The following is a 72089-nucleotide window of genomic DNA, read 5'->3' on the forward strand; positions in this document are numbered from 1 at the left end:
CTCGAACAGCGCCAGCGTTAAGTCGTCCAGTTTCTCCTCCGGCAGAGTGATGGCGCTCTCATGCATACACGACTTCAAAACTGTTCTCAGCTCGTCTGGATCGATGGAGCCGCTGCCTATCAGCAGAAATACCCGGGGAGAGATGCTCTTTAAAAAAACACAATGTAGTTGTGGGGTGGAGTGTCTGGTGAATCTGACTCTAACAGAGTTCAGAACAAAAGGATGACTTTGTTATCAATATTTGTAGGTACATGAAGCAGGTTGAGGACATATGATATCAGATGTACTTTTTAAAGAGAAAATTTGAAAAAAGCTGTGACTCTTGTGTAGAGGAGGTGGGGTGAGATGAACCAGTGGGACTGTGCATATATATTGTCATTTGACTAAGTCAAACTTAGATGGTCAGTTTAACCCCAGATGCAGCAGCATAATCAATGACTGATCAACTAACTCTGATTTCTCTTTAATAAGACATCCTGAATTTAGGCGTTTAACACTTTCATGGTATTTCTGCTCTCCTTTAACCCACGTTTTGAGGTTTATTAAAAAAGTTGATTGTATTTCCAAAGTGTCCCTTGAAATGTTTGTGTGCGTGTGAACGGACCGTCCACATCGTAGACCTTGAAAAGGAAGCGGAGCTTGTCGGCCTCGTTGCCATGGATGACCAGGTCCAGCGCTTTGAACAACTCATCCAGACTGATAGATCCACTGCCATCTGAGTCAAACAGAGTGAAGAAACGCTCTGCAAAAAAGGACTGCGGACAACAAAAATGATTCTCATTGAAGATTTAATTTGCGTAGTTAATTAAAATGATCTTAGATCAACAACTGACACAAAGCAGACAGGAAACATTTCAGTATACGTTCCCCTGCGTACTGACACAAGATCCATTTCAGCCTGGATCTAGTTCATACGTGAATATATCATTCATCTTCATACTTGTAGGCACATCTAGGACAAATAGTTCTAGGATCTCTGGGTGTTCTGGGGACTAAGACCCCGTCCACACGTAGCCGGATATCTGCGGATATCTGCTAAACCGGAGATATTTTCCTACGTTTTGACCTGTCATCCACACGAAAACGCAAATAAACGAAGGTTTAAAAAAACTCCGGGCAAAGTGAAGATTTTTGAAAACTCCGTTTATGTAGATGCGTGTAGACACACACAACCGGAGTTTTGCGTTTTCGAACGTCACATTATGCTCCAAAACAACAACAAATCTGCTCTGACATGCAACTTTTGTTTAGTATAGAAATACAGATGATCCAGCATCTGTTCTCCAAGCCATTTATTAAATAAATGGTCTCTGCTCTTGACCGGCCGCTTACTGCGTTACACCGACACAGGGGGCTCCGCGGAGCCGCGGAGGCTGAACCTCCGCGGAGCCCCGCCGAGCCCCGCCGAGCCCCCGGAGCGGCGGAGCCCGCGGAGCTTCCCCGGGAGCCGCAGATGATCTACAGGTTAGAATGCTTATGAATGTGGTCGAAAACGCAGATCTTCGGTTACGTGTGGATGCAAATTTTTTTATAAACGGAGGGGGGAAATATTCGTTTTTAAAAATACCCGGCTACGTGTGGACGGGGTCTAAGGAACTGAAGGGGTGCACACCTTTGGGCTTTTACCTCTTGAAGGATTTATAAAGACAAATGCACATAGTTACTGCCTGAAATAATGTAGTGGCCAAATGGTGGGTGTTGGATGAGTGAAAACTCACCCCACAATAACACAAACTACACGTGTTGGTTTTTAGAGGCTGACGTTAGGGACCCATCCATCCATCCATTCATCTCCTACACTGCAAAAACTCTTATCTTACCAGGAATATTTGTCTTATTTCTAGTTAAAATGTCTTAATTGTATTCAAAAAATCTCATTACACTTAAAACAAGTCATTACCAGAAAAATAACTTGTTATTTGACAATTTCCACCTGTTTCAAGTAAATTTTCAATAAGTAGAAAAATCTGCCAGTGTGACAAGATTTATCTTCTCATTACAAGCAAAGAAATCTTGTTCCACTGGCAGATTTTTCTACTTATTTTAAGTGAAAATCTACTTGAAACAGGTGAAAATTGTTGTTTTTTTCCAGTGATGAGTCTTGTTTTAAGTGTAATGAGATTTTTTTGACTAAAAATGAGACATTTTAACTAGAAATAAGACAAATATTCTTGTTAAGATTTTGAGTTTTTGCAGTGTATAACCGCTTAATCCTGTACTGGGTGACGGGGTCTATCCCAGCTCATTATCGGTGACGGGCAGTGCTACACCTGTACAGGTGAGCAGTCTGTTGCAGGGCTTAGTTTAGGGACCAAAGCCCACGTTTGCCAAATTTACAATTACAATTTATTTGGCCTGGTTTTATTTTTGAATGGCAAATTCCAAATATTGAACTTGTATATCTCACCACTCACTGTACAGTTACGTAATTATCCCTACATCATTCTTTCATTGTTTATGTTACATCATTGTTTCATCACTGTACAGTTGCGTCATTGTTTTATTACTTTACAGTTATATCACAGATAGCTTCCCCTCACATTAGGAATTAAAGACCTTATAAAACACCCAATCTCTTAGGTTCACCATCTAGCATGCTTTGACATTATAAGAATTTTGAATTTCAACTTAAGTCTTGAATTTGGTTCTTTTTGAGTATAAATGGACTAAAGTAGACTGTACTTAAATATATTGAACCTGTTTTCTATTGGAAAAAAAGGCCTTGACATGACTTTAGTTTAGACTTTAGTAGTGATCTTTCACATCCATCACTGAGGACATTGTCTCTTTGCCCGGAAGTCGACTCAATTTCCCAAATAAAAGCTTTGATCCTTTCTCACCTCTTTGACTTTGAGAGCAGTTTTAAACTCATCAAGGTCGATCTCTTTATCTTCTCCGGCGATGGTCTCAAACTGTTTGGTGACCCACTCCAGCCAGCGAGTGTCTTCATCCTCACTCATAGTGCTGCAGTTGGGGGAAACACTCACACACTCACTGCTGGGAACATTTCTGATAAACATCACTGAAGATCTTGAACTGTTGGTCTAACTTCAACCTCTTGGTTTCATTTCTTACAGACCGAGCTAATGCTGGATCAAACCTGCTTGTTGTTTTACTCTCTCTTACATGTCCTCCATCAGTTTTCATTAGAAAGAAGAACTGTAGCTTTTTGGACTAAGTAAAACAGCTTTGAGATGACTGAAACTGCTTACTACGGAAGAGTATTAGGGCCATGCAGGGGAAAAAATATTTGAGAAGATTTTGGGGAAGATTTTTTTTATTGTGCACTTCGAGAAAAAAGTCGAATTGTCGAGATTAATGTTGAAATACAATTTCAAGAATAAAGTCGAAATTTCGTGAATAAAGTCGACATTTTGAGAATAAAGTTGAAATACATTTTGACTTTATTCTTGAATTTGTACTTCAACATTAATCTGGACATTTTGACTTTTTTCTCGACATTTTGACTTTTTTCTCGAAGTGCATAATGAAAAAAAAATCTTCCTCCTCTAAATTATTATTTTTATTTTTCTCCTGCCTGGCCCTAATACTCTCCCGTAGTTTTCTTTTGTACTTCATTTGATTTTTTTTTTGTACTTTTGATTTTCTGTCACTTTAAACTTCTGCTGTGATACATTTACACAATTATTTGAGTTTGCAATTTAGATTTTTCAGTCTAGTTCACGTGAATATTAACATATTATATCTTAGACTATTTACAAGTACCACACTGATTCCTTTTTCTTTCACTACTGTAACACGTCAACTCAACTTTTTTTTTCAGAAAGAGGTCTCACATATGAAAGTGGAAGATTTGTATGAAAATATTTTCCTGTATGAATTGATTTTCATGCACTTCATCTCGTAACTTCAGCCAGTTTAGACACACTTGAAATGTGAGTCAGTCTAACATAGAGTATAGATCTACATCCAAACACACGTTAAGTGTAAGGTTTTTATTCGTCGTAGGAAATGCCTGCTAGTCATATAATTTATGTTTTTCCTTTTGTCGCATGGATCCCCGTAGAACAAAGCTCTCACTTGAGAACAGACCACAGAGCTGGACTCAGTCCAACATACACCAGCCTCCTCCGGAGTTTGTTTTTCTACATCACAGATTGATAGTTCTGACTAAAACAATGTTTCTTCTCTTTTATGTTGGCGTTGTCTATGTCTCTGCTCAACAGAGGGGAGCTTTAAGCCAACGTTTGGAAATCTGGGAATCACCATACCAACCAGTGACTCCGGATAAAAAAATGCTATATTTCTTTTAAACTCCACCTTTCTTAGCCTATAAATAAATGTTGTTTAGCACTTTGTCCATAAAGGACTACAACTAGCCAGCGTCTTCCTGGTGCCGGTCCCCGGCCTGGATAAATGCAGAGGGTTGTGTCGGGAAGGGCTTCTGATATAAAACCTATGCCAAAAAAACAATAATGCAAGTCAATCTGATTTACATAGGATGGGTTGTAGCCCTGGTTAGCTACGACTGCCACCAGCACTGTTAAGCTGCAGGGGGCTGATGGAAAGTGGGCTACCGTTGGTCGAAGGGAGGAGGAGAGGAGGAAGGCATGTGGATAGGCAGAGAGAGAAGAGGAAAGCCAGGAATCTAAGACTGAGAGTAAGGACTCTGAATGTGGGGACGATGACAGGAAAAGCTAGAGTTGGTTGAGGTGATGCAGAGGAGGAAGGTGGGTGTAGGAGACCAGATGGAAGCAAGGGCAGGAGGTTAGGTTGCTGATGGGAAGAGGAATGGAGTAGGAGTTATCTCAAAATAGGAGGTTGTTAGGAATGTTCTGGAGGTGAAAAGAGTGTCTGATAAAGTGATGAGCTTAAATCTGGAATTTCAAAGTGTGTTGTTTAATGTTGTCAGTGGTTATGCCCAGTACTGGAGTTGAGGGGGGATGAGGGGGGATGGCATCCCCCCCTGAAATAAAAACGGTCAAAATCATCCCCCCTGTAAAACTGCCATCCCCCCTTTCCATCCCTTATGTCATTTCATCAATGAAGGTGGTTTTACTGCTATTTCAACATTTAGAGTCATCACCAGAAAAATAACTTATTTGACAATTCTCACCTGTTTCAAGTAGATTTTTGCTTGAAATAAGTAGGAAAATCTGCCAGTGGGACAAGATTTATCTTCTTATTACAAGCAAAAAAATCTTTCTTCTTTTTCAAGTGAAAATCTACTTGAAACAGGTGAAAATTGTTGTTTTTTCCAGTGATGAGTCTTGTTTTAAGTGTAATGAGTTTTCTTTTTTTACTAAAATGAGACATTTTAACTAGAAATAAGACGACTATTCTTGTTAAGATTCTTGTTAAGACTTGTGATCCATTGTACTTATCCTGTGAAGGACAGAGTCATATTGATAAGTTCAGAAAACAGTTTTTTATTGTTGTGTTTTGATGTATTTGATGTAAGCCCAGTGGATATTTAAAGCTTACAGAAGGCTGCATTTAACTGCTGCTATGTCATTCCTGCAGTATTTCTGCAGGTGTTTTGGTCAGTGCTATTATTTGTAATATATTATTTGTAATCAGCACAAATTATCTGTCCCCATATGATAAAATCCACCATCCCTCCTGATTTTTTTTTACAACTCAAGTACGCCCCACAGGTGAAATCGGAGTTGGAAGAGAAGGAGAAGTTCTGGAGTGAGTCAGATGAAGTGATGTAGAGTATCCCCAGAGGAGAGAGAGTGGTGATTGGAGCAGCCTTCAATGGACATGTCGGTACAGGCAACAGAGGTGATGAGGAAGTGATGGGCAGGTTTGGTGTCCAGGACAGGAACGCAGAGGGACAGATGGTGGTGGACTTTGCAAAAAGGATGGAGATGGCTGTTGTGAATACTTTGGTTGAGAAGAGACAGGAACACTGGGTCACAATAAGACTGGAAGTAGGAGCACACAGGTTGAGTACATCTTTTGTAGACGAAGTAATCTAAAGTAGTGGTAAGAGAGTGTAACCAGACAACAGATGGTGGTGTGTAGGGTGATTCTGGTGCTGAAGAATATGAAGAGGAGAAAGACAGAGCAGAAGATGAAGTGGTGGAAACTAAAAAAGAAGAGTGCAGTGAGGCCACAGTGTGGCAGTAGAATAATATGCAGTTCTAAGAACAGATGCCTTTATCGATTACATAAACATTATGCCTAATGATCACAATCTAAGTCGCTCAAGAAGTGACTCCAACCACAACCCTCCTGACTACAAATGTTCCAGATGTGACGGTGGTGAGCCTTGACATGTTACACCGGAGCCAGAGAAGTCCCTAAACTCCCAGAAACCTGTGTAACTGTTCAGTCGTGGTCCAAAAAGCTTCAGCCCCAAGTCCTTTTCCTCACAGCAGAGATTACAGTCAAATACAGGGGTTTTCATCAGTTGTGTTTCCATGTTTAACAAACAGTGCACAGTGGAACTAACAGAACCAGATGTTCAGCTCACAACTACAGCAGAAGTCCTGACGGAGATCCACACAGACTTTAATGATATTTCTGATTCCGCTCTTGTCAGTTTCCTAACAGGAAGAGAATTTTGTCCAACCATCATGAACAGCTGAGTGTCAGCTGTTCTCCAACACTGAAAAAACATTAAACTGTTGTCAAGGAGACCTCACCTACAAACATTAAAACTGTAATTGAACGTCCTGAGGGGACCACTTGACTGTGTCACAGCTTTACATGGGATGTTTGAATGTGTGAAAGGACATAGTAGACCACCCAGCTGAATATACAATGCACTATGGTGTGAATGGAGATTAAGGTTTGTCATGCAACTCAGTGCTCCGTGGTGAACTGTTTCCTCAGTAATGCACTGATGCATGCATGTTAATAATCTCATCATAATAACAAAAAACAGCTGACAGGTGACAACTAGTCTCCTTTTGGACTTGAAGGAAAAACCCAACTTTTTTCTAATCGTTGAATGCAAGCTGCAGCTGAACGCGCAGATGGGAGGCTCCACTATCCTCACCATACAGTGATGTTTGCAATAGTTTTTATTTATTTTTGTGATTATTCACTTAAAGTTATATCTAAATTGTTTCATTTTTAATTATTGTGCTTTATATTTCTCTAATGTTAAATGGACATTTTATTTTCCACTGGGTACATTGGGTACAAGGACATTTCTCTCAAATTTGCAACTTCTGCAATAAATTTACAAACCTATAAAACTTTAATCTTAAGCTTGTGAGCCATAAACTGTTAAACAACCTTTAAAATCCATATTTTTCTAAGAACGTATCCTGCTAGACATTTTCATGAAAAATAGTCAAGTGCACAGCAGTAAGATTAAAAAAAAGAAGAAAAAAGTAACATAAGACTATCTAAGACCTTCAGACTCCTTGTACAATCCTAAGCAGTTGTAACATTGCAGTGAAGCTGTTCAGATGAGTTTTACCTGCTTCCCTGGACGTTCCTCTTCCCTCGGCTGCTGGGAGTCTGCTGCTTGTTCTGAGCTCCTCAGTGTCCTCCTCCTCCTGCTCCTGCTCCTTTTCTTATTGTGCAGAGGTGAGCCTGCGTCAGCTGGAGCCGACATCCTGCTGCCGCGCACACACACACACACACCCATGCACGCACGCACACACACATACACACACACGCATACATACACAGAGTCCAACCCATCTGAAGCAGAGTTCACCACAGTGTAAATGAGAACTATAAAGATCCCACAGTTTCATCATTAAACAAAGATACATTTATGGAGGTAGATTTGTGTCTTAATTAATTCAATCAAAAAAAGATTGCTTCAATCAAAAAAAATAATTTCAAAGAAAAAAAGTGCAAAAAAATATTTGAGACTCAAAAAAATGCAACTTCTTTTTTGATTAAATGATAAAGACACAAATGTCCTACCCATAATATGGCCCAAACACAAAAAACACTACTTCAATGAAAAAAGTTGCTTCAAACAAAAAAACTTCACTTCTATCCATCTTCTTCAAACACTTTTTTTCTTTGATTGAAATGATTTTTTTTTTATTGAAAATATATTTTTTGATTGAAGCAATCTTTTTTTTGATTTAATAATTAAGACACAAATCTACCTCCATAGAAATTTGGCAATAAAAATGAGTTTAGAAAAAAACAATTGTTACACAAATAATCCGACGTCCGTGATTAATTTAGCATCAAAACATAATTTTTTCCTTCATTTTTAACTATTCAAAAAAAATATTTATCTTTCTAAATAGTGATCAAATAAAACTGACCTGATTTTCAGAAGCAGGTGAAAACGTAACAAATTTGAGCTACTTTCATCATCACTTATGACGTCACACAAGGCAGCTATGTTTGGAAAGTAACACCAAAATGTTGGATACAAAAAAAGGGCTTTATTAGTGCACAACACCAAACTTTAACAGGAAAACATCAAGTTCTAGGCACATTTAGAAAATGTTTTCAGAGTAGTGAATGAGGAAGAAAACATTGTGAGTGTCAGCCGCCTTGAATCACGCTGCAGTTTGTCTAATAGGTACTGAAAGTGCAGACTCAAACCTCTACCTGAGCACCAGTGTCAAACCTTCAGTGAATCAGAACAGGATAAACTTCACATCAGCAACAACACAATCACAGATTAAGGTGTGGACAGTTAAGGTATCACGTCCTCTCTTTTAGGAATGTCAGCATTCCTGGCAGACCATCAATGCGCTGCTTGTTTCAGATTTACGTCTTTTTCACAACTTAAGAGCATTTACAAATTTAAAACCTGCTATATCATTAAAGAACAAATTAAATGGCTCAATTGTAACAATATTGGACAAGAAATCTGCATGAAAGACTACATTTCATATAAATATATGTAATTTAAAAAGAAATATAAAAATATTTTTTTTGCAGGATTAAACATCAGACAATAATGACACAAACGAATGTCCCAGTGAGTGGAAATGTAGCATTTATACATGTGACTTCAAAAAACTGATGCCGACGACTTTTGACTTTATCATGTCATTTGTTTTATTCAAGGGACCGGCAGGTGTCCGATGATCTGGCCTTGACTGGTTGGTTGCCAGACTAAAGTTTTCATTAAATTCATCTCAGTTTCTCCTTGAAGTTTCAGTTCTGCAAATTTACTGAGGAAAAGTTTAGAGCAGAGTTTAGTAAGAGTTTAACAATTAACCTGGAGAGTTTGAGTATGAAGAAGTCCAGACTTACTATCAGATTCGATCAAAACCAGCAGGGAGCAGCAAATGCCGGTTAACTTCCTGCTGTCTGATTGGTTGTCGCAGCTCCAAGTGGATTGTAATCCTTCAGGGAAATGCTGGAGCTTAGATGTGGCTAAAAAAAACAGATCCATGGCAGCTGATGTTTTCAGCCTGGACCCTCATTACCGTAGAATGAAAACCATGTACTTAAATCTCCTTTAATGTGCAAACACAGAGTAAAGAAACCTTCTCAGTGATCTGAAAGCTAAAGAAGAGCTACAGTCTCATGTGGAAACTCCAGTGTGAGCTCATCCGAGTCTGAGAGCCTGCTGTCCTCATCGTCTCACGCCAACAGAAGCAGATTCACATATGAACCTGGTCCTCCATGATGGCCCGCAGAGCCTCCAGTCCCTCCACAGACACTGTGAGAGTCCCAACCACCTCGCTGCTGTCCTCCACGTCCAACACTGCAGGACACACACAAACACAGACTGAGCACGAGCAGAAAGACCCTGTGACAGCTGCAGTGGCATCTTTACTGCCCGTTAAAACCAGAAGAAACACAACATTTAGATTACAGATAAATAACCTAAATATTTTGTAAAGCACGTGTTTTTTTCAAACACCTTTAACATGTTAAAGTGAGAGAGAAGCTAATTTAGTACAATACAATTAAAAAGTGCTGTTACATTTCTAGGATGTGTTAGGGGAGGAATGAAAAGTTTCAAAAACAAAATTAAGTTTGAGCCAACATGTTTCCCCTCCTGTGTTTCTGAATTGAGATGACTTTTAAATTATCTTATAAAAAAAAAAATCATCTTAAAATGTTCCTCCATTTGATATCAACCATTTATTGTTTGTATTTATCTTTCACTTCCTTGCTAGTGCTAAAAATAGCCCCAGTACCAACTCTTTTTTTGGAACAAATGTCAAGAAGAAAAAACACAATCAGGACTCAAAGTTTTCTTCTTGACTTTATTTTGTTTTCATTTTTTTTCTTCTTTACAGTTTATTTATTTCTTAAACCAAGCCATGGTATTTTAACAACCATCCAAGCTGTCTTTTGGAAAGAATAACTGCAAGAAATCAATCAATCAGCAAATGTAAATGACTTTTTGCCCGAGTAGAAGTGTTTCTCTGTTACTGAACAGGAAAAAATATATATTAAGTTACTTCCAAAGATGGTTACTGAAGTAAAAATGTTCTCAACTCGCACACACATGAGAGGAAACAGTTTCAGATAAAAATTAAGTTGTATTTATTTTCTCACCTGTGGCTTGGAGCTTCCTTATTAAAGCTATATCCTAAAAAAAACAAACTATCAAGTGACAACGATGTAGAAAAATGACTGACTGCTGCTGAAGAACAATCAGTGGAAATAACAGTTAAGTGTGTGTGTGTGTGTGTGTGTGTGTGTGTGTGTGTGTGTGTGTGTGTGTGTGTGTGTGTGTGTGTGTGTGTGTGTGTGTGTGTGTGTGTGAACTGACCACTCAGCCTGGCCTCGGTCAGGTCTTGTTGTTTCTCCAGGATCTCAGCTATCCTAAGGAAGGCGACGCCCACGTCCTCACACTCCCTCTCCTGCTCTTCGTCCTCCGGGGGCTCGCTCACCACCGTGAACCGGATTCTGTTCAGCAACACGTTGACTGTCATTCCTTCCATTCTCATTTTCAACTTCAAGATTCCTTCAACTATTGATTCTGCTGATGTCAGAATGTCTGTATTTGACAATCCGTCGCTGCACTGAAACAGCAGAACATGCTGCTGCCAGTGGGACGAGGTTGGGTCAAACTTCAGAACCATCAAACAGCCAGTTGACTCATATAGACATGCAGGTGTGACATCAGGATCCAGACACAGGTCACATGCAGGTGAATTTGTCCTTAAACATCAACTTTAAACCAGTTCAATTACGGTAGTCTGTGAAAGATTTCCACCAAAACTTCAGACAAATGGGAGGAGGAATATCCATAAGGAGACTCCTGTAATCGTTCAGCAGTGAATACGGGACGTACGTACGACGGAGTATTAGGGCCAAACTAAGACAAAAAAAATGGAAATTACGAGAATAAAGTCATAATAATATGAGAATAAAGTCGTAACATTACGAGAATAAAGTTGTGATATTTTGAGAATAAAGTCGTAATATTAATTTATTAATTAATTAATTATAAATATAACTTCACGAGATACTCAATATTCCTCATGTTAACACAGGGAGAAGACTGCTCTTCCTGTTAGAGTTCTCATAAATTATATCCTCATAATATTACGACTTTATTCTCATAATATTACGACTTTATTCTCATAAATTACGACTTTATTCTCGTAATATTACAACTTTATTCTCGTAATATTACAACTTTATTCTCGTAATATTACGACTTTATTCTCGTAATATTACGACTTTTTTTTTGTCTTAGTTTAATAATACTAATACTCTGTCGTACGTACGATCCCATACATCCCGATGATTTTAACACGCTCAGAGTTTCCATGTTGATCTCAGACAGACTACATTTAAAAAGTCAGAATGGAAATCCTGGTTCTGGAGTTACAGCAGGGAAACAAATACTCCTTTATTTCTAAAACGGTGGACACGTGTTACCCTGCCTTCATGTCTTCACACCTGCATTCAACGCTGTCCTTTAAAGAAGAATATGCATGTTCATGTGTAGGACACACACATTATTTTATCTACTGTGTAAAGTGCCTTGAAATGACTATTTGTACAATTTTAATTGGAAAGAAAAAAGTTAATGGAACCCAATCTTTTTTTGTGTGTTCTCTGTATCAGAAGGAAAAGTGTAGCATGAACATGCAGTTGAGCTGGTGTGGCTGCGGGACAAGGTTTTGCCCATCTTTCCTTCCTCACCTCTCCATTTGGGGGTTTTGTCCCTCCAGGACTTCCCTCAGCAGCTGCCGCCTCGCTGCGTTGTTCTCAGCATCCACAGGAATCACTGCAGGACAAAAAAACACAATCTAGCAATTTAAGGCTGCACAGTGCAAGCACCACCTATTATTCATTCATACCAGTGTGGCTCCTACAATACATAAATGATAAGGATTAATATGTAGATTCATATCAAACATAACCAAGATGAGGAACATGCCACTTATCCTGTCTGAACTTGCCTCGAGTTGGATGAACAAAAGCAGGAGTGGATAAATGACCATGGAGATTTATTCTATGTAGGTAACATACAGAATCCTTTAATCATGTTGGTCTGTTCAGCCAACTGTAAATCAGTTGCAAATAAATGTAACTGCCAACCATTTATGATCTCCAGTGTCCATATTACTGTACGTAACTTCCATTAAACTGCAGAATAAACCCAGGATAGCATTTAAACTTTTTCTCATTGCATATGAAGCCGTCTTATCTTACAGACCTCAAAGTTCCATTTTACCCCAACGGAGCACTTTGCTCTCAGCCCACAGGCTTGTTGGTGGTTGCTGGAGTTCTCAAAAGCAGAGCAGGAGTGTGGCGCCAGCCCCCAGTTTGTGTTCAGGATGGAGAAACTCTCTCTTCCTTTAAGATTAGGCTTCAAACTTCCCTTTAAGATAATGCTGATAGTAAGGGCAGAATTAGTTGACCCTTAGCCAACTCTTTAGTCAAGCTGCAAAGGTGTACTATTACTAGTATTAACTTTGTTGGGGTGTTTTGGTTTCCTTTGGGTTTTTTTTTAGGCTCATAGCAGGTTTTCCTGGAATTTGTTTTTCCTCACAAGCCTGGTTCTGCTGGAGGTTTATAGGAAGCCGTTCCTCCCCAGTTTCATTCCTGCCCAGACGAGGCTCAGGGATTGCCCTAAAGTGAATATTTGATAATCTGCCAGGTCGTCTCGCTTAGGTGTCTTTTCTTTTTATTCTCTGGAACGTTTCCTGAGTTTTCTGCTTCTGTTTAGTTTTAAATGTCAAACATCTGTTTATATCAGGAATGCAAGCCACCTAGTGGGCCACTTTTGGTAAGCAGAACTGCCACTGGGGGTTGAACCAATATAACATTGGCCTTTTTTGTCATCCATCAAGATTCCATTGAGACATCTATCAAATAACATCTGAACGTACAGTTAATGCCGTGCTGATTGCACAGCAGTGCGGGCTCTTACCTTTGCTGTAGTTGTATATGATGCTCCGGCCCTGGGGGGGTTTGGGCAGAGACACGGGTGTTTCCTCGGTGGGCAGATCCAGGAAGGAGTACTCCACAAACAGACGGACAACACTGTCGTCCTGCGCCAGCAGAGACTGTGGCCTCAAACTCAGAGATACGACCTCCACCCGCACTCGCTCAGACAGCTGAAGACACACAGGAGGTCATCCCATCTTATCTCAATTATTCAGAGAATAATGAAGCAACAACTGCATTATCTACAATCGGTGACGTCGAAGCTAGAGATATTAAAAAAAGTCCCACAACCGATGTCTCCAGAAAATATGTATATAATGTCTTATTCTGACAGGGCGTAAGCTTTTGATAAACTTCTGTTAAACTGCAATATGCGTTAGAGGGCTGCATTGGGATTGAGTCCTGCCGGGTCCCGCGGGACCCAACGCAAATCTCGCGGGATTGGGCGGTTTGAATTTTGCTGCGGGCGGGAGTGGGCGGCCAAAAAAAAACCCTGCGGGATCGGGATGTAGTCTAGCGACCAGATGGAAATCAATGATGTGGAAAATAATCTCAAACAAGGTCTTTACAAAACAAAGACAAAGCAAGGCCAGTCAGATATTTGGAGAAACTGCGTTTAGTGTCTGTGAGCGCATGTTGGAAGAGAGACGAGGGATTGGGAGCGCAGTCGGCAGCAACATTCTCTTCCTCCACTGCAATGTAATGGCCAAGCGATTCATTTGTTAAATTACAGTAATTTGTTTCATTCATTAACATTGTTTATTTTATGTTATTTATTAGTGTTATTTGAGCCACTCACAACCTACTCTCGTTGCTATAACCACAATCACATAATTGATGCATGCGCAAAAGCCGAGTTTTGCGGGGGAGGATGTAAACACTGCGGGAGCGGGCGGTAATGGTCAGAAATGCAGCGGGAGCGGGATGAAGAAAACAGTCCTGCGCAGGGCTCTAATATGCGTCACCCTTTGTTCTTTGAAAAAGATAAACGAAGTTTAGGTGCTGACCTTCCTCCCCGTGGTCCTCATGAGAACAATGCAGTCATCGCTGTCAGACTGTGTTGATTCTTTCTGCTCTACAGCTGAGAGAGCCTCCTCCACATCTGGACATATCCACAAAGGAAGCAAGGAAACAGAAGATAAAAACAAAAAAAACTTTCTTTGTTATGCTTGGCAGCTATGATGTGGAGTTACAAATAAAATAAGGGCGTTCATGATGATTTATATGCGATCTGAGCACTACTGGAAGCCACATCCCAGATTTTGGTTCTGGAACACTTCAAGAAAACAAGAACATCTTAAAGATGGAAAAAGAAAAAGAGTTCAATGGGTGTTCAACTTGCCATTAAAGACAAACTCTGCTTTACAGCACACTTTGGTATATTACAAAGCAGTTGTAGAGAAGCCTCTTTACACTCAGGAATATAAAGATGGTACTACTTCATGCTCACGTCAAGGCTTTCGTGTTGCTACCAACCTTTAATATTATTTAGAACTGAAAGTCACCTTAGATAAAAACGATATGAGTGAACATAAATGTTTGGACCAATCCATCAGGATATACAGTATATTTCAACTATATAGGAGGTATGTAACTTACACAAAAACAAGAAAAAACACTTTTCACACATTCAAAATGTCCATAATTATTGTAAGTTTCAAATAATTAATAGCTATTGACATTTGCTGACCTTGAACAATTTCCTCAGAGATGTCGGAGTCGTCGGAGAACGGCTGGGAACTTGGGACCAGTTGTCCTACAGAAACATGGGACTCCTCCTCCTCTTCCTCATCATCATCCTCTTCCTCAGTGGGGCTCTGTGAAGCCCAACACAAAGTTCCATACAGGAGAGTCATGGAAGAGGATGAGTAGATAAACCCGCTTGCTTTTTCTGGATGTGAAGGTACAGGTGTATTGTGGGCAGCATGGGATTTTATTGTGGTTTCTTTAAGGGGGTGTATCTATTTAAAGGTTTTCCCTTTGTTTTAGGTGATGGACAGGAGCAAGATGAGAAACCAAAGGGCGTTTTCAGAACTTCAGCAGGATTTTTCTGCACCTGATGAAGTCTTGTATTGAAAGGTTTCAGATATTTACTTGAATATAATCTCTTTGGACAAAATGTAGTGTTTATTTAAACAGACCTAAATTACTGACACGTTTTTTTCAATAAGTTATTTTGTTATTGTAATTTTTTATGTATTGTAAATGCCGACTTTTGACCCTGCAGGAAGGAGGACGGGCTTTGCTTTTAGGAATTAGTTACTTTACACCCGTGTTCTGCTTTGTTGGGCTCATCTCCAACTCTCTGTGCTCTCAAACACTTGATATAATTACAGCTGAATTAAAAAAAAAAAAGGAAAAGATGCTCTTATTCACACATTTCCTTTTCTTTTATCAGATGACGAACAAACCTGAAGTTGTGACTTAAACTTTAGTTACTATTCAAATACCCTGTTTTGATAAACTCCTAATTTTTGTGTGTGTGATGTCAGCTGCATTTATTTGTACAATGACCTCTCGGACAGAAAGTTAGAAGCAACAGAATGCCCCAAACGTTTTCTCACAGCATTCTACAATGTCCCAACAGTGAGCACATCCAGCAGTTCAAAGGTGCCGCTTTCTCTGACGGAACAGAAACAGAACAGATGTTCCCATGGAGCTGAGACAATGTATTTGTGTTAAAGTAACACAAAGGACTTTATTTCATGTTAAATTATATGTTTCAATTTCATTAGAGGGAATAATTGCTTACGTGTAGGAAGTGTTGCCTAATTCTCACAGTCTCTTGTCCTGACTAAAGTATCTTTGGACTCATGTCTTGCAACAACTGTGTGTTGCTTTACAGCACTATGTCCCACATCATCAGTGATGAAATTAGCTCAGAGTAACATCGTGGCAGAGGTGACCAGGGAGTCAAGAAGTTATTGAGGAAATGAAAACAGGAGAATGGACGATAAAAAACGAGTAACTCTTGGAGAGTATTGTAAAAGCAGCCAAACCTCTGTGCAAGGACAGGGACTGGCTGAGCTAAATGTTGCAAAAGTTCCTTTGTGCTGCTTTAAAGTTCAATGTTTATTTTGATGACCACTCTCAAAACCCTTGTTTAATATAGTGTTATTCAACTACAAGTTGTAATATATCATTAACTGGCATGAAATCATCCTGGAAGCTGGAAAATCTTTGTTTTGGCAAGACTTGCAGCGCTGCCTTTCCCCTCTTCTAGTTGTCCATATTTCCATCCATCTATTGACTTCTGGTTATTAGGGCCCGAGCACTTCTTTCTTTCTTTCTTTCTTTCTTTCTTTCTTTCTTTCTTTCTTTCTTTCTTTCTTTCTTTCTTTCTTTCTTTCTTTCTTTCTTTCTTTCTTTCTTTCTTTCTTTCTTTCTTTCTTTCTTTCTTTCTTTCTTTCTTTCTTTCTTTCTTTCTTATTTTTCCGACGAAATGAGGGCCTTTTTGCCCCCCTAAACGTGCCCCAAAAGTCACCAAATTTTGCACGCAAGCCAGGCCTGGTGAAAAATTTGATATTTAATAGTTTGCATTAATGGGCGTGGCCTAATGGCTCAACAGCGCCCCCTAGAAAACTTTGTGCCTCAAGCCCCACAATACGGTTTGACGTACATGCACCAAAATCGGTACACACCTGTATCATGTCGCAACTTAAAGAAAAGTCTCTTGGCGCCATGGTCGAAACCGAACAAGAAGTCTGCTATTTTGAATTAATCGTGTAATTTTGGCGCAATTTATGCCATTTCTTCGGCAGTTAATACGGCCCGAACCGTAACGTGATTGGTCGATATCTGATAGTTCCTACTTTCTGCCATAACCTTTGAATGGTATGACATACAGAGTTGTGGCTGGTGTCATCCGCTAAATGTCCAGGCCTGAAGAATCTACATGCAAGTCATACAAGCTTCCACTGCAGCCTGAACGTGCACAAGAGTGTGAGGGCCCGTTCATCGCTGCTTGCAGCTTTAATTCATGTTTGGATTGTGGGGCCAGCAGCCTGGGTGGGTAAGACCAGACCCTGTTTACCCCAGCAAGCTCCTCAAGCTCTTCCTGGGGAATACTGAGGCATGCACAAGCCCGGTAAGAGATACAATCTCTCTAATGTGTGCTGGGTCTTCCCCGGTGCCTCTTTCTGGAGCATCCAGGGAGCATCCTAACCAGGTACTTGAACCACAAAAACTAAAGTGAGTCCAATATCCCAAGTCTACATGTGTACCGTAGGGACCCCACCCTGAAGACGGCCCCACAGGTGGGCTGTTGGGGAAGTGCCTAAAGGCTGGGTCTTTACCCATGAGCCCCTCTGTGGTGAGACCTGAAAGAGTAACATGAACTTCCAGAGTGATGCTGAAAAACTAATTCAGGAGTGCTTGTCAGGAATCAACAAGCGAGACCACGTCTCTTCAGTGTTAGCCTCCCTCTATTGGTCCCCATAAAACTCAGAATCCAATTCAGAGTTTTATTACGGCCTAGCTCTGCGATATTTACAAGACCTACAAGTGCCTTATGTTCCTAACAGAGTTCTCTGTTCTCAGAGTGCAGGTTTACTCGTAGTTCCTAGAGTATCTAAATGTAGATTTGGATGACGGCTCTTTTTCTATCAGACAGGAACCGTTACTATTGAACCAACTTCCAGTTTGGGTTAAGGAGGCTGACACCACCTTCACCTTTAAAACCAAATTTAAAACGTTTCTGTTTAGTAAAGCCTCTAGTTAGTGTAAACTCTAGTGTGTTTACGGCCAGTAGTCACAGCTGCAGCTCCCTTCTCTCCCGTCTCTCTCTCCCTTTTCCTGCTCTGCCCAGTTGTCCTTCTTTCCTGCAGTACGTAGTCTGAATCTGATTATTAGTGTGTAATGGCACCTTCACGAACACAAAACAGGACAGATTAACACATGAAAAACTCACTCGGTCATCTACAGGTGTGGAATCCACAAATGTGACTCGTTTGGCAGCCAGTCCATCCTTCTCCTGAGTCCTCTGTCCTCTGAGTTTAGGCAATGGTGCCTGGTGGACAGAACGAGGAGAAAACATCTAAGCAAGAAGACAAACCTGCTGCTGACTTCTGATGCTTGTTTTGCTACCAACAATCCGTAATTAAATACCATAAAAGTGACAGTGCTGCAGTGTGGGACTACACAGGTACTGTATGCTGTTTTTACTTTAATTACATTGTGCTCTGCCCAGCAGGCCTTCAGCGGGAGGATCCCCCCTTATGATCCAGGTCCTGGTCCAGGTTTCTTCCCTCCTAAAGGGGAGTTTTCCTTACCACTGTTTGGCTTAAGGTTTTTCTCCCACTAGGAAAGTTTTTACCTGACATTGATTATGTTTATGTAATAATTGCTTGGGGGTTCATGTGCTAGCACAGGGGTCGGCAACCCGCGGCTCTAGAGCTAGTGGCTCCCTGGAGCTTTTTCAAAAATGTTTGATTTTTTTTTCTTCTTTTTTTCCCTCTTTTTTTCTTTTTTTCTTTTTTTTTTCCCTTTTTTTCTTCCTTTTTCCTTTCCTTTTTAATCTCCACATTTCAACTTTTTTCTCGACATTTCGACTTTTTTCTCAAGATTGTACTTCAACATTAATCTCAACATTTCAACTTTTTTCTCGACATTTCAACTTTTTTCTCGACATTTCGACTTTTTTCTCAACATTTCAACCTTTTTCTTGACATTTGGACTTTTTTCTCAAGATTGTACTTCAACATTAATCTCAACATTTCGACTTTTTTCTCGACATTTCAACTTTTTTCTCGACATTTCAACTTTTTTCTCCACATTGACTTTTTTCTCGAGATTGTACTTCAACATTAATCTCGACATTTGGACTTTTTCCTCAACATTTGGACTTTTTTCTCGACATTTCGACTTTTTTCTCGACATTTCGACTTTTTTCTCGACATTTTGACTTTTTTCTCGACATTTTGACTTTTTTCTTGACATTTCAACTTTTTTCTCAACATTGACTTTTTTCTCGAGATTGTACTTCAACATTAATCTCGACACTTCGACTTTTTCCTCAACATTTTGACTTTTTTCTCAACATTTCAACTTTTTTCTCGACATTTCAACTTTTTTCTCGACATTTCGACTTTTTTCTCGACATTTCGACTTTTTTCTCGACATTTCAACTTTTTTCTCAACATTTACTTTTTTCTCAAGATTGTACTTCAACATTAATCTCGACATTTCGACTTTTTCCTCAACATTTTTACTTTTTTCTCAACATTTCGATTTTTTCTCGAAATTTTGACTTTTTTCTCGACATTTCAACTTTTTTCTCGACATTTCGTCATTTGACTTCATTCTAAGGCTTGTACAAGACTTTTCATTTTTTGCAGCTCCAGACATATTTGTTTTTTGTTTTTGGTCCAATATGGCTCTTTCAACATTTTGGGTTGCCAACCCCTGTACTAGGTATTTGGAAAGCACCTCAAGACAACTTGTGTTGTAATAGATGCTATATAAATGAAATGGAATTGAACTGAATTATACTACCTTATTCCTCCAGTCACATCTTGTCAGAGGGAAATAGTGAGCAGTATGACCACTATTTATGTGACTGCTGCCATTACTGGTCACTCTGTTTTTATCAACATTACACAAAATGGACAAAGGTAAATGATAGATTAACAGCCCAAAGCCTGAACGCAGCCAGCTGAATCAGATATGATGTCATTCAGAGTTCTTTGGGTTGAGCTGGATAAAGGTCGGATTTACACAATGAGATCTCTGTGTACTAATAAATAGATGAACCCAGACCTAAAACTACATTAGAGTATAAAAAAAAAATGTGATCATCATATAAACAACACAAGTGTTCAAGTAAAGGGGTTGGACTTGTTTTCTCTTTGAGTGGCAAACCCCTCATCCAAGGGGCCTATTGTGTGCTGACTGACTGAGTGCTGGAGGCATTTAGGCTCTAGTCAGGTTTGTGGTAATGACTGCAGGGGTGATAGTAAAAAAAAATCCTGAGCCTGAACTTTTTTTCCCTGGGAGGTAAGCGAGCCCCTAAGCCAAGATATATGCCCCGATCAACACAATTGTCATTTTTTGTCCTCTTAAAGTGTAAGTCTGGTGTAAATTGACCCATGGTCCTGTTGTTCAAGCTCACCACATGTAGCCCATAGAAAACAGAATGAAACACATTTATTTTGGTGATTTCGGTTAACAGCCTGGAGCCTGGTGACGCGAGGCTAGAATCAATCTGATTGGCCAAAACCCAAGACCACCCCCTACACTATTACCGATTGGGTTAAGTATGGCTACTGGTGTGGTTTTGAGTGAAAGCATCTCTCGGATCTACGCGAACGTAGTGCTGGGCGGTATGACCAAAAATTTATATCACGGTATTTTTCAAAATTATATCGGTTTCACGGTATATCACGTTTTTTTTTTTTTCATGCTGGGTGTTAACCACATTTTCTAATGATTTGGAAAGGAATTGCTGCAGTAAATTGGCTTAGAATGGCCTATTTTACTGTCATGAGGAGGAAATATTTTAGAAAAACATTAATGTCCACACTAGTATAAATACAGGTTTGCATGGCCTCACAAAATGATGCCGTTTACAATGAGGTGGCAGCACTTATGATTCTAATGTAGGGCTGAACGATTTTTGAAAATAATCTAATTGCGATTTTTTTCCTCAATATTACGATTGCGATTTAATATGTGATTATTTTTTTTCAAGGTCCTGTTCTCATGTATTTTTCAACTACACAAGCAATAAATCAGTCTGTTTCAAGTAGATTTTCACTTGAAATAAGTAGAAAAATCCGCCAGTGGAACAAGATTTTTTTACTTGTAATGAGAAGATAAATCCTGTCCCACTGGCAGATTTTTCTACTTATTTCAAGTGAAAATTTACTTGAAACAGGTGAAAATTGTCAAATAAGTTATTTTTCTGGTGTTATTTTTCTGGTGATGACTCTAAATGTTGAAATAGCAGTAAAACCACATTCATTGATGAATGATGAATTGTGCCATCACATCACCCCTCATCCCCCTTCAACTCGAGTACTGCTCACACGGAACTCAGAACTTCTTCATAAATAACTCAAAAATCCCAGAGAGAAAAAAAACACCAGCAAGCTAACAAACAAACCAATAAAGCTCTGAGTTAACAAAACTTACCAGGAATGAACAACTGGCAGCCCCGCTGTTTTAACCTCTCATCCTCATCAGCTGATGGGTTGCAGGTGTGGCTGCTTTATGGTTCCGCGTTACACCAACGCAGGCCATACGCCGTGGGTTACGCGAACTACGGCGTACCCTACGCCGAAAGCTCCGCGTCGATTTAACGCGGAACTATAAATCAGGCTTCACAGCGCAGCTCTCGCCGACTCCGCGCTCATATATTTAATACATTTATAAAGCCCATATATTTATAAAGCCTCACTTGGCCGAGACCTAACGCTGAGGCCATGGTAGATTTAGATTACACGCGGACACGCAGCACTGTTGACTTTTCCCTGCCGGCTCTGCTCACTTGCTAACAGTCCCCTCACAAACAGGGTCCAGCGGCGCTACGTTCCGCCGCGCCGCGTTCCCAACGTTGTGTGCGCTACTCACCGGTATTACGGTATATGAAAAATTCATATCATAAGAAAAATAAACGGCAAACCTGATTTTATTTTTTTTTCTTCTCGCAAACACCTCGGTATGCCGGAAATCCGGCGTGACGCCGGAGCGCTATCACCCCTGTGACTGCATATAAAACATTACTCTGTTTGTGTTTCGGTTCTGTCAAATGAGGTTCTGTTTCTCCACTTTAACTGTGAAATCTCAGCGATCTGCACCCGAAGCAAAGATTTAGTGTTAACTGCTGCTTTCCTTAGCTAGGGTTCCGGCGCTTCATAAACTGGCGTTATAAGAATGCTGCTGTTATAATTGATTTATACTGAACACAGCGGAATTACAACTGGCCAACATTAGACTGTATTTAAATTGACCAGAGCAGCCGATTGTACTGAACTTGTAAACTTTTGCTATAAGATGCCCTGACCTGTGACCAGGTGGTATACAAATCAAGTGAATACATTTGCGTTTTCAAGCTGAATAATGGGGATATACTTTCCTGGATATACCCGTATACCGTAATAAGTACCTGTGAGTGGATGTGCTCTACTCATGAGGCACCTCTTTGTTAGTGTCAGCTGGAAGCCCCATGGAAGCTTAATTAATGATGGATAGCGTTTGTTTTGCTTGAGTAAAGGATAAGACTAATACTTGCACGACATGAATATTTTGTTTAGTCTTCAATTGCACTTGGAGTTCATATTTTAATGTTTCAATGTTTATAATCTACTGAGGTTTTTCTTCCCTGAACTCAATCTTGATGTTATTTTGTATTAGTGGTGTTAATTATTTTTCCTTTTTTCATTCTACCAGCTATGTTTTAACACTGAGCAGCACTTTCACAAACTGGCTGCTTTTATTTTTACTTTTTTCTTCTGCTTTTTCAGACAAATGTGATTTGATTTGGTTCCACTTAGGAGATAATCTCGGAATGATGCACAACCCTTCGAAATATTTGTATGCTGCGTCCTGTTCTTTCAATCAAATATACTGAGTGTAAAGTGCTAAGCGGAGCTGTCAGGTACAGCTGCTGCCCATGGACATGGCCAGATGAGCTGTTCCTACTGTTCCCATGGTCATACTGCGAGAATGTTATTGGTCTGACCATCTGACACCCAAAAGGAATGGAAATATGAGGATATGATTATTTAACCTGAAGACATTGTGGTCTCAGTGTGACTTCCTGCATATGAACTAAACTCCTGACCTTAACAGCGGCAGCAACGTCAGAGTGAGGTAGATCTCTGTCTCCGCTGTCCTGCAGCATCTCTTCAACATCTTTCAGTTGTACGTCTGTCTTTTGTTTCTCCATATTCAGCTGCTCTTGTGTTTCATCAGTTGGTTCCTGGGCAGGTTGGTCCTCTGGGAAAAATCTGCGCTCTTCTACAGTCACGATGGAATCTGGTGGAGGGATGTAAGTGAACTTCCACCTTAGAGTCACTTCTATGTGTCCGACGGGGAGTCCAGACGGACTGGTCAGCTCAAACACACCTGAGGGAGACAAACAATCTGCCTTAATCACATGCGTTTCACTGCGATTTACTCAACATTAAAGTTTAAAGCTCTGTTTGACTGGTTCCTGAGTGTCCTCACATATACAGTATTTCTGAACAGAAAGGAAGGAGCTGATCTTATTTCAGTCAGCTCCTGATCAACGTCACTATCTGGGTTTCCTTCAAAATCAAGTCCAACTTTTACCTGACTGTTCACATTTGAAGGATAAACTGTGAATATCTGTGTTTCCACCAACTAAATTTACGTAGTGTGTGTGTGTGTGTGTGTGTGTGTGTGTGTGTGTGTGTGTGTGTGTGTGTGTGTGTGTGTGTGTGTGTGTGTGTGTGTGTGTGTGTGTGTTAACAGTCCTGTGTGAACTTTGAGGCCATGCAATCTCTTTGCATCATTACTTCTTTACTGTGTTTCCATTGTGTTAGATCATTGGAATTTTGCCAAATATTAATCTGTTTCATACAGAAACAGAACATCTGCATAAAAACAGATGAATAAAAACTAAGCTACTATGTTTTTTATGTGGCTCACCTAACTATACAGTTGGTCTTTTTGATAAGTAAATAAGAACATGCTTGTTGCTAACAGTAATATAGCAGCTGTATAGTGAGATCAACACAGGCAAAAAAGTCATTAAAAATGTATTCCCAAAACCAAACAGTGTTTGAAAAAAGTAAAAAAAACACCTGACGTTTCTGACCACATAAGAATTTAAGATGTGGGTATTTCTCATAATCCTTTTAACCCATTGAAACCTAAATCCTTATAATATGTGAAGGTTTAGAGGCAAATCAAAAGTGTCCAATGAAATGTTCTATCTCTCATTGGTTGAAGAAACTGCACACATTAATTAAGTGACATTAGGGAGGCTAAATCTTCTGCCTTTATTGTAAATGACTGACTTTTGTCCTGATGTTTATTAAGTTTGAAATAATTAAAGTTGTAATTAGCTGGGATATGATGCATATGTCGTTCTAGGCTAAAAAGATAAAAGTACATATATGTATTATCAGATCTGAATATGTTTGAACTGCTCCAGATTCAGATAGTATTACAGAAAAAGTGAGCTCAGTGAATCTCAGTAAATATCTCAGTTAACTCTCACCAGTGATGATCTGGTTGTGGGCCAGGGACCGAAGAGGCACTCTGGTTTTTCCCAGATATGCATCCAACTTCTCCTCTTTGTAGTCAAACACGTAGAAGTGAAGCTCCTCAGACTTCAGGTACTGGTCCAGGTCCTGATCCATCAGGACTGAGTAGGACTTTAGATCGCTGAACTCAGGGTCTTGTCTGTCATGAACAGTGGCAGTGGGATAGTCAGGAAAGCTGAAGAACCTATAGACAACGTAGGGACTGGGCTGCTGTGGTCTGCCGGAGTGAAGGTCTGCGCAGCGCTGGACGGTGATGAAGAGCTCATTCCCGCTACCGTTGCTGGCTGGAGGCAGCTGACAGTTCACAAACAGAATAAAAACGTTAATCAAGCAGAACAAAATGCTGCAAAACAGCTAAAAAACACAACCTGAAGATAACATGAGACAACAAAAAAGTGACAAAAATTATTCAAACAAGCAAAAGAAAACATTACACGTCACGAACGCAGGAAATTGTTCTCAGACAGAAAAAAAAAAGTACACAACGCAAGGAAATAGTACACAAAAACCACCAAATGTTACCTGGAAATTTTTTTTTAAAAACAAAATGAAAATAATACAGAAATACAAGTAACCATTAACAAAAAAAAAAAAAAAAAGAATAAGAAAAGCTTACACTGAACAAATATTACCAGAAAAAAACAGGAACAAATGTCACAGAGAAACTCAAATTACTCAAATTAATTTCTCCTGTCAAGTTCCTTTTTAGCCGTTTTAGATTTAAAAGGATTTATAACATGAATTTTATTGTCTGATTAAATGGATATAGTTGAGATGATCAGTTGACTTATTTTTTTAGACAAGATGATATTCTACAAGAACGTTTTAATCAATTTAGCCCAGGTAAGATGTCAAGTTTGGTTGACATAATTAGTAAAACAAAGCAATCATACAGTAATGATCATATTATTACATTATAATCCATATAAATTAATTGAATGCTTGTTGCGGGATGTGTACCTGTTTACTGAGAGCAGAGTGGCTGCCGCCCACAGCCTTCACCTTCTCTCTGTACCGCTGGACGGTCTCTGGCGTGCTGATCTTCAGCCTCAGCCAGTAATCCAAAGAGCCAAAGTACCGCACGTCTTCATGTGTTCCTGTAAATCAATGTCATACCGCACGTTTTCATTTGAACTGCAGATGCTTCATACAGGAAGACTAAACTCCAAATAGATCAACAACAGGAAGTGGCATCTGTGTTTAGCTCATTTTCAGTAAGAAGTACCGGTAGGTAGAAGGTGCCACTGGGATTATCTACAGAGATGTAAACCATTGTATTCTGCACATGCACTCAGATCAGCAAACACGTAACATCTGCATGGATACGTCGGCTTTGTCTGTCATATGGGAGGCAGAGCAGAGCAGCCTGGTCTGTGCTCTGTCTGTTTATTTCAGAAGTTCAGTTAGGACAGGGGTCGGCAACCCGTGGCTCTACAGCCGCATGCGGCTCTTTACTGCCGCCCTAGTGGTTCCTGGAGCTTTTTCAAAAATATTTGACCTTTTTTCCTTCTTTCTTTTTTTCATTTATTTCTTCTTTTTTTCTCCTTTTCTCCTTTTTTTCTTTCCTTTTATCTTGAAATTTTGACTTTTTTCTCGACATTTCGACTTTTGTCTCAAGATTGTACTTCAACATTAATCTTGACATTTCGACTTTTTTCTCGAAATTTCGACTTTTTTCTCGACATTTACTTTTTTCTCAAAGTGCATAATGAAAAAAGAAATCTTCCCCCAGTTATAACTAATATAGATAGATGCAGCATGTGTTGCCTTCATTCTAAGGCTTATACAAGACATTTAATTTTTTGCGGCTCCAGAGATGTTTTTTGTGTTTTTGGTCCAATATGGCTCTTTCAACATTTTGGGTTGCTGACCCCTGAGTTAGGAGGTTTGACTCACCAACCAGGGGGATGCTGCCTTGAATCTCCCCGTCCTGCTCAAGCAGCCGCCGCATCTGCAGCTGTCCTGTCGCCAGCGTCCTCCAGGACAGACCCAGGGCCTGATGCAACTCCACCGTCACTGAGTCTCTGTGCAGGTAGTCCAGGAAGTTCTCATCCATGCTCACCGCATACTTGGAAATGAAGCCATATCTAGGCTTGTGACCCTTCACCACTGGAGTGGAGTGAAGCTCACACAAATAGAATAAGTATGTGCAGAAGGTGGAGGGTTCAGTGTCCCCCAAAGCCTGCAGGGCAGCTGGAGACAATGTGACACCAACGATCTGAAGCTCCAGCAGGTTTTCTCCACGTTCCAGGTGAAGAGTCTCATCAAACTCGTCTCCCTTGTCTTCAGCTTGGAGGTTTGGTTTGAATGCGTAGGCCTTGGTGCCGTAAGCAATGTCTCTGAGCTGACCTAAGGAGCAGCAACAGAGATACTGTTGATCAATAATTAAACCCACAGGAGTCCCGTAGAAATAACTCAGTTCATAGTAGTCAAAATGTGTACAGCCTGATAGTTAACTTTCACTTGCCAGTGAATCTAACATGTCACTGACACCTACAACTACAAAGAGTCCTCAGATTCACTTCAGAGCTTATTTAAACTTAATTTTAAAGTTCATGCTCATTTGCAAAGAGAATATCGACTAGCTTTGAGATATCAGTCGAGACTTGTTCACCTTTGTGGTTCCTCAATGGTGGAACCAGTTGCTAAGAGCAGGGCAGGCCTTCCTATCTGCTTTCAAGAGGCTCTTCCAAGAGCATCTCCTGTCCTGAACAACGTTATCTCTAAACTTTTAACCCACACCTAAAAGCTCTCTTAACTGCACTTATTCTGCTATTTACTTTGTTTACTATGAATTGATTGTTTTCCTCAGTTGTGAGTCACTTCGGATAACACGGCCAACGAAATGTAACGTTGGACACAAAGGTTTTTGACAGTGGACACCACAGCCGGCATGGAAATGAATCCAGCTTCGTCAGAAGGAGGATCAGTGTTGCCATAGGTCAGTTCTAGCATTGCTGTGGGTTTTAGGTCTTGATTGAGACAAGCACATGTCACCATACCCTTGTAGAAAGAATCCTGTTCTCCATTATTTGTGTCACAATTACGGTAGATCACCTACACCTTCTGATGTCAAAAACGAAAGAGCCACTCTAAGTTGAGAAAAACAGATTTTCTAACGTTACTTACCCCTATTCCATCTAAAATTGGTTTGTGAAATCCTTTTTTTATGTTTGTGTTAAAATCTTGAAAACAATGAAAACCATTTCTTGTATATTCAGAAATCCTCTTTAATGTGTAGATACAATCATCTATCACCCACCTATCACCTACCAGTCCTGTTTAAACAAAAACTAAGGAGCTTTTTTCCAAGTTAAAATATCATCGTAGTCAATTTGTTTGAAGGAACATTTAATTACCTTTAGCAAGTTACACCGAGCTCTCGACATCTTCTACCACTTTTATCAGCAAAATCCACCAAAAGTACCTTTGGGCTCCCATTTCAGTCTTCTACTGTGACAAGTGCACACTATGTGATATCTTTTTTTAAGTGTGGCATTTGTTAAACAAGCTCAACTTGAATGATCCAAACTTATGGATGCAATTTCATCGTCACGGTGGCGGAGCATGACGTGAGGCGCACGCTGAAAGGTGTCAACCCACACAAAGTAATGGGCCCAGATGGCTTCTCTGGACGGGTACTGAAAGACTGCGCAGACCAGCTTGCCAGGATTTTCACTAAAATCTTCAACCTGTCCCTGACACAGTCTGCTGTCCCATCACACCTGAAGTCCTCCACTGTAGTCCACCTACCCCTAACCCCATAACCGGCCTCAAGTACTACTGTCGCCTGTTGCACTGTTTCAAAAAACATGGTTAGAAGTCATGTCACGTCATTCCAAACGCCCACTTCTGACCCGTACCGGGCCAACAGGTCAACAGAGGAGGCCATGAACAAACACAGCCCTCCACACAACGCTGATCCACCTGGAGCAGCAGGGGAACTGTCAGTTATCATATTGTATAACTGTTTGGGGCCAAGCTAATTACACCTATTAGGTCATTATATAAACAGGCACTGAAAGTAATGGATCGAAAACCTGTAAGATGGCATCAATGCCAAATTATCAAAAAATACAATCCATTAAGTTTTGACAGTTTTGTAGGCTTCTCATTTTTAAAACTTATTTTCAAATGTGTGAATAACCTTTCCCCAGAAATACTCTGCCAATTGGTAAACAAACAAAACAGTGGAATTAGAACAAGGGGTGAAACAAGCAGTAATTGTAGGATAGCAAAACGCAGAACAACATTTGGACAGTCATCCTTCTCCGTAATAGGTACCAAATTATAGAATACACTGCCACCTGAAATCTAAATATTGACAGAGCTCAAGGTTTTTAGCACACAAGTAAAACAATGGCTGAAACTGAAACAAGCTTGTGAACATTGACTGTAACATACTGTACCACTGTATTATTTTAGTTTTCTGTCCTTATCTGGTTTGTGTTTTTGCTTCTTGTCTTTATTCTGTTTTGCATGTTTTGTATTTTAATGGTTTTGTACTGTTTTAACTCTGCTTTTGAATTTTAAGTAAAGGCCTAACCAGGGACAGTGGTTGCAAATTAGCTCTGGCTAGAAACCTGTATGTATGACATCTGTTTTGTATTTTTTATGAAATAATGTTTGATACATTTGTCCCTGTTCAATAAACGTAATAATAATGTCCGCCTTCTCTTTGTGGACTACAGTTTAGAATTGAATCCCATATGTACAGTCCATTTTCATTGGTGGGAGCCGTGTGGGAAGGGACAGGGACTTCTGTTTCCTGGGAGAAACTGACCTGGTTCAAGAACACCCCACAGGTGGTAAAGAAGGTACAGCAAAGACTCCACTTCCCTAGAATCCTCAGGAAGAACAACATCAGCCAGAGATAGTTAGAGAAATAACAGGCAGAAAACAGGTGAATCGTTCAGTTGCGGCTACAAGCACCAAAATTGACACACATACTCCTTAGGGGTTGCTCTTTTGATAAAACCATTGTGCCAAAAAAAAAAGAAAAGATGGCGGCCATTTTTCAAGATGGCCGCCATCGGATATACAGCAATATTGCATTTCCCAACAAAATCCCATAGACATTTCCTATTTGAATGATCTTGGTGTCAAATCATAAACTTTCCACTATGTAGAATCCAAATTTGGACCCATGGACTTGTACTTTGGCTTCCTTGTACCATATATCAGTCCCAGAATCCTAATATTCTGCAAAATTTGATTTTTTTTGTTATGTTTGACTCTGGTAAAATGGATGGCAGTGTATACCTTAGTATTGTTAGATGTTTAGTGTGTGTGTATGTGTGTGTGTGTTTGGTGGAGAGGGGGGTGGGTGGGGGGGGTTAATGTAGCAGCTCAACAGAGCGGATGTCAATGCACAGCCAGGGCACACTGTCGGCACCGCTGCTGTGAAACTCAGTATGGGGCTCAGTATCAGCTGAGAGCTGAGTCATTAGTTTGGTGTAACTAAGTAATGGCTTCAGTGTCCTAAATGCTGTCTAATAAGCCCCACATCAGTTAGCTAGTGTAGTTTACATGTAGTTTGATGTTTAGTTAGACAGCCGCGCCTGAATTGACAGGGTGTGCCAGCGCGGGAAAGCCGAGACAAGGGTAGAGGGCTAAGCATGACTTATTCATGGACTTACCCAGATGGTGTACAGATCGCACAGGACTTAAATGATACTGGATGAACGATCGGGCTAGGTGTAGATTGTATAAGTTATTGTCGAACCTAGTTGTATCCCATACCTTATTGTGCATAATGGTGGTAAAAGGATAACCCCTCGGCCTTGTTTCAATAAATACACATCATCACACTGTGAAATCTTGATTATCCATCCATCCATCGTCCGCCGCTTATCCGTTCCCGGCTCGCGCGGGCAGCAGCCTCAGCAGAGATGCCCAGACTTCCTTCACCCCAGACACTTCCTCCAGCTCTTGCTCCAGCTCTTGCTCCAGCTCTTCCGAGGTGTTCCCAGGCCAGCCGAGAGACATAGTCTCTCCAGCGTGTCCTGGGTCTTCCCCGGGGTCTCCTCCCGGTGGGACATGCCTGGAACACCTCCCTAGGGAGGAGGGACATGCCTGGAACACCTCCCTAGGGAGGCGTCCAGGAGGATCCGGTACAGATGCCCAAGCCACCTCAGCTGACTCCTCTCAATGTGAAGGAGCAGCGGCTCGACTCCGAGCTCCTCCCGGGTGACCGAACTCCTCACCCTATCTCTAAGGGAGCGTCCAGCCGCCCTGCGGAGGAAACTCATCTCTAAGGGAGCGTCCAGCCGCCCTGCGGAGGAAACTCATCTCGGCCACTTGTATCCGCGATCTCGCCCTTTCGGTCACTACCCAAAGTTCATGACCATAGGTGAGGGTAGGGGCGTAGATTGACCGGTAAATCGAGAGCTTTGCCTTTCGACTCAGCTCCTTCTTCACCACGATGGTCCGGTACACCGACTGCATAACTGCGGACGCTGCACCGATCCGTCTGTCAATCTCCTGCTCCATCGTTCCCTCACTTGTGAACAAGACCCCGAGATACTTGAACTCCTCCACCTGAGGCAGGACTTCTCCACCCACCCGGAGAAGGAACGCCACCCTTTCCCGGTGGAGAACCATGGCCTCGGTTTTGGAGGTGCTGATTCTCATCCTTGCCGCGTCGCACTCGGCTTCAAACCGCCCCAGCACATGCTGAAGGTCCCGGTCTGATGAAGTCAACAGGACAACGTCATCCGCAAAAAGCAGAGACGAAATCCTGTGGTTCCCAAACCGGATCCCCTCCGGCCCCTGGCTACGCCTAGAAATCCTGTCCATAAAAATTATGAACAGGACCGGTGACAAAGGGCAGCCAAAAATCTTGATTAATCAAAATCAAATCTAAATCAAAATCTAAATCAAACTCAAAATGGCAAATATACATCCAGGACTGCCTAAATTTACAACTGACTGGAGCAAGTGTTGTCTTTGCCAAGATAAAAAGGGTAAATGAGTGATGAATAATATTCCCATCTTTCATGCAATGAATGAGATGCCTATTAAAGTTGATCCAGACAGACTGGATGAAGGTGGTGGCATTGAAGATACTTTGAGGAGGAACAAGGCTCAATACCATCAAAGTTGTCGTGCTATGTTCAACAACACAAAACTGGAAAGAGTGAGAACCTCAAAACGTAAGGCAGAGAGTGCTCAGCAAGTGGAATGCCAGACCAAGTTTAGCAGAACCAGCATTCAAAGCTCATTGTGTTTCATATGTGACAAAGAACTCACATCCTCTGAACAGACAAGAAAAGCTATGAAAATGAATCTCAATAAGAGGGTTAATGAATGTGCCCGGACTTTAAATTATGGAAAACTTATTGCAAGACTCAGCGGTGGAGATGTTGTTGCACAGGAGCCCCAATACCATGCTGCATGCTTGGTAGACTTGTACACTAGAGAGAGGTCCGACCTCAGAGCCACCAAGAGACTGGAAAAGGAACATGCAACCAAAGAGGATGACCACCCACAGGCATTCTCAGAGCTAGTCACATATCTAGTGGAGACCACCAAATCTGGTGAGGGTCCTTAAGTCTTCCGACTTACAGACATAGTTCACCTGTATGCCCAGCGCCTGAAACAGCTGGGTGTTGATGCACCTGCTGTCAACTTCACAAGACTTTGATGGAACCTTCTATGAGAGTTGCATTGAGGAGGCCATTCCACACAGTCTTCTTCAGTTTGTGGCCATGCTTGAACACAGAGCAGACATCAAATCTCAGCTGAGGGTTGGGGCATCAAGGACCGATCAAGCAATTGCTCAGCTGCTTCAGTACAACTGCTACACACAGTACAAAGAAGGAAGTGCAACTCACAGACACTCCAAAAATAGAGAGACCCCGTTCCCTGTTTACATGGGGATGTCCATCTATGCAAAGAACAGAAAGCAAAAGTTGGTGGACATGCTTGACGAGCATGGCATAAGCATTCCATAAAACAGGGTTCTAGAGATATCTGCACAGCTGGGAGATGCAACAGTCAGTAAGTACATGGAAGACGGGGTGGTCTGTCCACCATTTCTGCGAAAAGGGCTGTTCACAACATCAGCCATGGACAACATAGACCACAACCCCACTGCAACGACAGCGACCACTTCTTTCCATGGAACCAGCATCTCTGTTTTTCAGCACCCTACATAAGAAGACAAAGGTGAAGATCGTGGAAAGCTGAAGTTCAGAGAAGAGATAGTGAAGAGAGTTCCAGAACTTCCAGACACCTTCACCAATGTCCGGCCGGCCTTCTTCACCATGAAGAAACCCTCTCCTCCCCAGAGTGGTGTGACACCCCCATACACCAGTCTGCTGAGGCCACATCTGGCAATGGAGTACGAGTGGTTGGAGAAAGTAATTTTAACAGATGGGCCGGTGGATGTAACTTGGTCAGCCCACCATGCTTAACAATAACAAAAAACCTATATTTTGGCAGAATATTAGGATTCTGGCACTGATATATGGTACAAGGAAGCCAAAGTACAAGTCCATGGGTCCAAAGTTAGATTCTACATAGTGAAAAGGTTATGATTTGACACCGAGATCATTCCAATAGGACAAATCTATTGGATTTTATTGCGAAATGCAATATTACTGTATATTCGATGGCGGCCATCTTGAAAAAAGGCCGCCATCTTTTTTTTTTTTTTGGCACAATGGTTTTATCAAAAGAGCAACCCCTAAGGAGTATGTGTGCAAATTTTGGTGCTTGTAGCCGCAACTGAACGATTATTCCTGTTATTTCTCTAACTAAGACTGCTTGTGTATTTTTAGCGCTCCACCTTGGAGAGCGTCCTCACAGACGTCTCTGCATGTGGTCGGCCAGCAGCACAGTGGCAGACAGGATAGAGCTCCACTGGGTCACCAACAAGGCTGAGAAGGCCAGCAGGTCCCCCTACCCACACTGGAGGACCGTCATGGTTCCTACTATCTCAGGAGAGACATCCCCGTCCTGAAGGACTCATCCCACCCGGGACATTTCCTGTTTAAGACACTGCCGTCAGGCAGACGGTACCGGGCCATCAAAACCAGAACAAACAGGTTGAAAAGCCTTTTGTACCCCACAGCTGTCGAAGCCATGAATAAAAAATTATCAGATGCAATAAGTCACCTCTGTAATAATATCCAGCAATGTACTGCACAATATCATTTTACTCATTTACTTCTTTCCTTTAATATACATGTGTAATATACATCGCTACTGAACAATATTCTTTTTACTTATTTATTTCTTTCATTTATTCTTTTATTCCTTTAACATTGCTATCCTCCCAATCCTTTTTTTTGCAAATACCAATATGTTTGTTTATTTTTATATAGTACTTTTAGAGTTTTTCTCTTTTTTTATCTGACCTAAAAAAGGCTTGTACCTCCATTTTCGTTGTACTGGTTACAATGATTCTGATTCTGAAAATCAAAGCTGTGCATTTTTCCACAAAACATTCACATGAGGTTTGAATGAATACCTTCCAGCTTGGTGATCTTTGCTGCCCTCACATCCAGCAGCTGAGCCTGCTGTTCCAGCTGCTGTTCATACTCAGCTTTGTCCCTGCTCATCTTTTGGAGTGTGGTTTCCAGCTCCACCTGCCGACCACCACAACAGAAGACACTGTGTTGCTACTATAACCCATCAGAGATGTATCAATGAGAAAACATACGAGCAGTCAGTGTCAAACCAAAAGCCATTCCCCTTCTGATTTTTAGTTCTAGTGAAAAGAATTAAAAAGAAAGAAAACAATACCTTTCAGGGTCAAACAGCTTAATGTTAACCCTGAGAAGGCTAAAAACGCCTAGAGTAGGTGCCACTATCTTTGCTTCGCCCTCCCCATCACATCTCCCCCCAGCAGAAGGTATTCTGAGAGGGCAGAGCAGGTAACAGTTTCAGCAGGGGGTCTCATCCTGGTGTTTAATAAGCTTTCTTGTCAACCCTTGCCTCATGTTCTACACTCATCTGTGTAAATAATAGTGACACGGACGCATTTATGGCGATTTTGCACTAGTACCGCCTTAGCCCGGCTCGGCTCGGCGCGGCTCGGCGCGGCACGGCTCTACCCGTTTTGTCCCCGTTTGTTTTTCCACAGCCAGGGGAGAAGTGGGGGGTTGGGGTTAAGCTGCTGTGACGTACTCGATTGCGCAACCGCTTTGTTCATGTCGGCGCTGATGAGAAATCAGCTGGAGCCGCGACCGGCTGAGAGTAAAACAGCCCGTCTACATCCCTTTTTTAATTCCCTCGTCAGCCACCAGGTTTATGAACATCTGCACCTCAGAGTTGGATCACCAAACAGACGTTTTGCGCTTTATAATAAAATCGCTGCGAGTCGCGCTCGGGCTGACTCCCGCTGACTCGCGCTGACTCCCGCTTCCTGATTCAAACGTCTGACGGCCCCCCGACCAATCAGTGGCGAGGAGGGTGGTGACGTCAGAAATAGTCCCGGCTCAGCCCGGTTAGAACCTCGGCAGAATGGTTACAGAAAAAGTATCTGCTTGGAGCGGCTCTACCCGCCTCAGCCCCTAGTGCAAAAGCGCAAGACGGGGGAAGTCGCGGGTAGAAGCGAGCTGAGGAGGTACTAGTGCAAAAGGGCCATTAGACATGCTTGCTCATCTGTATGTGTCCTCCACCTTGTAGTCTTTGCTGATCTGGCTCTCCATGTTCAGCAGGTTTCTGGTCTTCTCCAGCTCTTGGATGGTTTCAGCGTGAGCAGCTCGCAGCTCTCTGACAGAGCTGTCCTGACCGCTGCTCACCTCTACCTCCGCCATGAACCCCAGGTCTCCATTCTCCTGGGATTTACGCTTCTGACCAGAGGAGAGAATCAACGTGATGTTACGGACAAAACTGTGATCAATCAGATGAGACAGACAAATCATTTTATCTGCAAGAAAACTTAAATACAGTGTTTATCTACTTACTTTAACAAGCAGCAGGGCATCTGTGAGTTCAGCCACACTGTAGTCATTCTCCTGGAAACAGCACAGGAAATCAAAACACTCACATTTTTTTTTACTGACTTAACTTTAAGTATTTATTCAGTCAAACAAAGCAGCTCACTCTGCTGAAGAACTTCAGGCGGTTGTTCAGCTCCTCCAGTTGCTGCCTCTGTTCCAGAAACTGGAGCTGAATTGTCTTATTTTCATCCGTCAGCTGCTCATTTTTCTCTGGAACACAGTCACAAAAGCCAACAGAGGACCAATGTCAATCATTGTCATTTATGTTGTGCAGCAGTAATACTTGCTTTGTCTGAAGATACATGTAAATGACAGTTGCACTACTTCTTAGTTGAAGAAGTAAATCGGAGCTCAGCATGCAGAGCAAGGGTCTTGCAGAACAGAGGTTAAACAAATCCCAAAATTAAACGCAGTAATCACAGTTTACTGAACCTGGGTCAACTAAACTGCACTATCGCCTCCATAACACTGGTTATGAGTTGATTCAGTCAACTCTGTGTTTGTTAACTCTGGGTTGTGCAGTCCTGGTCTACACATGCCCCCTCTGGCCACCCGGGGCGCCAGATGGGGTGGGGAGGATCTGGCCGGAATAACGTGATCCTTCCACGCGCTACATCCGGCCGGAGAAACCCCACCCTGTCTGGTGAAAAGATGCGGCCTGCTCACTCCTCAGGTTAAGGAGGAGACCTGAGCTCAGTGCAGGGCCCTCCTGGGGTTGGCAGAGGATGGCAATGCCCAGGACTGACTTAGGTAGGAGCACGGGGTGGTAAAATGGGAAAAAAAATTGGGGATAAAAAAATATTTAAAAAAAAAAACAAAACAAAAAAAAAAAACTCTGGGTTGTGCATAGCAACTTAAGTAAACATTTACGAGGTGCCGAAATTATGGCAAAAAAAAACCCAACAACAATGTACTTGAATTGTACAGAATTAGACCAACAGATCCTAGTAGAGGCTTATGAATATGTTATGAATTAGTTTTTTTTTTAATTTAACTAACTGAACTTCAGTGAGGAAGCTGGCTCTCAGCATCAGTTGAGTACAGTCCATTAGGAACAGCATATTAAACTGAATATGATCGCTTGTTTTCTTAATCAATACTTAGCCCCATTTTCTTTTTGCTGGCTATGTGTAAGAAAAGCTTTGTGCGCCAACCAGCGAGCAGTTGTCTTGCCTCCCCAACGTTGGACAAACAACCCCTGGTGGGTAAAAAAAAAAGGAAAAACAAAAAAATGGAGCACAACTGACATGGTTCGTATAGATGTTAGGGGAACTCTATTCTGTCATGTATGTACTTGTACTTGTTTTAACTCGTTCTAATCTTGTAAGCACTATGAGATTCCCTGAATGAAGAGTGCTCTATAAATAAAATATTTTATTATTATAATTAATGAATTAATTATAATTGTGATGTATTTGAAACAGACACCGAGAATGTTTACCTATGTTAAAGATTTGATGAAAGAAACAGTAGCGCTCTACCCAAAAAATCTTCATGACACAATAGTCTGTCTTATTACTCTGTCATCGTGTAGAGCATGCAGATTATTTGTGACCATATACAATTTTTGTTGACCCTCAAAAGGGAATGCCATTTTGTGACAATGACCAAGTCCCAGTCTTGGTGAAAATAACCTGAATAAAACCCACCTGGCTTACTGCTTACTCTGAGTGTCTTTAGCAAGATAAGTGATAAAACCTGCTTTCTGGAATATGCCCAGGTGTGACGTGTGATATGTAAACAAACCCCGCTCATCCTTGATTCTGTCGAGGATTTCGTTTTTGTCGACAAGGTCGGCCTTCAGCGCCGTCTCCAACTGAACTATCTGTACCTTCAGCTGCTTCTCCTGAAGCTGCCATTTCTGCTGCTGAGAAACGTCAAAGGCACTGCAAACACAGCAAAAAAAGGAGAGTAACCGATCACGTGAAATAGGATTCTGGTGACACTTCAAAGGGACATGATGCCATGAACACATCCAATGTTCCCCTGATAGACATCATAAAACAGAAAGAACTGGAAAAGATATTGCAGCTGTGTCACAGATCAGATTTACCCAACGCCAGTTTAAAGTGACACAGACAGCACCACACAACACAGGTGAGCTGCAGCTTAGCTTCTTTTAGAGCCTTTACCTAAAACAAACCATCCAAAGACTGTGTGGTGGTTCTTCTGTTGGGCTGCTCACCTTTTCATCAGCTTCTTGTTGCTGTCCATCAGCAGGTCCCGCTCCTGCTCCAGCTCAGTGATCCGCTCCTGCAACTGTACGTTGACACGAGACAGAAAGTGAAAGAAGTGAGTCCATCCTTTCATACTTCCCCCACAGACCTGACCAACAAACCTGTAGTCACGGAAACAGTGCACGACAGATATAAGCACAAGTGAGAGCTGGGCTGAACCGTCTCACCTGCTCCACCTGGATCTTGGTGATGTTGGTGCTCTGCAACTGCTTCTTCAGCTCCAAACTCTTCAGCCGCTCGTCTTTCAGCTGAGCCGACAGCTCGTCCCCCTTTGCAATTGCTACGTCATGACTGGCCCTCAATGTTTGCTGAGCCTGGATTCAAAATAAAGCACTGAGCTGTAGTTTTATAGAGGAAAACGTATTTTGATGTGAAAAATTTAAATCCACCTGCTGCCACCACCTCCGACTGGGAACACTGTTTCTCTAAGCCAGGGGTCGGCAACATGCGGGTCTAGAGCTGCATGCGGCTCTTTAGCGCCGCCCTAGTGGCTCCCTGGAGCTTTTTTAAAAATGTTTGACCTTTTTTTTCATTTTTCATTTTTCCCTCCTTTTTCCTTTCCTTTTTAATCTCGACATTTTGACTCTTTTCTCAAAATTTTTACTTTTTTCTCAAAATTTCGACTTTTTTCTTGACATTTCGACTTTTTTCTCGAGATTGTACTTCAACATTAATCTTGACATTTCGACTTTTTTCGACTTTTTTTTTTTGCGGCTCCAGACATATTTGTTTTTTGTGTTTTTGGTCCAATATGGCTGTTTCAACATTTTGGGTTGCCAACCCCTGATCTAAGCTAATGACTTGTCCCAGAGACAGAAGGTGAACCAAACACTAATCTGTGAAATTCATCGTTTCCTGGTAAACTGCTGTAGGTTCAGTGAAGAGCACGCAGTGAACATCTCACCTCTTGTAGTTGCAGAAATCGACCCTCCAGCTCCGTCACGGTGTTGGACCTGTCAGTCAGCTGCTTCTGCAGTTTGATCATTGACACGTTGCTGTTGACTTGCGACCTGTGTTAAAGCAGCATGGACACATACACAGTTGTGAACTAACCTGTGTGTATGACAACAAAGATCTGAGCAAATGCTCAGACTGCAGTGGAAGACGCACATAAAGACCTACTTTAGTGTGGAGGTGTGATGCTGCTGGACCTGTAGGAGTCTCTCCTCATACTCTGTCTTCTTCTTCTCCAGCTCCTCCGTTAACCGTTCGGAGGTTTCTTGTAGCTCCTCCACATGGTTCTGCTGGGACTCGATGACATCCTCTCTGGTAGAAAAAAATTATCCTATTTAGTTTTTTCACCTCGTAAAGAAAATGGTTCCATGGTAGCTTCAGCGCTGTGGGACAGATTTTCATTGAGGATCTCCCTATACTTTGCTTCACCGAGCTGTCCCTCAACCTTGACCACTTTCCCTCTCCATGGTGCTGCAAGACGTCCCCATAGCACGTTGCTCCCACCACCATGTTTCACTGTTGGGATGGTAGTGGGCATGCAATGAGCTGTGCACAGTTTCATCCAGACATGACATTTAGAATTGAAGCCAAACAGTGACTGCGTTTCCATGCAGTCAATAACCCTTTTAAAACCAGAATATTAGCAATAACCCGGTTTTGCACGGCCATGTAAACACCAATAACCCCTTTGAATAACACGAATTTGCTCATATTCCGGTTTTTAAAAACCTGAATATGAGCGCTGGGTTACTCCTTTTAAAACCTGAATATTGGGTCATGTAAACGCCTAACGGAATATCCCCATCAAACTGAACATGAATTTGTTTTCTGTGCATGCTCTGTTCTCAAGGAATCCTGGTCTTTTGAGTCCAGGACGTACTTATAAACACGGAGAAACGAAAGATCACGCCACACTTTTGGAGTGAGGAGTAGACTAATCACTTCATAAATGTAATGAAGGATATGAACATTTTGGCATTTGTAGACGGTAGAAAGTACAGGGATAGCCAGATTTACAAGAAGGTGAGCGAAAAGTTGCGCGAAGCAGCATTTGTTTTGAATTTGGATACAGGAAGAAGAAGCGGAAATGACAGGAATTGCGTCATGTTCTCCGCGCGTCGCTGGTTTGATCGGGATATCCCAAATGATTAATAACCATGTAAACGGAATATTCCGAATGTTTCAGTAACCGGAATATTAGCAATAACCCGAATTTTGACTGCATGTAAACGTAGTCAGTTTCATCTTCATCAGACCAAAGAATCCTGTTTCTCATAGTCTGAGAGTGCTGCCGGTGCTGTTTGGCAAAGTCCAAGCAGGCTTTCATGTGTTTTGCATTGAGCAGTGGCTTTACTCCATCCGCTCTGCCTAAAGCCCAGATCGGTGGAGAGCTGCAGTGATGGTTGTCCTTCTGGAACTTTCTCCCATTTTCACACAGGATCTCTTGAGTTCAGTCAAGGTGACCATTGGAGTCTTGGTTACCTCTTTTTCTAAAGTCCTTTTCCTCTAGTTGCTCAGTTTCGCTGGGCAGCCTTCTCTTGGTAGATATTTTGGTTTTCCCAAAATTCTTCCATTTGGGAATTATGGAAGCTGCTGTGCTCTTTGCAGCAGAGATTTATTTTGTAGGCTTCCCCAGATCTGTACTTTGCAACAGCCCTGTCTCTGAGCTCTGCAGGCAGTTCCTTTGATGCCATGGCTTGGCTTTTTTGTTGGACTCCATTCAAGGTGTGGAATCATCTCAACAATGATCAAGTTAAATGGAAAGCACTTGAGTGGAATTGCAAGTGTTGTTGCAAAAGGTCTGGACACGTATGCATATGTGGCATTTCAGTTTTTCCTTGTTAGTAAATGTGTAAAAATTTCTAAATGTATATTTGGATTGCACCTGATAAAAATATTACAGCGTATGCAGCGAAATCCCCTAAAAAGGACATCATAAAAATGTATTCCAAAAGTATAATCTAAAACATCTTCTGATTAATTCTGTGCTGTTCTTGAGTGTGATCAAGCATGCATTTATGCAGTCAGTCGTTCGCTGCCAAGTAAGATCCCACTCTTTAGCAGACAAACATGTTTTGCCCCCCCCATTATTATAGCTTAATTTTCTTAATCTAGTAGTAGTTGTTACTCTAGTTTCAAGAAATACTTGGCCTTTTTTTTGCCATTATTAATGTGATTTTGACACTACCACAGAACATGTCAGCTTAGGTTTGCGATGAACATGGGAAACCTTGGGTTAATTAATAAGGAGTTGATTGAACTAATTAATAACTGTTTGTGGAGCTGACAGTTCTGGTTTAGTTGCATGTGTAGATTCAGCAAACAATTTCAGGGTTTATGTCAGGATTTCTTAAACCTCCTTTCTGGAATAACCCTGGTTCGTGGGCAGTGTGTCTTTTGAATTCATTGATTATTCACAGCATAAAGCTCCAATATCCTTGTTTGACTGTACAGTTTTACTGACCGCCCGGAAGCTATGACTGAATACATTTGATTCCAGCATTGCTCAGTTCGTAAAGATTAATGCACTGCAGAAGTGACCATCTTTGTTTACATCATATTATACATATTATGCCACCTCCACCTTTTTAAATAGCATAAATGCAGATGCTTCTGAATAAATAACAGAACTCAATAAGTAGAAATGACAGAATGTGTTACCCACTGTAACAGTATTGGGACAACAGGACAGTTATTGGATTCACAGAGGATGGTGGAAACAGCAACTGTTTTGAACTTTTTTCAACAACCTAAATATTTTGGACCAATGAACCGAACTCACAGGTTGCGGATCTTGGCTCTGGCTTCCTCCAGGAGGCTGTGTCCATATCGAGGCAGCTGGCCAGCTGGAGGTCTCCCTCCTCCATCCAAACTCCTCATGCCTGCAAGTTTTCAAATTCAATGTCATTTTAAACAGAAATTTAGGACCATAATTGTTCTGTTTTCATTAAGACATGTCCAGAAAGGTGAGACATTACTGCTGCAGAGACATAGTAGTAACATAAAGAATTAACAAGAAAGTTGAAGGAATAAAGGAAGAAAATACTGCAAAAGTACACCCCAGCACTCATATACCCTAAGTGGGACTTTGCGTCACGTTTTTTTGCATTTTAATATCTCATTATTTGTTATTTAGTTTAGATGAAAATGCCTCCCCTTTATAAAACAAACATAAACAACAATAACAACAGCAAAAGCAAAAACACAATATAGAGACACATAATATAAAACAGAAAAAGACAATTTAACATGAAAAAGAAAAACAATACTGAATTATTGAAAGATGGGAAAAATGAAGATGTAGGATAATTGCATAAAAAAAATACAATTTAAAAACTCCAGAAGTGTTTCTGATCTTAACTAAAAAATTATTTTTTCAAGTGTTTTTTGAACAAAGCCAGTGAAGATACTGATTTTAGTGATGTAGGTAAATTGTTCCATAGGGATGGTCCTCTGTATTTTAAAGTGCGTTGATTGTGTGAAGTCCGGCATAAAGGAAGGTAAAAGTCCTTTGAGTGTCGTGTCTGATATGAATGGATGTCTGAGGAAAACTTAAAAAAATTCTGGATTATTCTGGAATTATTAATATAAAGAAAAGACTGTCTTAACCTTCTTCTCTCAGTTACATTCAGGTTCTTGTCAGCTATCATACTGTTCTGTCATTATTCTGCATCTCCCTTTATGTGCTGGAACCTGAGATCAGCAGAAAGTCTTACGCAGAAATAAATAAAGTTGTTTGTCTAGAGTCTAGACTTTATGAAAAACATCAACCGCAGGAAACAAGAGTCAGTGACCACTTTCAAAGCGGCAAGTACAGTCTGAGCACAAAAACAGAATCCAATTTTTTATTTATTTTTTTGCTCGTGCTCATTCTGTGTCACAGTGTCATGGACTCTCTGGACTTACTTCTGGGCCGTGCTTGACAGGGAGATAAGGTGTCATCTCTGAGCTTTGCCAGCCCAGAGTTGACCCGTGACTGCACCTGTCCGTATGGCATGGGCCTCCGGCTCGGAGAGCTGAGGAGTTGCTGCTTGGCCACCAGCAGGCGCTGTTTCAGCCCCTCGTTTTCAGTCTGTAGCCCTCGAACTTGATCCTGGAGCTCTTCCATCATCTCCTCCATTTCTATGTCTCGGAGCCTGGAGGGGGCGTTTGCACCCCCTGCCGCCAGCTGCTCCATTCGGCCTCGGTCCTTGACAAGCCGCATCAGCTTTGTGCCCAGCCTGGAGAGTGCAGGAGGAGGTTCAGGATAAGAGTCTCAATAAATTACAGATGAAGGAGCATTATAGTGCTACTGACTAGCGACTACAGTTCTCCGTTGTTCTTGTAGTTTGTTGTGCTGGTCTGACCCCTCCTTTTCTCTTCTGTACATGTTTGCAGGCCAGAGCGTCGGAACCTGCATGTTGCCCTGCAGTCCCACCCTCTGATCATCCCAATGCTTGCTAAAGATAACTTATGTTGTAATAAACAATATATACGGTAAATAAAATGTAATTTAATTTAGGACAGTCTAATTAAAGATGCCGTACAAAAAAAAGCACTGTGGGGACTTAACCATCTAGTGTTTCTAAAGTTTGACCCTGTCACCACAAAACAGCAATAAACAGAGAAAGAAATGACCATCAAGAGACAAAATAACACTAAACATGCCCTACACATGGGCAAAACAATATATAGGCAAACAAATCTGCACATAAAATAACAGTGGTTTAAATATCTTTCATTATCTTTGAGAACTGATTTTAATTAAAGATGCATAACTTCAATGATGCAGGTAAAGTGTGATTAGTCTCTGACTAGTGTGTGTCTCACTTCTTGATTTTGTCATCCTGTTTGTGAATGTGTTGTTTGAGCTGCAGCGTCTCCTCATTTAGACGCAGAAACCGGTCCTCCAGCTCCTCCCTGGACACCCGCGAGATGTCTCGTCGTGCCCCAGCATTCTGATACACTGGCAAATCTGTCAGAAAGAATCAATAAACCAACAGTTCTACAAGTATAAAGCACTGCATGAAGTCATAACGTCAAACATAAGCGATGTTGTCACATATTGTCTGCAGACTTTAATTTAAGGAGTTTTAACATTCAGTTTTTATGCTCCATTTAGGTGAAATAAACTCACAGAGAACTGAAGGTCTACTGCGACTCTCACTTTGATTAATACTTTACCCTGTACTGTTCAGGTTTGCTATTTTATTTTTCTTAATTTAAAATTTCATCCCTTTCGTGTGTTGTTTTATATTGTGATTCAATGGAATTTATGTTTTAAGAAAAGCCCTTTGACTCTCCTTGTTGAGGAACTTTGCTACAGAAATATATCAGCCTTGTTTGACTCTGGTGTGTATCCCCACATAGAAAACTAGTGATGCACCGAATGTTCGGTAACCGAAATTGTTCGGCCGAAAATAGCATTAAAACACTTTCGGTGTTTGGTGGAATAAGTGGGGAAAAAAACCAAACAATTAATAACAGCGTGTTTAGATGACGCAATCAAACAGCTAACAGCGTGGAGTGAAGGGCGTGTGGTGTTAAATGCAGCAAACACGTCAGCAGTGTGGAAGTATTTCAAAGTGGCTGAGAATGATACAAGAATGGCTGTTTGCAATCAATGCCCAGGAAAATTATTCATTTGTTGTGGGTTTATCCACTTCTTTTGCACTTTTTTTTTTTTACAATGCACTTTAATGCATTCAATTTATTTTAGTTTTAAGGCCTATGTTACAATTTTTTAGCAGTCAGTTATAGGCCTAATGTAAGCTCAAATATGGCCAAAAAAAATATTTATTTTAGGTTATTGTGCTTTGTTGGTATAATGTCTGAAGGAATATTTAAAAAATGCTGGGAAATTTGAAAAAATCTTTGAAAAGCATGCCTAAAGCACATTTATTTGATTTATGCAATGGTGAAATAATTGGCAAAATAAATGAAAAACTGCGAAGAACCATTGTTTGGTATGTTATTCGGTATTCGGCCAAGTGTTTATTATTATTTTCGGCCACAAATTTTCATTTCGGTGCATCACCATAGAAAACATATGAAAACATTGTGTCTCCATCTATCAACATTGTAATCAATATTTACAGTGTCATTTCCAATTACTAGACGTAGCACTAAAAATATATACTACAGCTTTACACAGTTTATTTTTAAAATAAAACTTTCAGCATTCCATCCACGAACAAATATAATGATAAATGAAGACTGTAAAGTCCACATGAATTTCAGACAACACCTCCAAAGAGTGTTTTTCAACTAATACATTTTATTTAAATAAAAAAACATGTCATTGATGTAAAAGCAAGAAAAAAAAACTGAAAATGGTTCAAGCTTAATTTTCACATCACCCACCTGATGGTGTAGCTGGGACTCTCTCCTGAGCCATCTCATCCAACAGAGACGACATGGTCAAGCCCGGACGTATACTGAATTGAATATGATACAAATAGAAATTTAAAAAAATGGTAAAGTGGTATTTAGCGCAAATAGAGAGGCAATCAATACAATAATACCGGGTTGAGATTAACCCCTCCTTACATCTTAACGTGGTCCATAAATCTGCTGCAAAGGATTTTTATCACCAAAAAGAAGCGAAAATGATTACATTCCAACGAATCATGTTTGACTCAGTAGCAGGACATGTTGTTAAACCAAAGATAACGGTTCTGTATATTCACACAGAGGGAGATTCAGTGGTTTAAACATGTGTCTTGTGTTTGTTTTCCTGCTTCACATTCAAACTAGAGCTCAGCTAGCAGCAATGGCTAACAGACCTCCTATGTCCTGTAAATATTGTTATAAACGACAGTTTTATCCCTCATTACCCTTAAATTACTTAACATTTCCTACGTGGATAGTTCTGCTTACTTATTAAATATTCAGTTTACCTTTCAAGATGACGTGCTCTCATTCAGATTGAGCGTTGCCACTGAAAACAATTGTTCGTGTCGCTAGGATACAACGACGCATGCGCTTTACGAAAGGGCCTCTGGGAATTGTAGTTTTTTTTAGTGACATGATGGCTGAGGGCTACTGCAGCTAATTTAACCTGTAATTTAGAATATAGAATAATTACAACACTTTGAAAATTAATATTAAAACACAATATTAAAGCATGTAAAAATGCAAACGCCATGTAAGTCATAAATACTAACATCCTGGCTGATACAGGAAGATGCAGGATGATTTTCCGAACAGGCGCAGGCATGCATGACACGAGGCAGATGATGGAGACCATAGGCTTATAAACGTAGACGCCTCAGGAGGTGTATTGTAAGATCTGAAATTAAATCAGCACGTGCAAATCAGTAAATCACACTGAAACTGAAAAAAAAAGAGCTGTCATTTGCCTATTTACTGTACAGTGAGCGAAAATAATCGAGTCAAATTCCCTGTCTTGTTCGACCTGACTTGGCCAAATAAACATGATTCTGATTCTGATGATTCTGAAAATCACAAGAAAGTCTCAATAAATTTTAAAGAAGGTTTTTTTGTCCACATTTGTATTTTCATTTTTCATTACAATGAAAAATTGGGAAAGCACTTGGCCAAAGTACTGTACACAAAAAAACAACATAAAAGCAAACAAAATAAAATGAATTACAAGGGTAAAAATAACAAACAGTTAATTCATAAAACAACAACAGTAGAACCAACATCTATAACAGAGTTAAAACCCTAGAAGAAAAAAATTGGTTTTTATCCGAGTATATATCAAGCTGAGATCCTCCAGAAGACCACTCTGTGTTCTTTGCCCTCCTCTCCCTGTCTTTTGTATTCCTCCTCTCCCTTTTCTGTCTCTCCACCCTAGCCAAGGCTTCCCTGAGTCTGGCCCTCAGGTCATCAGTGGATGAAGGCAGAGCGTAGGAGTGGTCCCATAAAAACAAGGATGTAAAGATTATAAATGATTATATTAATAACCGTGTGTATGTGTTTGAAGAATGCAGATTGCATAATGACATGCTCAAATGTACGTCCAGGTTGGTTCCAAAGTTGTATGGGCCCTTCAGAAGAATATGAATGTGATTTCCCTCTTAAGAACATTGGTACCAAGCGTTTCAAAACAGATTTGGTGGAATCTGGGCCAAGTTTAATTGGCCCAGCTTAAAAGCAATTACTGAGAGCAATAATAACTATACTGATAGTTATTATGCTGACATGTATTTGTGAACAAATGGAGTTCAAAACAACGAATAAACTTACACCATCAGATTATAGCTATGGTAACACAACAATCAAACCATGAACATTATTCTTTGCACTTTTACAGAGTAAACTTAGCACTTACTTTAACTCCTACGCTTAAAATTTTAAATGTTTTTATGCAGAAACCGCAAAATCAAATGTAATAGTATTCTAATTCTTAACAAACAAATATTAAAACTTCAGCTCTATGGTCTGAGTTTTTCTATGCAGTTGCTAAATGGGTAATGGCGGGGGCCGGCTCTGTGCACGTCTGTGTGTATGTGAGTCTGTACAAGAGTGACAGAGAGTGGAGGTGTTGAAGGAGGTGGGGCTGATCAGAGGTTTGAATATACGAAGGATCATAATACTCACAGCTGTTTCTTACATAGCTATCGCTTTCTGTGCCTTCTTTGAGGACTGAGATGTCCTGGTAGACATGGGCTGATGCCAAGGATATAAGATTGAAATTAGAAATGACTCCTTCACATCCAAAGAGGGAAAACACTTTTTCAGAATGGTGTGGCACTGAATTTTAGCATCCTAACATCATAGTTAAACACTGACCTTGGCCCGGTTTCCTAGATCAGTTAAGTAGCTCTTAACAGCGAAATACTTTCAAACCTTCTTAGGGAGCCTGTGAAAGAAGTCTTTCGCTGTTAAGAGCTACTTAACTGATCTGGGAAACCAGGCCCTTGTGAGTTGGAAAAATGGAAGACTGAAGGAACAGTTCCAGTTCTGATCCTGACCGTCTGACCCGTCCTGTCAAAATCTTCTGGTCTGAAATGCTCACTGTAGAGCATGGAGGAGGAGCTCGCAGAAAACCCTTCCCTTCTGACAGCGGTATCCCATGCTTTCTTAGATATCTATCTTTTGGAAACCTACATAGTATAAAAAAAGTTTGCTAAGCAAATCACAACAATCAGGGTAGGCTATTTACCTCGGTGCAATTTAGTAAAATATGAAAGATGTCTTGGTTGTTTTGACACTGGTTTCACCGCGGGAATTAACAGTATAGGCCACAAAATCAGGAAATTCTGCTCGTTAAATGACTTTATTATGGAAAAATGCAATCATAAATACTTTTCCTTTATGACCTGTGAAAGGTCAATGGATCTGATTTGTGATATAAGACGGTTGGTACAGTTCCACGCATAACAGGAGTGAGGCATCTCCTCCTGTCGCTCCACTTTTGGCCACATCCAGGATGTGAAAAAAGTCCAGGAAAATTTGAGGAAATAGTCAATCACGGTCACATTTGTTGGTCTGATGGATCATCAATGTTTGAACCTTTAGCGCAAGGGAAACAAGATAACTTTTTCTTTTCTTTTAAAATCAAACATCAGTAACAGCAACAATATGTTTCAGATACATCCAAGAATTGGTCACCGATACAAAACCCCTTTTTATGTCTGGATAATAGCCTATAACCCCTGATAACAAAAAATAATGTCTTGCTTATGCCATAAATTCTCGGACGGAGCTCTATAGACTATATGCGTAATGGCACATTAACATATCAACCATTGTATTTGCTGGTCATATAACTTTAAGTCGATGGTAAATCAATTGCGTAACTTTATTTATTTTATCTTTGAAAGAAAAAACTGTGGGTCGCGCAGCGGGTCCAGTAGCTTATTTTGTGTTAATGAAAATGGTCGTGTTGGCTGAAAGCGTCGGGCGGTGGTCGGTCGTTTCTAAACCTACCCGCGCATCACTGGTCCACAAAGAGCATGTCGATTTATTCATACATTATTTGAATTTATATGCAACATTCAATTGTAAAACCAACTGAATAAATAAGACTGTTTTTCTATTCAATTCTTTTTTTTTTTTTTATTTACATTTGTATCTATTTCCATTGCACTTCTCCTTCATAGCTCCTGTGTCTTTGTCATATGTAACCTTAGTCCTTGACAGTCTGACAATTTGTGAATTTTGACCTGGCATTACATGTAGGCCGACAGCCTTGTGCATTGGTTAATATGCCATTGGTTTTTATGCCAATGCATGAACAACATGTTTGGGAGATGGTGCACTGCTGTTTCATATAGTTTGACAGACATAGGCTACTGTATGTCACACACCTTTCATAAATTGGCATGAATCTAATTTAGCATCCTGAGATGAGCAAGGTGGCTTGGGAGACTGCGCTCCCTCCACATGTCAGGCTCCCGACTTACACTGCAACTATTGGGCCGTGACAGACTCCCATCACTGTTGCTTCTTCCAAGCTGTAACCTTTGACCAGCCCCCCCGCATTTTTTAAAGTTGAGGCAAACTGGTGGGCCATCTAGCAGCGCAGGGAGATCTGTCAGTGAGCCAGCCTGTCATTGAGATCTATGATGCCTGCAGACCTTTTGTTCAACAGGCCGTGCCAGCATCCATGCAACAACTGTCAAGTGCATGATCAAACGAGCATGGAGAAGTCATCTCACCCCCCCTATTATAATAAAGGCAGATTTCCCCAAAGCATCTACTGTCTTGGCTTTTTCCACTGTATTCAGATGAGCTCCACGAAATGGGGAGAGAGCAGGATTGGTGGTGTGGGGGGCTGGCAGGTCCACATCTGTTACTGACACAACTCATGAGGATAAGTGGAAATCCCAAATACCATTTGAATATGCAGATATCCATAATCTGACAGAGCTGGGAGTAGAGCTTGGTTGTCTTATTTATTGTTTCTTCAGTTGGATGTGTATACAGCCCACATGGGGTGGGACTGTTTAACAGATCTCACAAGCATTGAGCAAAGGCCCAGATGTGTTCAGGAGGCTTTATTTTAAGTCAATACCTTGATAATGACTTTAAACAGAGTCAAAATAAGTACAAAGACAAGGAAAATCCTCATAACAAGACCAGAGATACAAAAAAAAGACCCTATGACAAAAACATAAAGATGAATAAAACAATGAGCCTCTATACACCAGCACACAGATACACACAAAGAGACACAAAATAAATCGACATTCACATTCACACAAAAATACATCACACACAAAACAACCACAAAGTGAATATGAAAACAACTCAAATTGCACATGACCTTAAAAAAGACATAAGGGCCGTTCGGTGGTGCAGTGGGTTAAGTGAGCGGCTCATATACTGAGGCTACAGTCCTCCTGCAGCGGTCGCAGGTTTGAATCCCGGCCTGCGCACCTTTGCTGTATGTCATCCCCATTCTCTCTCTCTACCCCCTTCCTGTCTGCAACTTGAATAAAGGGCCACAAGAGCCCAGTGATATCTTTAAAAAAAGACTGAAATAATAATTAAATGAAATTCAGTGCCATAACATTTCAGAATGACATGAAACACTGGCAATAAATGAATAAATAAAACATTCTCTAAACATTGTGTATTTTGTTGTCAAAAGTGACCACTAACTGACCAAGTTCTTCAGATTTGCAGCATCCTATGATATCACCGAGTGGAATTACCCAGAGTCTCCATTTATATCTCCAACCAACCTCATGTCTTATTGAGTTCACAGTACCTGACTCCACCCCCTCACTCCACTCACTAAAACCAGCTGCTATGGTATTTTGACCAATGCTTGTCAGATACGCTTCATTAATACCCCAGTAAATTCTCTGAACATTCGGAAAGAATAGGATAAAATAAAATAGCAGCAGGGAGAGCCCACATATTTCCTTTTCATTTTTGCTTCACAAAGGAAAATACAGCTCGCAGAAGAGACAAAACAAAACAAAAACCCTCACCAGTGCAGATCAAATCAGACGTTAACAGGGGAATTAAATGTCCGCTAACATAATTTCCAAAAAACAGACATGCAAGTTCAAAACAAAACTGCAGTCCAGTTTGAAATGTTTATTTCTTCTTTAACAGTGAATCATTTAATCTATTTTGTTCTGTGAATTCAAGAAGTTTGTTGGATGCAACACCAGGTGGCAGCTGATTCACACGTCTGATGCGTTTAGGCTCTTCCTCTTCTTTTTCATTTTCTTCCATTTCTTCCTTGTCCAGCAATGTACAAAGAAATATTTAACTCTGTTGATGAGGTATGACACCAGGAGGGTTTCTGGTTGAATGTCCTCAAACATTGAATGTAAGCTCATTTAAAGCAAGAAAAAATGAAATAAATGTTATTTTCATATGTATAAAGACTCCTAATCCGAGTTCCTCGGAAAGCAGAATTACAAAACTCAAATTGAAAGGACGAACAAAACAACCACAAAATGATACAAACCCCCAGATGCATGTGTTCTGAAAGGTTAAAATGCATTTCTTAACATCGGGCTCTCTAACTAAGAAAAAGCCAACCAAATCAGATAATACTGATTCCACAGTTTGAGTTTAAGATCTTCATGTTTAAAATCTTTTCCTGCTCCAACAATATGTACTAAAAGTATTACTCACCATCAGCATGTCATCAAAACTTGCACTTGTCTGTTAGTGAACCTTTAATATCAGCCTAGTTTGTTGAAACATTAAAAGCATCTAAAACATGTAAGGCAGTAAGGCCTTGAGTACCTGATTTGAGGAAGGCTGTTCGAGACTTACCTTCATTTAATTGTGTTTTATCAAGATCAGGAGCATCTTTTCCGGAAATGATGCTGAAAAACTGGACCATTCTCTGGCATGATGGGAGTTTGAGCACTGTATGAGTGTTAGTGGGAAAAGTGATGAAAAGTCTACCGACACTGTAAAATGCTTTTTAGAATCTAGTCAAGGTTAACAAGGACCCGTTAGTGCAGACCATTTATCATTTACCCTGTAAAACACACTGTGTTGCATTTGTTTAATCTCTACAGAAAAAGAGCTGAGAAGAAGCTTTCTCAATACTGCAGGAACAGTTCAGTTTCATTGAGAGGACTAACTTAAAGTGTATTTACAACTTTATCATCCGGTTTTAAGGGTCCAATATAGAATATTTATGTTCTTATTCTCTCCATTGCTCCAGCCCTTCTTTCAATGTTCTGTTTGAGAGCATTGACTTAGGTCCTGTATCTTTAAGACAAAGATGTTTAAAAACTCCAGTGTCCTCTTATTGGTCCAGATTAGTGGACTGCGATATGGCAATTTATTCTTTTTTTAAAATGTATTGCTCGGAGAACTCTGAACACTAAGCAAATAAGACAGTATTATGCCGATGCGGTACATGGCTATGCAGACAAATAACAGAAGAAAACTTTACTCTGAAGAAAAGGGGGTAAACCATCGATAGCACGATATGTTGTGTTTATTTTGTTTATTTTTTTCATAATATTGATTTGCCAATGAAGAGGAATCAGACAGTGCCGTCATTGCCTGGTGTCATCATATGAGCTGCCTGATAACCAAAGTACTCTAAATGTGATGTTCTGTTTACAAGCACATGATCAGACGAGCACGGATAAGTCCTCTCCCCTATTGTAATAAAGGCACATTTCCCCAAAGCATCTCCTGTCTCTGCTTTTTGCGCTGTATTCAGATGCGTTCCACGAAAGGGGGAGAGAGGAAGATGTTATATTGGTTTTGTCCAACCAGTGCATCTGCTGCTTGGTTTAGACTGAGCATCCATACAGCTTCTGTTTTCATTTGTTGATTGGACAATTTTGTGTGATAGTTCCAAGTTCTTAATATTTTTGCACTTCTTTGAACAAGTATCCTCATCACTGCCTTTACTTTTGAGGAGTTCACTTTTCAGGGTCACATGCACATAAACTGTGGCGCTCAATAAGTTTACATTCACAGTCGATCCACAGCTGCAGGGTCATGAGCATGAGAGGGGATTGTCAGCATGTCAGACTCTGATACAGTTAAATGAAGATACACTCCTTTTCAGCTTGTTAGTGTTAGCCCTTTTCTGGTTGATCTGTGATGTCACAAACCAAAACAATGGATAGTTCATCTGGCTGCAGGTTGGTACCATGTGGAGCAGTGAATTGGACAGATTTACAGCTCTGTGTATTTCACATGTGCTGTACGATTTACTGCTTTTACACATGAGATGCAGCAATGTGGTTATTCTCTGTTGTTGCCTAATTCTTCTGTTGTGTCCAAATTGGGGACTGCGAAGCATGCAAAGAGCAACAAGGGCCGTTTGGATCTGATTAAATGCATGCATGAAAGAGAAACTCAACTCCAAATTGTTATATCTGGGTGTATCTGAGTCTGAGAAATGTAATGTAGCGCCATTTCAGTCAAAGCTAATGTTTTTAGGAATGTTTGAGGTTGCTTCAGGTTGAGTTGCAGCCACAGAACAACCAGTCTGGATCTCTGGAGCTGCTCATTAATTATCTTGAAGGTGAACTAAGACTTGCGGAGATCTGTGGTTATGAAAATTTCATCAACCCGGAGAACTGGGAGCATAGCGGGGAGACCAGCTGCTCCTGTCAGAAGCAACTTCTGTTGTGTGAGCGGAGGGTCAGCTCAGGATGGTGGGGGAGTTGTCTGTTCCGAGGTCCCGTGGTACACGATGGAGAATCTGGAGATTTCTCTGGTGTTTTTGCCTGCTGCTTTTGCAGCTTGTTTCTTTTGTAAAAACACAGATGAGTGACACTTTTCGACATAACACGTGTCAGGAATCACAATCGATTTTAACATTCACTTTATTGTTCAGCTCCTTTTTGAGGAACTTATCTGGATTGCAAATATTAAGGGCAGATTTTTGGGACAGGAGATTGAAATTACAACTTCTTGTTGATGTTTTCTTTTTTCTTTTTTTTCCAACACTTGTACATTTTCTTTACCCTTTTCAACGGACTCGGTGGTTAGCACTATTGTCTCACGGCAAGAGAGTTTCTGGTTCATATCCTGGCAGGGACATTTCTGTGTGGGAACACAGAGTTCTCATGTTTTCTCTGTGTATTCTGGCTGCTGATTCTAAATGTTGTAAGTGTGGTTGTTTGTATGTATGTATGTGGCTCTGTTCAGGCCTGAGGAGAGCTGAGACAGACTTCAGTTCAGCTTTACTAAAAAGCTACTAAAATTCAAATATGCATGGACAATTTGGTGGAATATCAACCATACGAGTTCTGGCTCTCAATCCTTAAAAACACTTAAACACAGAGAACTTGAAGTAACCTGAACTGAAGTAAAAAATGTAAGTTAATACATCATGGAAATATTACAGCATGAAATGTGGCTATTATATTAGTTAAGTGTTCCTCTCTGCACTGGTATTTTAACAAGCTGGTGCAGTTCAACACATGACCCCTAACAAGATTGTGCCTAAAAGAGGGAATCCTTGCCAACTACCCATGGCGGAAATACAGATGAGGGAAGTGATGTGTAAAAGGGGGTGTGTATGAATCACAAGAATCCCATTCATTTCTATGGAAAGCAAAGAGGTGTAGCCGTCGTACTCCATCCCTGGTATTTTACCAAAGCATGTCACCAATAAATGTGGAGTTTTCTATCAACCTGTAAAAAAACCAACAGCATATGTCTCCGATAAAGAACAGGGGCTAACATACAATACTGATGTCACTACATTTTATAATGCTGTTATAAACTTGATCATATAGTTTATTAATGGGTTTAATTTGTATGTAGTTGTTTGTTTTGAATTTGTTGTACATTTCAAGAAAAAATGGACAAGTTATTCTCATGCATGATGACACATAAAAACAAATTGTTCTACATTTATAAAACTATTGACCCGATGTATAACAGTTTTCAACAGGTGCCACCAGAGGTCAGGCATGATGCAGACACCTGACACCTGATGATCCAGGTGAGTCAGCTCATTGAACAAACCAATGTCATTGCTAGTTTCTTTTTTTAAGCAATAAAACATTTGACATGTCAAATTATGACTTTCCAGTGACCCATGAACACGGAACACGTTCAATTTGGATTTCAGGAGATGAATTCCAACCATTAACCATAGTTTTCAGGAGATTGAAATCCTAATTTCTCAAGATCAAGCTGACGTATGTATATATATATATATGTATATATACATATATATGTATATGTATATATATATATATATATATATATATATATATATATATATATATATATATACATACGTCAGCTTGATCTTATATATATATATATATATACTGTATATATATATATATATATATTTTTTTTTTCTTTTTTCTCTTTTTTCTATATCTGCTCTATATATACTATCTACTCTATATATCTACTATTTGGGGGTACACAGAGGGTACACCATGTACAGGTTGCTAGTCCATCGCAGGGCAAAACTAATCATGTGAAACTCAAACATTTCTCTAAGCACTGATACTGTATGTGACAATGAAATCAAATCATTCTATTTTAAAAGTCAGCATTGTTGCTAATCTTAAAAGTATCAGCATTTTTGTTTCATTTATTTACTTTAATTAAAAATCTAAGTTATTGAGTATCTCATTTCCAGGAGCTGGTCAAGACTAGACTTCAGAAAAATCCAAATAATGGGACTTCAGCTCAGTTTCATCTTCAATAAATCTATCATTACTGATATAAGTAAATTTTTTTTTGCCTATTCAGTGAACTGTATACACGGCAGAACTCATTGTTACACAGTCATGATGTGGTAAACCTGATATCTGATGCTCTGCTCCAACCCCAGGGCCCTCCACAGCAGAGGACATGTGACCTTGTGTGTCAGGGTTTGGCCCCCTAACAGATGAGCAGATGTAGGCGCTGTCCGTGTTGACAGGTGAGCCCACTTGGCTCTGCCGCCAAACCAATTAAAGCTGACGGCTGGCGGGCTGTTACTGCGACAACGACATTTACTTTCTGATAATCAGCCTCCATGGGGTGAACTGAGCCCCACGTTCTGTGCAACTCTCTCAACAGAGGTGAAGATTGCAGCGTTAACATCACCCACAGAGACAAAACAGACACAATGATATAGCTTCACTTTATTGAGGTAGAACGCATTTGACGCAGGCGCAGATTGTGATCCACACCAGTGACGGACAGTGTGGTCTCTGCAGTCGGCAAATGAAGGCTTTAATCTAACAGGAATCTGCACATTGGTGAATTAGAACTGAAAATGTGGGCCAATTAGATTTTGGGATTGCATGTTGGCAGATAATCTTACTGTTGATCGGTGAAACAGTTTCAGTCAATCTGGCTGCTGCCCTGCAGGAAGAGACAACACACTCTGTGTTTTAAATGCAACCCCGCTGTGATTAAACCGGCTTCTGCCAACAGCAGCTAATCTGTGTAGATTTAACTGATGGCCTTACTCTGAACTTCAAAATGACCTGCCTGTAACAAGCTCCGGTGAAGACTGCCTGACCTGCAGGCAGGAGTGTGGCATCCCTGCTGACGGTCAGGAAGAGACTGGGACTGCAGAACACCTGGAGGCACAACAGGTGCCCGCTGGCAGCTGACCACACATTTGTGCCTGATAACTTTGGACAGGATTACATCATTACGTAACGATTACACTGCTGCCAGTCTCCTCCTTCATTAAGGATAGTTGTTAGTCCAGTTCATTAATACTTTATTAATCCCTACAGGAAATTATATGTTGCAGAAATGACCAGTAATCAAGTGTCATTAAAGAGTCATTGTGGAGGTTTGTTGCTGTGGGCAGGAAGGATCTCCTGGAGCGGTCAATGTTACAGGGGATCTGAACAAGCCGCTGACTGAAAACACCGTCTTAAGGTCTTTCATTATCGATTTCTGTTTTATGAAGCATCCTTCTTTAAACTCCCTCCACAAATGTTCTATGGGGTTGAGGTCTGGAGACTGGTTAGGCCACTCCAGGACCTTGAAATGCTTTTTATGGAGCCACTCCTTCATTTCCTGGATTTGTTTTTCTCCTTTGGCCTCTCATAGTCTCATATAAGATGAAAATGACAGACTTCTGTTATCTTATAAAGTAGGAGAACTTGCACAATCAGTGACTGACCAAAGACTTTTTTGCCCCACTGTAACTGTATTATTTTGTTTGTAAATTATTTAAATCCCAGATTAAGATAGTAAATTGCTGGTGATATTTATCTGCTACTGATACAAAAAGTAAATAAAAATAAACAATCTCTTCGGCTTTTGGTCTATAAAATGGTGAAAAATAGTGATGAATGTTGATCACTGTTCCCCAAAGCCCAAGAAAACGTCCTCAAATGTCTTATTTTGTACAAACCAATAGTCCACAATCACAAAATATTCAATTAACTGCCACAGACCAGAAAAACCAGAAAATATTTATATTTAAGAAGCTGCAATAAGAGAATTTTGACCTTTTATTTTTAAAACGATTCATCGATTATGGAAATAGTTGGGATTAATTCAATAGTAAATTAGTCATTGATTAGTTTATTAATCATTGTGGCTCTATTCTTATTAATAACATAATCATATTTGCTAAGTTAAACCAACAACTTGATTTTCTACTATAGATTCCCTTGTACCTGTGTGCTCGTCTGAGCTACAACCAGGCTGAGATGACCCTGATATAAGGAGAAAGTGTTATCATTACATTAACAAAAACTGATTATTGGACTGTCGCCAAATATTTCTATTCTGTTTATGTTTAACTTTTTAGGTGTCCTAGGCTCCCGTAAACGCTGCACATTTATTACTCATTCTTGAAACACTTACTTGCTGTTGCTCTGCACCTGCTGCCAGTTCAATGTTACAACTACTGGACTGTCCTCCGGTTCATGTCCATACATTAACTACTGGACTGTCCTCCGGTTCATGTCCATACAGTAACTACTGGACTGTCTCCTCCTCCTTTTTTCTTGTAAGGTCTCTCCTGGTCCCCCCCCTCCCCTTTTTTTTCTCGACTCCGTAACGCCACTGCAATCCTCTGCCTCTATGTCTTGCCTCTGTGTGCTTTCGAGTTGATCAATTTGAAAGTTTGTCATTTTTAAAGTGGGCCAGTGAGGCCACTTAAGAGCCCAGGCCACCGGGAATTGTCCAGCTGCTCCCGAGGGAAAGTCCGGGCTTGCACGGACCAGAGAAAGCGGAGGAGTAAGAAAATCATAGACGAGCATGTTAAAGGTAAAGGCTAAAAGACCATCTCCACGCAGCTTCACATGTGACTATAGCTGCAAACTTTATTCAGAAGTTCAGGTATCAGAGGACTGTAGACCAAACTGTACCAAAACAACTGGGAGGAAGTCCTTTGGACAGGTTAGACCAGGGGTCGGCAACCCAAAATGTTGAAAGCGCCATATTGGACCAAAAACACAAAAAACAAATATGTCTGGAGCCGCAAAAAATGAAAAGTCTTGTATAAGTCTTAGAATGAAGGCAACACATGCTGCATGTATCTATATTAGTTATAACTGGGGGAAGACTTTTTTTTTTCCTTATGCACTTCGAGAAAAAAGTCGAAATGTCGAGAAAAAAGTCGAAATTTCTAGAAAAAAGTTGAAATGTTGAGAAAAAAGTCAGAATGTCGAGATTTATGTTGAAGTACAATCTCAAGAAAAAAGTCGAAGTGTCGAGAAAAAAGTCGAAATGTTGAGAAAAAAGTTGAAATGTCGAGAAAAAGGTAAAAATTCTGAGAAAAAAGTTGAAATGTCTTCCGGTGTAGCGACTAATGGACTAGGACGTGTTTTTTTGAGCTCCTGCAACAACCTTTAAAAATATCTATTTTTGGTACAGCTTTTTCATCTTCCTTCGGTTTATTTTTCCCGACCTTCATTATTCTACTTTGGCCCCGTATTTTTGCCGACCAAAATGCCTCCAAAACTCAAACCATCCGCACCACCGCCGCGGCCCTCTCCGCACGCAGCATCCCCGCCTCGTGGTGACCCCCCGTCCAGCCTGGCCGAGGCCGCCGGGGCCGCTCCTTCACACGACTTTAAGGCCGAGCTGCTCGCATCACTCCGCGTTGAGATGGCGGCTGTTTTTAAAGCGGAGCTTCAGGCTGCTTTAAATGAAAACCTGTCGAGCATCAAGACTGAGCTGCAAGCGGTGAAGTCGGAATTATCAAAAAGCATTACAAACATCCAGTCTGATGTGCGCGCTCTGAAGAACACCGTGGTTGAAATGGAAACATCTCTTTCATCCTGCACCGATGACATCACAACCTTACAGGCTAAAGTGGAGCATCTGTCAGCTGAACTGATGAGGCTGGATGGTAAATGCGAGGATCTGGAGGCGAGATCCCGGCGCAATAACATACGGATCGTGGGAATTCCTGAAGATTTTTCCACCTCTTCTGCTGTTACGGATATTCCCTCTCTGCTCAAGGAGGCTTTCAGCCTGGAGAAGGAGCCTCTCCTGGACCGGGCGCACCGCACCCTCCAGCCGAAGCCGAAGCCCGGAGAGCGCCCTCGTCCCATCATCGCCCGTCTGCACTATCATACAGACTGTGTGGATATATTGCGCCGAGCCAGGGCTCAGCAACGGATTACGTGTGGAGAGTTGACTTTTTCTGTCTTTCCCGACCACACCCAGAAGACGGCCCGTGCCCGAGCCGCCTTTAATGACGTCCGCCGCCGGCTCCGCGAGATCCCGGGGATCCGCTACGGTCTGCTGTACCCCGCCCGCCTCCGCATCACTCACAACGGCGCAGAAAGGGAGTTCAGGTCGGCAGAGGAGGCCAGCGCTTTCATCACGTCGCTCAAAGTCTAGTTGAACTTTTTTCAGTTCATCAGTGTCGGTTTTTTTTTTTTTTTTTTTTTTTTTTCTCTCTCCCATATATACACGGTATGTGGTTTTCAGTTTAACTTGGTCGTGATTGGTTGTACCTCTCTGTTAATGTTGCTGGGCTTGCAGGAGCTCAACACGAAGCTTGTTAGTTATTATCTTGTTAGTTATGCTTAAAGCCGTAAGTGTTCTTTTCAGGGATCTGACTCCTTCTGGAGTTTGCACTGGGTTCTCCATCGTTTGGGGATGGGTTCGTTGTAAGTGCAATTGGGGGGTGGGGGGTGGGGGGTTCAGTAGGTTAAGTTTGTTGTTGTTTTCAATTTTCCCCCTTTATTTATTTATTTATTTATTTATTTTTTTTCTCCCCTTTTTTTTTTTTTTTTTTTTTGTTTTCTTCTTCTTCTTTCCTCTTTCTTTCTTTCTCTTTCTTTCTTTCTTTCCTCCCTCCATCCCTTTCTTTCCTTTCCTTCCTTGGGGATCCGCATTCGGTACATCTCTATCTTTAGGAATTTAACATATGGCCACTAATACTGGTACTTCTGTGAGGTTGTTGAGCTGGAATATTAAAGGCATGGGGAGTCCAATTAAGAGATCGAGAATATTTGCTCACCTGAGACGTCTTAAAGCTGACTTAGTGTTCCTTCAGGAAACCCACATGTGCACCAAAGACCAGGTCAGACTTAAATGTCCCTGGGTTTCTGAGGTGTTTCACTCTGATTTCAACTCTAAGGCCAGGGGGGTTGCTATATTAATTGGTAAGTCAATGCAGTTTTCAGCATCTAAGGTGATTTCAGACAAAAACGGCAGATACTTAATTGTGGCGGGTACGCTATTTCATATTCCCATATTATTAGTTAATATATATGCCCCCAATTTTGACAACCCACACTTTATGAACAAGCTTTTTGAATGTCTCCCCTCATTGAACGACAGTCTTCTTATAATTGGCGGGGATATGAACTGCGTAATTGACCCCAAACTAGACCGCTCCAGCCCACGAAATCTGACTCCTTCTTCAATGTCGAGGTCTCTTTCAGATTTTGTGTCCAAGAACGGTTGCACCGATCCTTGGAGATTTTATAACCCTTGTACCAAAAAATATTCCTTCTTTTCTCAGATGCATCAATCTTTCTCTCGGATTGATTATTATTTTATTGATGCTAAACTAATTCCCAAAGTACTGTCTGTTGATTATCATCCTATTGTGATCTCCGACCACGCTCCTCTTTCTTTGGATATTCAGTTCTCTTCACAGCCACGCTACTCAACATCTTGGAGGTTCAATACATTACTTCTCTCAGATGATAAGTTCACCAATTTTATTACAACTAAAATTGATGATTACATCTCTATAAATCAAAATGATATGGAACCAATTTCATCTTCACTGCTGTGGGAATCATTAAAAGCATATTTGCGGGGACAAATTATCTCCTTCTCTGCTCACTTGAATAAGTCCCGGAAAGCCAAATTACAAGAACTCTCTATTAAGATCACAAAATTGGACCAACAACTTGCTACTTGCCCCTCTCCCAGTTTTCTTAAGCAACGTGTCGATTTACAGACTGAATTTGATCTCCTTACCACTAATGACGCAGAGCGACTTCTCTTACGATCACGCTCCGTATATTATGAACATGGAGACAAGGCAAGTCGGCTCATGGCTCATCAGTTACGTCGCCAGGCAGCCTCACGTATGATCCTTCAGATAAAAGATTCATCAGGCTCATTGCATCAGGATCCCACCGCCATTAATTCTGTCTTTCACTCATTTTATTCCTCTTTATATACGTCTGAATCTCCATCTGGCTCCACTGAATTGAATTCATTCTTAGATAGCCTCAACTTTCCTGTTATAGGCTCCGATGCTGCTAAAAATCTTGACTCGCCATTAACGGTAGAAGAAATTAATCTCGCTGTGAGAAGTATGCAAAATAACAAAGCTCCTGGCCCTGATGGATTTCCAGTGGAATTTTTTAAGAAATTTCAGGATAAATTGTCCCCTTTATTGCATGCTGTTTATAAGGAATCACTGGAACATGGCACTCTCCCTCCCACTTTAAGGCAAGCCTCCATAAGTCTCCTCTTAAAAAAAGATAAGGATCCAACTCTCTGCGGCTCATACAGACCTCTTTCATTAATAAATGTAGATGCTAAGATCCTTGCTAAAGCCTTGGCTTATCGCTTGGAGAACATTGTGCCAACTATTGTCTCAAATGAACAGACAGGATTTGTTAAGGGGCGACAGTTATTCTTTAATGTGCGGACACTTTTAAATATTATTCACTCTAAAACTGTCACCACAACACCTGAAGTCGTAATCTCGGTCGATGCTGAAAAGGCATTTGATAGGATTGAATGGGACTATTTATTTACTGTACTGAAGAAGTTTGGGCTGGGGAATGGGTTCATTTCTTTGATTCGTCTCCTTTACACATCTCCACAAGCAAGCGTTTCCACTAATGGCATTCAGTCCAATTTTTTTACTCTAGCCCGTGGCACCAGACAGGGGTGTCCCCTCTCTCCCCTATTATTCGCACTAGCTATAGAGCCCCTGTCAATCTTTCTGAGGTCCTCCCCCACTTTTACTGGGATCTCCCGATTGGGAACAGAATATAAGCTGTCACTTTACGCTGATGACTTACTGTTATATGTCTCGGATCCTGTCCTCTCCATTCCTTCAATTTTATCTGCTTTCCAGAGATTCGGGTCTTTCTCAGGCTATAAAGTGAACGTATCTAAAAGTGAATGCTATCCCATTAATGACTCAGCAACACAGCTCGTACAGTCAGATATCCCTTTTAAGATTAGTCCTTCCGGCTTTAGGTATCTTGGGATCAACGTAACCAGAACGTTAAGCTCTCTTTTTTCTGCTAATCTCTCACCTTTAATGTCTACAATTAAATCTGACCTCCATAGATGGAAAAGCTTACCTCTTTCATTAATTGGAAGAATTAACGCAGTTAAAATGAATATTTTGCCCAAATTTCTATTTCTGTTCCATTGTCTTCCACTTTTCTTACCAAAACACTTTTTTTAAATAATTGATCAAACTATTTCTGACTTCTTATGGTGTGGGAAGGCTCCTAGAATCCACAAATCCACACTTCAGAGATGTAAATTCAATGGCGGACTGGCACTTCCCAATTTCCAACTGTATTATTGGGCAGCACATATTCAAAAAATTTCATTTTGGTTCAAATCTGTGAATATGCCATGGTGTAAATTGGAGGCACAGTCATGCATTTCATCCTCTTTACCTGCTCTACTTACCTCATCTATTCCATCCAACCTCTCTGTCTTTACAAATAATCAAGTGGTTCACTCCACACTTAAAATTTGGTATCAATTTAGGAAACACTTCAAATTTAAGTCAGCATCTACTTTAGCTCCATTACTGAACAATCATTTATTTCGACCTCCGCTTACAGATTCAACCTTTCTCATATGGCATAATAAGGGCCTGAAAAGTTTTGGAGATCTTTACAAGGATGGTATCTTTCGCAGCTTTGCAGATCTCTCAGGTGAATTTAATCTCCCGCCTTCTCATCTCTTTCGATACTTTCAGATTAGACACTGCGCTAAAGCTTTGTTTCCAGTTTTTGCATCCTCTCCGCCGACTCTACATTGGGAGGTGCTTTTAAACCATGATCCACTTCAAAAATCACTGATCTCTAAGGTTTACGATGACCTTCTGTCTTTCGATCTCTCTCCAGTTATTAAAGTTAGGGCTGTCTGGGAAGATGAACTGGATCTAAATTTGGAGGATGACTGGTGGGACGCTGCTCTTAAAAAAATTTACACAAGTTCATCCTGCGCTCGTCTTACACTTATACAGTTTAAAGTACTGTTTAGAGTCCACTTTTCTAAAGCTCGACTCTCACAGATCTATCCCAGTGTCACTGACGAATGCGACAAATGTCATGCCTCGTCCTGCAATTTAACCCATATGTTTTACTCTTGCCCACTACTTTCTCGCTTTTGGTCGAATTATTTTGACACCATGTCAAAAATACTCTCGGTGAATATAAAAGTCTCCCCCCATGTTGCCATATTCGGGCTCCCAGAGGACCATGGCCGGTTTACTTCAAACCAATAAGACATTTTGGCTTTTACTTCCTTACTGGCAAGACGCCACCTTCTTCTCCACTGGAAGTCGACTAAGGCTCCTTCTAGTACCCAGTGGCTCAACGACACCATGTTTTTTCTGAAGCTGGAAAAGATTAAATATTCACTGAAGGGTAGTTGCAACAAATTTTATAATAAGTGGCTTCCCTTTCTTACATTCTTCCACTCTCTCCAGTCCCTGCCTCCTGATTGACGGATCCCCCCCCCTCCCTCTCTTCTCTCATTCCTCTCTTTCTTCCTCCTTTTTATTTATCTTTTTATTTACTTTTCTTTTGTTTTGGGGGTTTTTTTTTCCCCCTTTTTACTCATCTATTTTTTTAATTCATACTGTTTAGCTTAAATACTTAAATATTACTTATATATAAGAATATAATAATTTTCGTGTATTTGTCATTGTTTTGTGTGGATTTTTTGTTCTGTTCTTAATCCCCCCCCCAAAAAAAAAAAGGAGGTAGATTGTATATCTTTTTTTTGTTTATTCCTGTTCAACTGTGCCTTACCCCCTAATAAAAATATCAAAACAAAAGAGAAAAAAAAAAAAAAAAAAAAAAAAAGTTGAAATGTCGAGATTAAAAAGGAAAGGAAAAAGGAAGAAAAAAAAGGAAAAAAAGAATAAAAAAATAAAAAAAAATAAAAAAAGAAGAAAAAAAGGAAAAAAAAGGTCAAACATTTTTGAAAAAGCTCAAGTACGGCGGTGCTAAAGAGCCGCATGCGGCTCTAGAGCCACGGGTTGTCGACCCCCGGGTTAGACAAAACTGGAGTTTTTAGGCAAATCACATCACCTCTATGTTCACAGATGCAAAAATGGCACCTTCACAGAAGAAGACTGTAGGTAATACAAACCTTTGTAATAACCATATGTGCAATATCTATGCAATATCTGTTTGTTTACCTCACACACATTCTACCTGCTTTTTTTGCACAGTTTTTTTTTCTTTCGCACTACTTTTATTTCCATTGCAATGTACTGTATATACTGTCTATATTTTGTAATTGTATATATTTTTAACTTTTTTACCCCTCCCCTGCATGTGTGTGTTAAGTGTATTGATGCTGAACAAAGTGAGTTTCCCCATTGAGGGAGAAATAAAGGATTATCTTATCTTATCTCATTTTATCTTATCTTATCTTATCGTAGGTACTGTGAAACATGGAGGAGGCTCAGGTATGTTGTAGAGCTCCTTTATGTCTGTAAAAATCTGTCTTGAATCTCTGCAGATACAATGAAATCGGGACAATGAGTGATATTTGCTACTTGGTGTCAGAAAGCTTCGTCTCAGTTGTAGGTCATGGGTCTTCCAACAGGATAATGAACCAAAACACACAAGTCCTGATTTAAATCACTTGTGGGAAGAGCTACAACATGCTGGACATGCTGGAGAAGAAACCCTTCAAACCTGGGACAGCTGCTGGAGCAGTTCACTCACTCGGGCCTGTCTACGGGGCAGAAGTTTCACTGAGAGTTACACAAATCGTTTGATTTCAGCGAATGCCTCAAAACGTTGTGCAACATAATATTAAGTTGAGTGGAACGTCATTTTTGTACAGGCAAGTTTCATTAAATTGGCTTTTAAAACAGATTGTGTTGAACCACAGCACAAAGGCAACGTCTGATTTTTATTATGTTCAGTACATTTTTATTATTTATTTTTACTCTTGTCAGTTTCAAGTTATTTCAGTGACCGTGGTGGTTTTTTTTTCTTTAATGGAAGCATATGCATATGATTTTTTAAAAACCAGCTACAACTTCCACCAGTTTAGACAAAATAGGTGCACGTGCTGCTGTTGCATGATATGCAGCTTATCATGTCACATTATTAGAGAATTATTTTTCTAATGAGTTTAAACATGTCAGTCTGCCTCATGTCAACATGCTACATGCTGTATTTTCAGTTGTGCTCCATTTCAGCAGATGCTCCAGGACAGGATGATCATGTCAGCATAGAGCTCATCCCTCTGACAATCTAAGTTCATTGTCAGGTCTGTCAAGTGTCTGTTTGACCCTGGAAATGGAAGTTAGGTTGGCTCTTAATGTCTGAGCATCTAAAACTGTCAGAGAAAAACAGTAAATGTGTTGTGACACTCATCTTCTTGAGAAGACAAACCTTTGGATCATCAGAGATGAATCATGGGAGATCACGGCGAAACAGCACTTATCTTATTTCCTCCCAAAAAGGCAAGAGACATTTTGTCACATTGTGAAAATTGCTCTGCTTTTCAAGTCTGGAGATGAGGTCAACAGGTCTGTCTTGCTGCCATACTTTCTTCTAAACTGTAATTGTCTTTTAAGCATGCAGTCAAACTCTTCAAAAAGAGCTGCAGTTAAATGTTTAATGTCGGCCTCATGGGGATCGGAGGAAGATTTTAAACAAGCCGATGGTGTCAGTTAAAAAGAAAACACTTCAAAATGGAGGTGATTAAACTATGAAATCTTTAAAATGCTCCCCACTGAATTGTCATCTAAGTAAAAAAGGTCAACGAAGAGCACTGGTTCCTCCTGCGATGAAGACAGACGAGTAGTGTTTATTTACTCCTCTGTCAACACGCGGCCTCATCCTACCACTAGCTTTACGACACTTGCTGTGAGATGTGGTGACAGGATGACGCGTCTTTGCTCAGACAGACAGACATAGACGGGTATATTTACCTCTTCTGATGCATTGGGAGGAAACTTGTCTTCTGCCACTGTTGAACCAATTACAGTCAGAATGAAGCGCTTTAAACTTACTGAGGTTTTATTTACAACTGACACAGGGAAAACCAGCAGTTTGCAATCCAAAGTGAGCTGTCACTGACAAAGATAAAATGTTATGTCACATCAGATTTATTTATATGGTGGCTCTAAATACAGTGTAGTCTTATAACTACAAGAACACATCAGATAAACTACATGAAACTAAATATTAAAAGATAAAATCCTAAGTAAAACAAATTAAGAGAAAATGTTTTATATTATTATTAGCCTCTCCGGTTGGTTGGCACCCCCTCCATCACGGCAGAGAAATGTCTCACACATGATTACTTTTATCATTAAAATGAATATTACTTTGGAATAAAACTATTTTGCTCATAATATTCTTGTCCACTTGTGTAACCAGTTCACAGGACCTAATCTGGAGTCCACTAAAAATCAACTACATCTCATGTTACTTTAACTACACAAAGATTAACAGGAGAGAAAAAATGTTTGCTAATTAAAACATAACTGAAAATGTATGAAAGAAATAATCTTTAGAGGCATTATGATTTTTTTTTAATCAGTCAGTGGGCATACATACAGTATTTGTAAAGATTAGATTGTCTTACAGTTGAAAAGTATAAAACATTTGTTTTCTTCACAGATGTCTCAGAATTGTTTTCATCAAGATACATACAAACATTTACATGCCTTTTGTTGCAAAAGAACCTTATTCTAAATTTAGAGAGGAGCATTGTTCCCCTCACAATCTTCAAACCACACATGTATTTAGAGTGGTCACCCTAACCCTCATACCTCAGAGAATGAATGGAAAATAGAGGTGAGATTAAACTAATTTCAAACATAAAACAGAACGATACATTTAAATCCTTCTTTTTTTTTTTTTTAAAGATGTTGACTATTGTTAGTCGTCTTTACAATATATGTTTATTGTGAGCGCTGCGAAAAGCAGCAGGCAGGCAGTAATGTTTGGACAGCGCGTCTGGCAGAGCTGAAGACTTTTGTGAAAGGTAATGAGGAATGAGGCTGTTGTGAGTTTTCTGCATCTCCTCCTGCTTTAATTCTGTTCATAGCTGGTGCTTCAATCTGGGTTCCAGGTCACTCTACTTAGCAGAATACTGGGAACTAAATGGAAACTAAACTCGGAGGAAGTCCAACAAAATCAGCGCGCTTCGTCATATATGAGACCAAATGCCCCTCACCTCCTGTTACTACTCTACCAAAGCATCATTCAACCCATCCTTCTGTACTGTTCGGCATGTTTCTTCAATATGCAATCCGTCATCAACCGGGCCAAACTCACATGCATCACAATCACAGCTGCTAAAATAATCGGTCTCCCCAAACCCAACATCACAGAACTAAATAACATGTCCATTTCACACCTAGCCAACTCCATAGTACAAGACATCACTCACCCACTGAACCAACATATCACCCACTACCCTCAGGACGCGGGTACAGAACTCTTAAAGGGGACCTATTATGGCATCTAATACCTATTTTAAACAGGCCTTGAATGTCTTAAAAACAAGCATTTGATTGTTTTTGCTAAATAAATTAGAAATTCAGCCTCTGAGCCATGTCTTTATCTTCCCATTCTCTAACCTCATTATCTATGCAGGATTCTGAGTGGGCGGGGCTATGATAATGAGGCACTGTGCTGATTGGCTGCCAGAATGACGCGATACACCGCTACGAAAAAATGGCGGAAGCTCCGGCTGGCAGAGTTTTTTTTGTTCTTCAGGCCAGAGTTAGTTGTGGGCGTGGTTTCACGCATTGGAGGCTAACCGATGCAAATTGCATTTTGGTTACGTAACGTCAGGAGCAGAATCTGAACGGCTCGTAGAAGCCACATCACACTGGATGGATCATCCGGGCGGCTGTACAGACACTGCAGAATTTGGTTGCTTTCCTCCTTCTCTGAGTTGGCAGGCTGAGGGGAGACCACTTTATATAAGTTAAAGCAAGAAAAAACGTGTTTTTCATAATAGGTCCCCTTTAAGTTTAGGAGGGCTCGGCTGGGGAAAAGCCTGATCCCTGCAGCCGTAGCTGCCCTAAACAGCAGGCCCCGCTGATGCTTTTGTGCTGTCATTTATGTCTTTGTTGTTATGTATGTCATTTATTCATTGTTGATGTTGATGAAATGTACTGCCAGTGAAGACAAAATCTCCCTATGGGACAAATAAAATAATCTAAAAAAATAGAATTTAAATAGACAGAAGTCTTCAGGAATAATTGTCCAAAACTGCTCCTGTTGCATTGTGAGGTGTGTTTCCATCAGCCTTTTGTTGAAAGTCTGAATATGGGTGCATTCCAGATGAACATCAACTGACTCTTAAGTCCATTCAGTCTCACGATTGACGGGTGTGAAACACCTGCTGAGGTTGTGGCGGGTCTGGTTGCTGATTAGACGCAAGTACACAGACACGTTGCTGAATCATTATGTGCTACACACAGGAAATAAAATCTGTTTCCAAGCTTTTACTTGGTCAGTAAAACTGAAATAAACAAGCAGCAAATTGAACAAGAGCCACAGCAAAGGCTCTTTTGATCTTTAATTAACTGTAATTTTAATACAACTGAACAGAGATGAAAGAAAAACGTTGATTCATTAAAGTTAAATCTATACCACAATCCAGTAGATGTCTTATTTATTCTCTTTTGTATTTATGAAATATAATCTCATTAGGTCTGTGGTCACTGTCCCGTTTCCACTTTAATCAGAGAGACTTCAGAAGGAGGGATACTCATCCTATTAGAGGAAAATATGTCAGAAGTGACAAAGTCCTGTTTGTTTTCTGCCTCTTTGTGAGATAAATGCCCTCAGTCCCTTCGTCTTTTCTGTGCTGTTGTTCGCCTTCGTTGCTCCACTCCTTTTGTTCTGCTGCGCTCACAGTGTCTCAGCTGCAAATGAAAAATAAAGCGTTACAATCAGATAATCATCTCCCAGTTATCAGAGGCGTCCGACAACGCGCCTGCAGCCGGGGTTCTTCTGCGCCGCAGGGTTCACACAGCTGTCGCTAATTATTCAGATCAATATCGCCATTTCACGATGGTGTCCAACATGTTAAACACATTCAGTAATATCACACAAACGCATGTTTTGCTGTTTCCATTTATATTTACTGTAATAGCTGGTTTGGATTTGTAAAGATATTTACAGATTTTCCTCTGGAAATCTTCAAATATAAATGAAAAATAATAATAAAAGAAAACCAGAATGTGTGATGGAAAACTAACACAAGGTTTAGCAAAATCTATCAAGTTATGTGCAAAATTATCACAATTTCTATTGACTATGTTTCAGAATTGATTCCCAACATAAAAATAACCCCCCAAAACCTCAAAACTTCAAGCACAACTTGTCCATTTGGTAAAGCCGACTCCTGCAGCCAGTCGGGCCACCGGACCTGATGACATGTTGACACGGATGCGGCAGCAGCAGTTGAGGCAGCCGCGGCTAGAGTTTTCCTTCACAGTCGTCATTTATTAACATGGAGCACAGAGAAGAGCCCAGCTGCAGGTGATAAAGGCTCCCTTTGGGAGGGAAGAAGGGAGCATCACATTCTCTTTAAATTGCACAAATCCCAGAAACCAGGAGGACCCGTGTTTAACAGGAGTGCAGCTGACATACTCACATTACCGCATTGATCAATGTATTATAACGTTGGCCAGTGCATACTCTGACCAACACACGTGTTAACACACAAAACATAAAAAAGTAGAATAGTTAAAGGGTTACAACTGAACAAAAGTCAGCACCGCATTTTGTCAATAAAGTTATACCTTACCTTCGCAAAGAGGCCTACTCATATTTCAGGTAAGAATCATTCAATTGCAATTCAAATGTGATTTATTTAGCGTCTATTACGACACAAATTGTCTCTACGCGCTTTCCGGAGACCCAGAACATGAGCCCTGGGCAAATTTTATGATGTAACTTTTTAAAGGATGATAACCCCATTGAAATCAGTGGCAGCAGATTCTAGTTAAAATGCGGACCCTTATGGGATTTGTTTGTTGCGTGATTCAATGATCCGATAAAAGGTGAATTTGCCTTGATGGACAAGGCCCGAGAGCTAAATACTCTGGTTTCTCTTGCTATCAGATTGCATAATTGCCTTCAAGAAAACAGACAGAGTCAGCCGCAGCTGAGCAATCTCTCTGTGTCTCTCCAGAACACTCTGAGGGATCTTCCCTGGTACATCACAGTTGCCCAGAGCCCTGAAAAGGAAACACGTATGCAGTTGGGTCAGACAGAGATGGATGACTTTACTTTCCTCCCCGGTCAAAATGGCAAACTTGCTTGTAACCATAAACGTGCTGGTGAGTCGCGTTTCTTTTATCTTGCTTGACCGCCAAAGCTACACTCCCTCTCGACAGCTCCGCTCAGCCAGTGGAAGACGCCTGGTGCTTCCACCGCAACGTGGCGTAAAATCAGTAGCCGGACTCTTCTCCTCCATTGTTCCCCGATGGTGGAATGACCTACCAAACTCTGTCTGATCTGCAGGGTCTGGACCTACCTTTAAGAGCAAGCTAAAGACTCAGCTTTTTAAGGAGCAATTCTGCATCTAGTAGCTGCACGCACTTTTAGACGTAGCTTTCTTATATATAAAAATAAATAATAATTATATTCTAGCACTGGCGTGACAGCACCTGTGTCCAACTGGACTCTCTGCAGTCTGACCAGCACTTATCCAGCTGTATTTTGTGCTTGTATTGTTCTCTCAGATGTAAGTCGCTTTGGATAAAAGCATCTCCTAAATGACAGTAGTGTCAATTCTGTCCCAAAGGACAGAATTCTCCAGGTACCTCTCTCCTCATTAGGTCCTTCGTTGGCATTGAGTCCATAATCTCCAAATCTACTGATCTATTAACCAGCACCAAACAAATGCACCATCATCTTGTACTCTGCACTCTCCTGACTGCTATCATGTGATTGGACACCAGAGAAGGTCACAGTCTTCATCTGGCACATTGACTGCAAATCATTGGTTCCATGTTTGCCATGAGACACTACCTCCTCTTCCCCTAATCTGGAGATGCCTCAAAGGAAAGAACCAGTGAGATTTAGATTCTGTAGCAGCTGATGGTTCAGATCTATACCCTGCAATGACGTTCCACCACAAAAAGCACTCAAATCTTCTAGTTTTGGGGGTGATAATCTCTGCAGTTGTGCACGTACCAATCTCAATCATTATCTCAATTTAGGACACCTCCACAAGACACCTGCTTTTAAGTGATGTTATTCATGAACTATAAGTATTCTATGAGGAACGATGGAGTCGATTTAACCCGTTCCTTTAAGCTCAGAGGCATTTGCTCTGCCACTCTACTGCATGTCCTTGCTTTTCAGGGGCAAGTTGACAATCTAATGTCTACTCACAAGTTTAGAGATTTTCTAAAACGTTAGAAGTCTCTTTCCCTCTCAATAGCCACAAACTTGAAAATGTGGTTTTAGATAAATGAAAAATGTTACCACTTTTAATCACATGTGATTAAAAGTCTTTCATGACCTCAGAAAATGTTAATTCACAGCAATAAGAAAGAACAGCAGTTTCCATCCTAAACATATGAAGTTTTAACAACCCTCAGTGCAGGATTCATCACAGGTATCCCACATCCAAGGTTTAGACAGTACCTTAAGCCTTTATCCCGATACATTGTGGACTCAATATGCAATGCTACCACACAGACAAAGAAATACTGTATTCATGTTGACTGTTTTAATAGACTTCCTGAGCTGAAGCCAGGTTTCTGCTATGTTTGGAGATGAAAATGTTAATAATTTAAGCTCCTATATAAAAAATAAAGAAAACCTGATGGATTGGAATTTTTTTTTCATGTAAAATTTAATGTATTAAACATTTCCTGAAAAACAGATGCCAGGCAAGAAGTGATGAATTAGAAAGCAAATAAA

General features: G+C 40.6%; 2 protein-coding genes across 3 annotated transcripts in view; both read right to left on the reverse strand.

Annotated features, from left to right (window-relative positions):
- The window catches only part of nox5 (NADPH oxidase, EF-hand calcium binding domain 5), a 17227-nt gene extending 14267 nt beyond the window's left edge, over window positions 1-2960 (reverse strand). Inside the window, exons 1-3 of the mRNA XM_061722584.1 lie at window positions 2841-2960; window positions 605-755; window positions 1-116 (exon numbers count right to left, since the gene is read on the reverse strand). The exon at window positions 1-116 is cut by the window's left edge and continues 95 nt beyond it. Coding sequence (XP_061578568.1) covers window positions 1-116; window positions 605-755; window positions 2841-2960 — 387 coding nt within the window. The remainder of the gene's footprint in view (window positions 117-604; window positions 756-2840) is intronic.
- A 5337-nt stretch (window positions 2961-8297) lies between these two features.
- On the reverse strand, window positions 8298-45593 carry rpgrip1l (RPGRIP1 like). Of its 2 annotated transcripts, none has more exons than XM_061721560.1 (25): window positions 45525-45593; window positions 44989-45062; window positions 43456-43600; window positions 42553-42866; window positions 41429-41528; window positions 38815-38958; window positions 38597-38702; window positions 37860-38006; window positions 37641-37714; window positions 37202-37341; window positions 35559-35665; window positions 35420-35470; window positions 35132-35305; window positions 33979-34096; window positions 26400-26852; window positions 25464-25600; window positions 24458-24797; window positions 23054-23337; window positions 18182-18280; window positions 14963-15089; window positions 14280-14374; window positions 13256-13442; window positions 12022-12106; window positions 10637-10773; window positions 8298-9616 (listed from the first exon to the last, which is right to left on the reverse strand). In XM_061721560.1, the coding sequence occupies exons 1-25, from the start codon at window positions 45545-45547 to the stop codon at window positions 9513-9515; spliced, it is 3765 nt and encodes a 1254-aa protein (XP_061577544.1). In that variant the 5' UTR covers window positions 45548-45593; the 3' UTR covers window positions 8298-9512. The 2 variants fall into 2 exon arrangements, with proteins under 2 accessions (XP_061577544.1, XP_061577545.1); XM_061721561.1 differs by lacking the exon at window positions 45525-45593 and adding an exon at window positions 45175-45206.
- Window positions 45594-72089: the final 26496 nt, after the last annotated feature.

The sequence above is a fragment of the Cololabis saira genome, chromosome 5, assembly GCF_033807715.1.
Source record: "Cololabis saira isolate AMF1-May2022 chromosome 5, fColSai1.1, whole genome shotgun sequence".
Taxonomy (NCBI): domain Eukaryota; kingdom Metazoa; phylum Chordata; class Actinopteri; order Beloniformes; family Belonidae; genus Cololabis; species Cololabis saira.

Excerpts from the sequence above, each read along its gene's own strand:
- rpgrip1l (XM_061721560.1), bottom strand. The coding sequence starts at position 45,547 with ATGAGAGCACGTCATCTTGAAAG. Across the intron at positions 35,471-35,558 it reads GCCTGAAGTTCTTCAGCAGA|GAGAATGACTACAGTGTGGC; the intron begins GTGAGCTGCTTT and ends TGCTGTTTCCAG. Across the intron at positions 12,107-13,255 it reads CATATACAACTACAGCAAAG|TGATTCCTGTGGATGCTGAG; the intron begins GTAAGAGCCCGC and ends TTTGTCCTGCAG.